The sequence below is a fragment of the Schistocerca serialis genome, chromosome 4 (assembly GCF_023864345.2).
Source record: "Schistocerca serialis cubense isolate TAMUIC-IGC-003099 chromosome 4, iqSchSeri2.2, whole genome shotgun sequence".
Classification (NCBI taxonomy): domain Eukaryota; kingdom Metazoa; phylum Arthropoda; class Insecta; order Orthoptera; family Acrididae; genus Schistocerca; species Schistocerca serialis.
The window spans coordinates 90,371,075-90,443,163 of record NC_064641.1 but is presented as its reverse complement, the minus strand read 5'-3'; the positions used below and the strand labels follow the sequence as shown (position 1 = coordinate 90,443,163).

The 72,089-nt window shown below is 44.7% G+C and overlaps 3 protein-coding genes across 3 annotated transcripts in view; all 3 read right to left on the bottom strand.

Annotated features, from left to right (window-relative positions):
- The window catches only part of LOC126473800 (cuticle protein 16.5-like), a 45,708-nt gene extending 33,624 nt beyond the window's left edge, over nt 1–12,084 (bottom strand). The window contains exon 1 of the mRNA XM_050101078.1: nt 12,033–12,084. Coding sequence (XP_049957035.1) covers nt 12,033–12,044 — 12 coding nt within the window. The 5' untranslated portion in view covers nt 12,045–12,084. The remainder of the gene's footprint in view (nt 1–12,032) is intronic.
- Nucleotides 12,085–33,180: 21,096 nt separating this feature from the next.
- LOC126473802 (cuticle protein 16.5-like) lies at nt 33,181–33,930 on the bottom strand. Its single transcript, XM_050101079.1, has 2 exons — nt 33,859–33,930; nt 33,181–33,719 (listed from the first exon to the last, which is right to left on the bottom strand). The coding sequence occupies exons 1-2, from the start codon at nt 33,868–33,870 to the stop codon at nt 33,258–33,260; spliced, it is 474 nt and encodes a 157-aa protein (XP_049957036.1). The 5' UTR covers nt 33,871–33,930; the 3' UTR covers nt 33,181–33,257.
- A 14,388-nt stretch (nt 33,931–48,318) lies between these two features.
- LOC126474272 (cuticle protein 21.3-like) lies at nt 48,319–69,752 on the bottom strand. The gene is made up of 2 exons (XM_050101736.1): nt 69,132–69,752; nt 48,319–48,798 (listed from the first exon to the last, which is right to left on the bottom strand). The coding sequence occupies exons 1-2, from the start codon at nt 69,750–69,752 to the stop codon at nt 48,319–48,321; spliced, it is 1,101 nt and encodes a 366-aa protein (XP_049957693.1).
- Nucleotides 69,753–72,089: the final 2,337 nt, after the last annotated feature.

Sequence of the window (72,089 nt, the reverse complement as noted above, 5' to 3'; positions counted from 1 at the left end):
TCAGTAGTTGAAGACAGTGTCCTATTCACCCTAATTGACTGATGGCTGACCCCCTCCACCCCCCTCCCTCACCCAACCTCTCAACTATAACATCGGACTCAGCCACCGAGACTTGGCCTCGAACACCAGCCTCCCTCGGCCTAGTCAACTGCCCCCCCTCCCCCCCCCCCCCCCCAATAGCTCGTCGGCCTCGCCACGTTTGCCCCAGATGCCAGTAGCCTTCAGTAGAACAGACACAGCCAGAATTCTTTTGAATTAACGCCCAGAGCACGCGGTACAGCGATAACCGAGTGTCCAAACGAGACACCACGGCACACGCTGCCTTACGCAATTGTGCATATCGAACAGGTAGAAGGGTGTTGCTTAGCTGCTCGTACAGTGAATTTCAACAATTTTTGCCCTTCGAATACTTTCCAGTCTTGGGAACAAAAGTGTCGTGTCCTAACATATTTTGCATTTTTCCTCTGAATAGTGTCTTATTCTACAAATTTCTGGCTTAGCTCATGACTTATAACGGAACTATTAATTGCAAGAAAGCGAACAGTAAGAATAATATGTGTTCATCTGTAGTCATCTTGTAGACACCTTTTGAAAGAAGCATTTAACTGCATCTTTATATTCTGTATATGATATGTGTCATAAATGATGAACCACGATTTGAGAACAATATTGGTGTCCATACCTACAACACTAGCAGTAATAATTACCTATAATTAAAGCAGTAAGTGCCTCTGAAGAGAGTTCAATGTGCATCAACAAAGGTTTTTCATCATTCACCCTATAACATAAAATGTGTGTTGAGAAGCGAAGCAAGTTTTAAATCTAACGTAAAACCATTTCTTCTGGACACCTTATACTGTTACACAGACGAATTTTTATTTAAAAACCGATAGACTGGAAACAAACAAGCTTTTTGGTTTAGTTACTTGAGTAGAACTGAAAAATATGTGCAATAATATTAAAACTAATCATGTATACACATCCTGGTCACTCGAAACGATTTCTATATTAAAAAATCGTTCAAATAATCCATGGTATACGGTAATAACCCACCTACTGTAGCTTTCGAAATGAATTTCTGATACCTAAGCATCCTCATCAGATGGTTTGGAACGCCCGTTGGACACCAGGAGGATGTGGACTCAGCTGTCTGACAATGCAAATACGTTGACATACACTATGTGATCAAACGTGTTCGGACACCAGGCGAGAAGTTACTTACCAGTTCGTGGCGCCCTCCATCACGAATGCTGGAATTTACTTTGGTGTTGGCCCACACTTACCCTCGATGACAGCTTCCACTCTCTCAGGCATACGTTGAGTCAGGTGCTGGAAGGTTTCTTGGGGAATGGCAGCCCATTCTTCACGGAGTCATCAACTGAGGAGAGGTATCGATGTCGGTCGGTGAGGCCTGGCACGAAGTCGGCGTTCCAAAACATCCAAATGGTGTTCTACAGGATGCAGGCAGGACTCCGTGCAGGCCAGCACATTATAGGGATGTTATTGTCGTGTAACTGCTCCACCACAGGCCGTGCATTATCAACAGGTGCTCGATGGTGTTGAAAGATGCAATCGCCGTCTCCGATTTGCTCTTCAACAGTGGGAAGCAAGAAGGTGCTTGTTGTTGTTGTGGTCTTCAATCCAAAGACTGGTTTGATGCAGCTCTCTATGCTCCTCTATCCTGTGCAGTACGTACTGCAGCCTGCATCCTTCTGAATCTGCTTAGTGTATTCATCTATTGGTCTACGATTTTAATACGTCAATGTAGGCCTGTGCTGTGATAGTGCCACGCAAAACAACAAGGAAAGCAAGCCCTCGCCACGCCGGCCGCGGTGGTCTCGCGGTTCTAGGCGCGCAGTCCGGAACCGTGCGAGTGCTACGGTCGCAGGTTCGAATCCTGCCTCGGGCATGGATGTGTGTGATGTCCTTAGGTTAGTTAGGTTTAAGTAGTTCTAAGTTCTAGGGGACTGATACCACAGCAGTTGAGTCCCATAGTGCTCAGAGCCATTTGAACCATTTTTGAAGCCCTCGCCACGAAAAACACCACATCATAACGCCACCGCCTCCGAATCTTACTGTTGGCACTACACACGCAGGCAGATGACGTTCACCGGGCATTCGCCATACCCACACTTTGCCAACGGATCGCCACATTGTGTACCATGATTCGCCACTCCACACAACGTTTTTCCACTGTTCAATCGTCCAATGTTTACGCTCCTTACACCAGGTGAGGAATCGTTTGGCATTTATCGGCGTGATGTGTGGCTTATGAGCAGCCACACGACCATGAAATCCAAGTTTTCTCACCTCCCGCCTGTCATAGTTCTTGCGGTGGATCCTGATACAGTTCGGAATTCCTCTGTGATGATCTGGATAGATGTCTGCCTATTACGATCCTCTTCAACTGTCAGTGATCTCTGTCAGACAACAGACGAGGTCGGCCTCTACGTGTTCCTTCACGTTCCCACTTCACTATCACAACAGAAACAGTTGACCTATGTATGTTTAGGAGTGTGGAAATCTCGCTTACAGACGTCTGACACACGTGACACCCAATCACCTGACCCCGTTCGAAGTCTGTGAGTTCCACAGAGCGCCCCATTCTACTCTCTAATGACTACTGAGGTCACTGATATGGATTACCTGGCAGTAGGTGGCAACGCAATGCACCTCATATGAGAAACGTTTATTTTTGAGGGTGTCAGGATACTTTTGGTGACATAATGTAAAACATGTATTTTATCTTTTAGCAGTTCATTTGAGTAGCGTATCATCTGATAGTTAACATCGACACCTCTTCGTCCACTGTTCCCTTAACTGTTTCGCTGATGAATTCAGTATGAAATATAACTAAATAACAAGCAACCAATTATATAAAAGTAATTTAGTTTCTCATACTTCTTTTATGCAACTGGTTGCTTATTATTTCGTTAATACAACAGAAGCTGATGTATAAGATACAAAGTAGTATGAAATGTTGACCTAGTATGTAAAAGGTATTTGAAGCGTAAACGTTTTGCAAAAGTTCCCCATTAAATTGGGCTCAGTTTTCACACAGAGTAAAAGTCTGGAAAATGTGGCGAATAGCACATCTTGCAGCTATTGTAATACGATTCAAGATGAATAGATCCAACTGGAAACGTAACTCAGTGTTCGACATCATTTGACCTCAATCTGTTGGCGTTTTCCGTCTGGGGTCATCTCAAAAGTGCAGCGTACGGCTCTTCCGTTGATATGGTTGCAGAAATTGAGCAGCACATTATACAGACATGCCAAGATCTATGAGATGGTGTGCCGTAACTCATAGGATACACGAGTTCAGTACTGCATCCAAATGTGAACATGATGCGTGAAACACCTCCTTTTACAGGCATGAGTCTACAATAAACTGTGACATGTAACCTGCTGAAGTAGTATTGTATTTCTATTTAACGTAGGCCATAGATAAAATTTGAGTCCGGTCATTCGGTGACTTAGTGAAAGCGTCTCAAACAACCATGAAAATATACTGAAATCAGCGGTGACTCGTCACCCCATAACTGAAATAATATTGCGAAAGATTTTTTTTTTCGGACGAATGTCTGCTGTAACGTTCTTACTTCTGTTGTAGTAGAACCCATGGTTTCTCTGTTGCTTGAATATTTTCGGTCTCAGATGATGATGATGATGATGATGTTTGGTTTCTGTGGCTCTCATCTGCGTGGTCATCAGCGCCCGTACAAGGTCCCAATTCTTTTTTACGTAGTCCAATTTTTTACGCAGTCCAATCGAGCCACTGTCACGAATGATGATGATGATGATGATGATGATGAAATGATGAGGACAACACAAACATCCAGTCCCCCGGCAGAGAAAATCCCCAACCTGGCCGTGAATCGAATCCGGGATTCGGTCTCAGAGACTGGCCAGTGATTCTAAAAGAAGTAGCAGTTCCTCCGTCTGAAAGTGAAAGACTGATTTTTGAAAAGTTCTCTGGCCTATAGCCAAGCCGTTTCCCCGAAATGTACTTCTTCTAACCTTCGTCTGAGGCTGTTTTGGGTACTGGTGGTAATTGGAAAATAACTGCAACGAACATTTCGAAAGAGTTAGTGGTTAAAGATCACGTCTCCAGATAATGCTTAACCAAGTTGAGAGAAGCAATCAATGATAGACTCCGTAACAGACTAAGCAAAAACAGCCTAACGTCCGAAAATATTGAGTCATCCTGTCTTCTAGGGACACTAGTCTAGCAAGGTACATAGGTGTGCTTCTGTGAAGTTAGGAAGGTAGGAAAGATGTTCTGGCAGATGTAAGGCAGTGAGGGCGTTACACTTTCTTACAATGGACAACAACTTTTAAATAATAAATTCCCAGCTTAATCAGTATTAAAGTGCCCACCAATCTTAATGACCTCTCTGAATTAAATTGAATGCGTTTTAACTGTGCTACCCTGGGATTTCCTGGTTTGACGAAAGTGCCGCAGAAGTTCTCTGCCGAGCCGGTGGAAATCACTTCGTATCAGTAAGTCAGTCGTGATATTCTGCAACGAATATATAGTCATGAAATTGTATGAAAACAGTTGTAATGTGTTTATTATACGGGATGAACTTGTATTAAAACATTTACTACTTGTTTCTTAAGCGGAATGCAGACAAGCCGAAACACATGTGTGTGCAAGAAATTAATCTTTTGTGGAGGCAAGAGAAGCTGAAGTTCACTGACGTGAATTCTCTTACCGATCATACAAATCAAGAGACTGAAAAGCTACGTAATCATGCGGTTGAAAGGAAGTTACAAATAACGATGTTTTTCATCTGCAACATAAGTAAAGCTTCAATATCATTTGATATAGATACGTAATATAACAATGAAATGTCGATTTTTAGGGTTCCATCAAAACGATTAATAATTTTTTTTTAATTTTCGTTCCATTGTGGTAGGGTGCCATAGCAACCAGTTTCAAATTATTTCAGTATAAAAACAGTGTTCGTTGCAAATATTGTACTGTGTCAACACAGTAACATTGGTGTGCACGCCAAACGGACCTTGTGTTCTGTACGGCTCATACCACGAGTTCTGTAAGCGCGGTCCTATTTTATGCAGCTATTACGGAGTCATTTGGTGCTCTCAAGGCCCACCATGCGTTTGTATTTTTTTTATTACGAATGGATTAAATATCCAGTTACTTTTATGCCCATATTCCGTTTTATATGACTCCATGATGGCTGGGATACATACCTAGCTACGTTTAGGCAACATGATGATGCTCCAAAAGGATGAAACGCGTCATTGATATTAAATAATTGCGCAATCATAACTGTTTTTATTCAGAAATGATACTACTTTGGTGGAGGGTCTTCACCCCTTGTACATGTCCGTCCGGGTACTACATACATACATACAGCATTCAAAATAAAGTATTTTAGTCACGTGTTAAAAACACCGTTTAGTGCAATTTATAAATAATACATTGTTTTTTATTAAAGTTAATGTGTTTTCATCAGTGTCTAAAACAACTAAACACAATTCATTTTTACGTTTACCCAGACTATGGTGACGGAAAGGGGAGGAGGCGGACTGTCTCACATCTCACCAAATCTCAACAATGTGGGAGAGGGTCCACATCTTTTTAAAGAAAAAACAAGTCACAGTACCGATCCAGCTGCCTGGAATGTCACTGACACGAACAGAATTTTCTTCAGTGATCCGCTTCAGACTGAACCCCCATCACCAGCGGTGGAATACCAACCAGACTGTCGCCAGCCTTACGGATCGACAACCAAGAGTGATGATCTGACATGCAATCTCACGTCGTAACAGGACACGTTTGGTTGTTATCTGCGCCATTATTACGGAGCAACGTAATATACGCCCCATTTTTTGCTCTTCAAGCAGGCCATCCTGGATTACATTACAGCAAGATAATTCCCGCCCGCACAAGGCTAGAGTATGTGCTTGCTAAATTCCCATCAAGGTCATTATGAGCAGGGCCCTCCAATCAGCGCGGGATTTCGGCGATCTGACGTGGCAACAGAATTGAATTTGGCACGATATCCCTCAGGAGGAGATCCAAAAACTCCCTCGATCAATGCCAAGCCGAATAAGTGCTTGCTTAAGGGCCAGAGATGGAGCAATGCATTACTGACTTGTTCGATGTGTGAAGGACCTTCTCTTGAATAAATGACCTAATTTTTGTGAAATTGTAATAATATGCTTACCTCTACATGCACATCGCATCCACCTATCTTCATTGGGAATAGTGACAACATTAAGTGAAAAATAGCAAGGCAGGTATCCAAAGCTGGTGGAAAATTTAACACGATATAGAAGCAGATTGGGAATATTTAGTCTGTAAAAGTTTATGACCAAAAATACAGGATGTTTCAGAAACACACTGGTATGCAAAACTTAAGGAGGAAAGTAATGTTAGTATGACGGGTCAGTACTCGATGAAACTCGGACCGTAACTGGAAAGAACTGCTATAGTGTAGTAAAGAAAACAGCTTAAATACATAAACAAATGAGAAGAACGAGAATGAATTATCCAAAGACAATAACTACAGTGAAGTCTTCGAGTGTTATAGTGGTCCCCTGGACATTACAACTGGCGGGATATGGTCTTGACTAGGGTGTGTGATCACCATCGACACCACCGACACAAACGCATGCACTCCAACGTGCTTCCATGCTGGCCACGGGGTTGGTAAACAGTTCTTGTGGTGTTTCTCTACCAGCGCGATTAAAAACTGCTGGATGGTAGTTGGAGCATGTGGATGTGCTGTAATACATCTCCCCAATGCATTCCACACGTGATGATGATGTTTGGTTTGTGCGGCGCTCAACTGCATGGTCATCAGCGCAGTTTTTACACAATCCAATTTTTACACAATCTAATCTGGCCACTGTCACGAAGGATGATGATGAAATAATGAGGACAACACAAACACCCAGGACAGAGAAAATCCCCAACCTGGCTGGGAATCGAACTCAGGATCCCATGATCCAGAGGCAGTAACACTAGCCCCTAGACTACTAGCTCCGGACCATGCCACACGTGCTCCATGAGATCTACGATGCCGGCCGAAGTGGCTGTGCGGTTAAAGGCGCTGCAGTTTGGAACCGCAAGACCGCTACGGTCGCAGGTTCGAATCCTGCCTCGGGCATGGATGTTTGTGATGTCCTTAGGTTAGTTAGGTTTAACTAGTTCTAAGTTCTAGGGGACTAATGACCTCAGCAGTAGAGTCCCATAGTGCTCAGAGCCATTTGAACCATTTGAGATCTACGAGGTGTGGCAATAAAGTAATGAGACTGATGTGAAAAAAATGTTGCTTGCCGTTTTAGTCAATTTTAGTGTTCTCTCCTTCAAAGTAGTTCCCTTCTGACTGCACACAGTTTTTCCAGCACTTCTGCCATTCATGGTAACATTTCTGGAACTCTGCCTTTGTAATATCCTCCAAAACCCTCGTCACAGCTTTTTGGACATCTTCTGTAGTTTGAGAATGGCGTCCCTTGACCGCCGTTTTGACTCCTGGAAATAGAAAAAAGTCTCACGGAGCGATATCTGATGAATAAGGTGGCTGTGGCAGTATTAAAATTTGTTTTGAGGTTAAAAATTGCTGTACTGACAGAGCAGTATGGGATGATGCGTTATTGTGATACAGAATCCAATTATCAGCAATGTTGGCACATGCACGAAGAACTCTTTTACAAAGTCTTTCTAAAATTTCTTCGTAGTAATATTGGTCAACTGCCTGCCCAGGAGGCACCCACTCTTTATGAACAATTGCCTTGGAATAAAAGAAGCACACAAGCATTCATTTCACTTTTGACTTCGACATGAGCGCTTTTTTAGATCCCTTTGAGCACCATTGCCAGCTCTTGACATAACCTCCTCTCCAAAAGCCTTCTGAAGCCAATCGTAAGTTGTCGTCTCGTTTTCATCCAATTTAACGCGAAAAGAAATGGCATACCATTGCGCTATATTATGCGGTTCCATTTCCGTGACGAGAGACACAAACATACGTTAACTTTTTATAGCACAACTCACGACTGATCAGTTGCATCGATGTGGCGCTTGGACTAGATGCAGTTCATAGACCAGGGTCAATGATATTGGGCCTACAGAAGCCAGCAGGGTTGCCACATCTTGCAAAGAAAATCAATCTCATTATTTTGTTGTCACACCACGTCTTTTCGCCAAATGCCCTCCAGTTCCATGAGCTCCTGTAGCTGCATTTTTCGATGTTGTGGCCCATTATCATGCTCAAAAATTCAGTCAGGGCCGAATGCACCCCTGAAAAAACACGGTTGGCCTAGCAATACAGTGTCACAATAACGTTTGCAAGTTCGTCATTCAGTTCTACAACGCCTTTTGCATCTGTAGTTCTCTTGTCGTCGCAATCCTCTTCAATGGCTGTCCGCCACGATCACTCAACACACACATTTGTCTGCGTTGTGGCTTAGCGGATGACGTTTCTCTCTCTCGCTGCATTCGTTAAAAATGTTCGATACAGTGCCTTTGCAATCACCAAACACTATGGCTACCTTGATTATGCAAGCACCTGCCCGTGAACCAACAATTTGCCCACATTCGAATTAACTTAGCTCCGACATAATGCACTCATAGTTACACAGACCACTTTTCTCACAGTATCTGACATTTCCAACGTCCTGAGGACGTTGGACAGGCGCTGTTCCTGGTCAAATACGTCACACGTCGTGCTGGCTCTGCAATTATGTTCAAGCATGAATTTCTAGCGATGTGTCCATATTTTCGACCAACCCCTGTAGTTCTGTCGTATTAAAACTAGTCTACTAAATAAATGTTGATAAATGTGTGACGGAATATAAAGTACCGCGTGACACAAAACCCGAGGCTGTTATCTACCAGTTTTGATGGGAATTTAACTGTTTGTAGCAGTTTAGTGAAAACGAAAATAAAGTGCTCCGGTTACCCACTAATCGTTTCACTTGTCTGTTGCTACCGCTCGATGTTCTTCAATTCGTTATTCTCCAACCTGGTCAGCTTTCTTTCTTATAACCTAACACTACACTCACCATATTACTGGAAGAAGATGAATTCAACGCTCATGAACTCACATTCTGTCTGGAATTGATTCTTCGTAGGAAATTATTCATTCACTTTGTTAAATCGAGACAGCATCTTGCAAACTGCATACAAAACACAGTTTTATTTGGTGTAGGTAAAGCGCTGACCAAATTACGAATGAGGTTAAAAGCGCCGAATAGAAGAAGAGACATTGTGCAATAGATGACAGCACATAACTAGTCCCTACAGAAGTACAGTTATCTGTCTCTTCTACAGAATAGGATTCCCTACCCAAATTTGTGGTTTGAAATTGTGAATGTTTATTAGTCGTATGAATTGCTTTATATCACTCTAAGCAAAGTCTGAACACAATATTCCTGATATCAATACCATGTCGTAACATTTCTGCAGATGGTATCTGTTATTTCGTATATATATATATATATATACCAATCCATCTTGGTAGAACCAAAGACAACGTGGAGATATCTTGTTGAGCATTCGCGGACGACTTGGCCATACTTGCAGATGATGAAGAAATCGCCACCAAACAAATAGAGATCCTTAAGGAATGCGCGGATAAAGTAGGTTTACAAATTTCGTTTCAAAAGACAGAATTTTTCTGTACGAAATTCCATATACACAGTTTGAACACAAAATATGGAAAAATAAATAGAGTAAAACATTTTAAATACCTAGGTGAAATTTTGGAGCCAACCGGAGGAGAGAAAGTTGCACAGAAGATCAGACAACAGAAAATGAAGAGAGCATATGGTATGACACATGAAATATACAATAAAAAATGCATCTCCTCGAACACAAAAATCAGACACTACTGCGCAGTAATTAAGCCAGCAGCACTATATGCTAGTGAAACGCTCACACTCCACACAAAATGTGATTTAGAAAAAATACTAAAAGAAGAACGCAAAATTATGAGAAAGATTTTAGGTCCAAAATTAACAGAAGAAGGATACCGGATACAATCAAGAAGAACCACAGAAACTATATCAAACCTGGCAGCAGACATAAGAAGGCGAAGATTAAAATTTTATGGACATGTCACTAGACTTCCCCCCACACGACTCACCAACAGAATTCTCACTTACATAGAAAAAGTCAAATCAACAACACCATGGATTAGCCAAGTAAAATTAGATTTACAAAAAGCAAATATTGAACTTAAAGATGTCAAAGATAGAAAAACTTTTAGAAATAAGGTGGAAAAGTGGATTGTATTGTCGGAGAAGGAAGCACTAAAGAGACCAGGAACAAAATGGACAGAAGAAAGAAAAAGAAAACATGGAGAACGAATGAAAGAAGTATGGAAGAAACGACGTCAGAAAGCTTTGCGTGATCCTTCTGGGTCCATTCGCGATAAGTAAGTATATATATATATATATATATATATATATATATATATATATATATATATATATATATATAAGGCTCACTGACCATCTTCTTCTGTGCGGATGCACGGTGCCCGAATTCTTACGAGAATCGGCAAAAAGCCGCGAATAATGAGTATAATGACCATAGGCACTATGAATATAGTGCGGGACAATAAGTTGGGATTGTGGGTCTCACGGGAGGCGTGCCAGAGATAAGTTCCTGCAGTCGCACTATCCTCTGTGTCCTCGGTGGCTCAGATGGATAGAGTGTGTGCCATGAATGCAGGAGATCCCGTGTTCGAGTCCCGGTCGGTGCACACATTGTTAACTGTCCCTGCTGACTTATTTCAACGCCTGTATGCAGCTGGGGGTATTCATTTCATTGCAATTTCAAATATAATATTGCTACAACTGGATTATTTTCTTTTGCTCTGACTGCATAAAATCATCAGGCCTCTAGTTTCACCCGAATTCTCCTTACACTACCTCTGAAGAGGTCTCAGAGCTCGGTTATTCTAAATATGAAGTGCTGAAGGATCACATAGGAACAGGAACGAAGAGAAAAAGCAGTTAAGTATTTGGTGACTTTATAATTTTTATTAATTTTTATACACGACAGATAAAGAAGATCTCATAGATGGAAGCTTGTTCAGAGACATTTCAGCCCAGGAGAGCAGCCTTAGCGTGGAGGTGGGCGGCGGCGGCGAGGGCGCCAGGGGCGGCGTATGCCAGGGGAGCGGGTGCGGCGTAAGCCACAGCGGGGGCGGCGTAGGCGTGGGCGGCGTAGGCGGGGGCGGCGTAAGCATGGGCGGCGTAGGCATGGGCGGCGTGGGCGGCCAGGGCGGCGGCGCCGTTGACGACGGCGTCACGGGCCTGAGTCTGGGCGACGGCGGTCAGGTGGGCGGCCTTCGTGACGGCGACGTCAGGGGTGTCAGCCAGGTAGCCGTCGGAGCGCACGGCGACGGGGGCGGGGCCGTAGGCGGCGTAACCGGCGTGCACGGGGGCGGCCACCACCGCGGGGGCGGCATAGGCAGCGGGGGCGACGACTGCGGCGGGGGCGGCGCCCAGGTAGCCGGGCTTAGCCACGGCCACGGCCAGGATGGCGCTAAGGACGATCTGAAATTCGTAAAAATTTCGTCAGAAAGTGCTACGTCTTTTCATTTCGTTTTATAGAAAACTTACTTGACGGAAACTTGACAAGTGATTGAGTAATAGTGTCTGACATTACCAATGAAAGACGGGAAGTTTTTGTACACATTTGCGATCATGATGCATTATACAAAAGTTGTCTGTCTAGATCCCATTTTATTTCTTCAAATGGCTAACGCGTTTCGGCAGTCTGCCACCATCAGTTAATACATCGATTACGTCAAACAGTACATTATCGTACGAAGTAAAAGCTCATATTGGAACGATCATGTACTATTTGGCGTGATAAGCCCATACTGGTGTTGACTCGGTACGTTTCTGTACCATTTGAGGTAAAACGATGCACTGATTCATCTGTTGATGACCGTTTGCCTATACGTGTTATCTATTCGAAAAAATGAAGTGCAATTTAGAAAGATAATTTTTTATGAATTTGACATTACTGTGGCTGTACTTACCAGGGTGTTCATGGTTGGGAGGGTTGCTGCTGCTGCTACTGCTGCTGACGAAATGTGCCTCTGCCTTGGACCGCGAGGGTTTATATACACAGGCTGTCCAGCATGCGTCACCTGCATCCGACGTGAAAGTCATGTTCCCCGCGGCCTGACCTTGCGTGAGGTCCTGTGTTGGGCGTTGTCTCTTGACCACCGGGCCTAGTTCCGTGTGGTGCGCCGAGCTGCCGATTCGTGAAAAAGGTGGACTTCTTGCAGTAGTGCTTGTGATGTTTATTTGCGAAACTGAAGTCACAAAAGTCTCCAGCTGTGTACACAAATACTTTTTAATTGAACCCTTGTTGATGCCTCAAGGATTAAACTTGATCTTGTTTATATTGGGCTTTCCTCTTCCCCGCTGTGCAAAGACACACTGCGTACGTATCCTTCGCTACACGCCATTACTATAGTAATACATTTAAAGATACCATTAAAAAAGGCTCTGCCATGGATTCAGTCCTTACATAAATGATTAGCGTACAGGGTACATAGGTTCAGAGAGTATACAACTTACTCTGTAATGTGAAGGAGTAGGGAATAGAGATAATGCAGAGTATACGCTATTGTGTCAGGCATAGGATATAGTGGATTTTTGTGTATATTAATTGAGCCTGAGCAGTGGTATACATATCAGTATTAACTATTCGATCCTTACGACATTTTTGTCATGTTTGTCCATACAAGTAAACAAAATCAATAATTTTTCTTTGTGGGACCTATTCGTGTTTGTAATAGGAAATTTTGTGGCGCGTTAGTCTTCAGACGCTATTTGAGAAGAGCGAGTCAGTATAAATATGATTAAGTTCGCTTCGAAGAATTCATGGGCAATATGATCTGACCAACTACATCAATCGGCACGACCTGACTTCATTTCCGTGCCAGTCATTTCACATGTCGGCCCCACTGCGAATGCGCGACTATTCAACGACGTAGCCGGTGTGAGTAATACGTCAGTCTTAGCTAAGGGCAGCTCCTAACAGGCTGTACGTGTGTGTGTGTGTGTGTGTGTGTGTGTGTGTGTGTGTGTGTGTGTGTGTGCACGCGCGCACGTGTATTTCTCCTTCAGTGCACCATAGCCTGTGCTCCTTACAGCTGAAAAGACATCTACTCGAGTAAGAACTACCTACTAGATTTTTAACGTTAAAAGCGTAAATTAACGGATAGAAACGATTTGCAATGGCGCTGTTTTTAGACTGTGGTGACTGTGCAGTGAGTCATTCACCGTCGTAACGGCTGGCTGCTATATTTCTTGGCGTATCAAGTATGAATCGACACGATAATTCGTCAATAAAGTCGCTTCTTAGGTTAACAAATTTTTCCAGTAACGGGCACACTGAAACGTGACGATTTGGAAATCCCCACAACAGTTTCTGAGAATTCATCGGACACCTGAGGTGTTCGCAGATGGCATTTGCATTCTATACGCTTGATCAATTTTACTTTATACTTATTCCCAGATACTAACGAAAAAACTTGAACATGCAATTAATTGCAGTCTGTAATAACTATCTTCAGGCCTGATTTCAAGAATGCTAACATATCTGAATAAGATACCTGAGCATTGTACAGCCCAAATATAGGAATTAGCCAAATAGCCAAGTCATCTTGCGTAAAAAGTAAAGAAGCGAATAGAACGCAGTATAATAGGAAACATGTCATGATCATACGATATTAAAATTAGGTTATAGAGTGTAACAGACCCAGTCTTAACGCAATGTTGTAAATGTCTCACATGCTTCCCTTTGCTTTTTACACAACAAGACGTAGGCTATTTGGCTTAATAGTGTATTTGCAAAAATGTGTCAAATGGCTCTGAGCACTATGGGACTCAACTGCTGAGGTCATTAGTCCCCTAGAACTTAGAACCAGTTAAACCTAACTAACCTAAGGACATCACACACATCCATGCCCGAGGCAGGATTCGAACCTGCGACCGTAGCGGTCTCGTGGTTCCAGGCTGCAGCGCCAGAACCACGCGGCCACTTTGGCCGCCCTGTGTATTTGCACTGTATCATACTCACATACGTTGTTTGTGTGCGTTAGCACTTTTTCCTATATTCAGGTTTAAAGATGGAAGTTATGGACCGGATTTATTTGCCTTTTAACGTTTTGTAATTACTAGTTAGACAATATTATTTATTCGTCCAGAGCTGTGCCTACTCAGTAACCATGTTACAACTCTTGGAACTATATATGTCCTACAAAGCAATCAAAATTCAAGAGCAGTTATGGTTGGAAAGTATTTTCCAGTTTTCGTTTAATCGATATTGATTTCATGAGACTTATATCGCAATGTAAATAAAATATTTCGCCAAATAGTCTGTGATAAGAGGGAAAATATTTGATAACTGCTGGCTAGTCAAACAATATACATTTCACGTGTGCTACAAAGAACAAACTGAGTACAGTGCCAAAGAATCAGGATTTAAAAATGACATCGTTAGAACTGAAAGCTAGTTACAATCTTATCAAAAAATTAAATTTATCCGCTTTAGTATTAAAGAGTGCATATCTTTGATGTGTCCCTCGATTCGAAACCGGTATCATGAGAAAACTGACATTTTAAGAGTGTGTGGCGCACAGAGGCTGCAGACGACATTTCTGTATCGCTACTGCAGAGTTGTGTCACACCTCGCCGATAGACCGACTGTCTCTCTCCGTCAGTAATTCTCTCTTGTGTTACTGGAAAAATTGCTACGAAAGTCACAATGGTAGCAGCAGGTAACCCACCGATTTAGCAGAACTAAACCAACAGAATCCGGTGATGGTATAATTAGAGCACTGGCTGAGACGATGGGCCTCCTCGTAATGCAACAGTCTCTGTGATTATTTAAGGGATAGTGAAGATATGATATATGTTGTCACATACGAGTATCAAAAACCTATGGACTACAAAGTAGCAAAATTTGGAAATGTAATGAGCAGAGTCTTCACCTAAGTTCCTCAACAGCAGAAGCAAAAATGTTTCGCTATCGGCATTTACCACCTGCTTCCTCCATAACTAAAAGCAGCAAAAATAGCTGGAGATGAGAGCTATGTGTACCGTTGATATATTTACTCCACTTAAAGCTGCGGCTGTAAACCCGCAGAGTCAGACACAAAAAGTAACACAAATGATCTTTTATAAAATAATATGTGGGACGCGCTGCATAAGCTAAAACGAATGAGAAACGCAGCAAATGAATTCGCAATTGCGCAATTGCGAATACGTACTACCATCAGCTGTAGAAAGGAATGACGACAGTAAAAATTTGTGCCAGACCGGGGCTCGAACCCGGATATCCCACTTATCGCGAGCGGTCACCTTACCTCTTTTTTTTTGTGTGTGTGACTCGAACTCCGGACCTTTGTCTTTTGAACGATGGTGTGCTATTGTTAAATTTTTGTGGGGTACCCAACAAAAAGAATTAAACAAAATCATAGCAATCCCTACGGGACACCGCCACTTGTGTCCTTGCCAAACAAAAATGAACTCTTACCTCTTCCGGCGTTGCCATCCTAACTATAAATAATCGCCCCCCCCCCCCCTCGCCGCATCTAAAACGTGACGAAACTAACGTGTGTGCGCCAACCCACAAAAACACGATGAAAGGAAGTGGGGGAAGGGTATTTCTAGTAGGGTGCGGAAGTTTTTCCTACTTTTTTTATTATTTTTTTTTCGTTATGTGCAGTATGCACATATAGATATCAATGTGCGAACAGTCATGGTGACATTTGGCTATCCGAGCACGACCCACGGCCACACCCAAACTTCCATATGTCGTCAACCATGCATCTACGACTTGTACTCGCACATCCATTATCTATATTCCCGTACAGGTCAACGTTGTACTTGAAAGTCCCTTGCCGAGTATGGGCAGAGAAATGAGACATTACAGTTTCAGTACGATTCTGATTACGATGCAAAGTTCCTTTGTGTTGTGTCTAGACAAGACAGCCTAGACACAATGAGAGGAAGCCGAATGCACGTGCTATAAGCTCACGCAGGATGGCGTGAGGTCTGAAACAGGATACGTAATGAATGCTATAAAGAAAAGTACGTAGCTTCTGGAATACTTAACTTTAATCCATCCTTGGTACATCGCTATTGACGATACAAGTGAGACTCTATAGTTTCAGACAATATACTGTTAATGGCGCCTTGCTAGGTCGTAGCCATTGACTTAGCTGAAGGCTATTCTAACTATCTGCTCTGCAAAGGAGCGAGGCTTCGTCAGTGAGCATCGCTAGCTACGTCGTCCGTACAACTGGGGCGAGTGGTAGTACGTCTCTCTAGACCTGCCGTGTGGTCTGCTATCACTGAAAGTGGCGACACGCGAGTCCGACTTGTACTAATGGACCGCGGCCGATTTAAAGCTACCACCTAGCAAGTGTGGTGTCTGGCGGTGACACCACACTTTGGACATGCAATCGTAATCAGAATAATACAGGCACTGCAGTATCGTATGAATGAGAAAGGCAGACAAGAGTAGAACGCCTTACTGGTGCAAACCAACCTCAGGGTTAAAAGCTAAAGAAGAGGAATAACTTAAAGAAGTGCAGGAAAAGTACGTGAGTCATGGGTCGTTTACAAACGGCGAGAAAGTAAGATCCAGGCAGCAGAAATGCGGTTTCTTAGCTTTGTGAAAGGCTGCACCAGAGCAGAATAATTAATATACATCGACATTAGGATGTAATTAAACGTTAACGTAAGAAACAAACTGAAGACAAGAGAAGGAAATGAACATCTCGACAGAATGAACTGCAAATGACTGCTTTGTAAAGTCATAAATTATAATGCAGTAGGTCAACGCTTGCTGGGAATGCCAACAGAGACGGGCACAGTAACAGTCTAATGCCTTATACTTGAAGTGCAGGAGAATATGTATGCTAGTACTCCACGGTTTACGGCAGAACTACGACTTCATCCACTGCCTCGCAGTCGCAACGAATGAGATTGAAGGTGCTCGAACGTTTTTCGCAAAGGCCTCATAAGTCATAATCGTAATGACACTAGATAGAAGTTAATGAGTACAGCTAGTACGGCAGAAACATTTCGTACGGAATGGATCTATTAGCTACGTGAGTAGTTCCACTCTTTATATGTCCTGTTGCATGAATTGAAAATTTCGTAAGGGTATCTTGGCACTAAGTTAAAATAAGGCCGGCCACGGTGGTCTCGCGGTTCTAGGCGCGCAGTCCGGAACCGCGCGACTGCTACGGTCGCAGGTTCGAATCCTGCCTCGGGCATGGATGTGTGTGATGTCCTTAGGTTAGTTAGGTTTAAGTAGTTCTAAGTTCTAGGGGACTGATGACCACAGCTGTTAAGTCCCATAGTGCTCAGAGCCATTTGCACCATTTTTTTAAAATAAGTGTAAAAGCGAATATTGAACGTTCCGTCTACTAAATAAGAAAAATTCCATTCTGCTTAGTAGCGAGAATAAATTAATGACTGGTAGCACAGAAGCATTCTCATCTCTCTGCCATATTGTTCGTTTGTCACAATGAGTCTGGAAACTTCCCACTTTCTTGGACACCTGTTCGTCACACTCCGTGTGTGTGCAGAAGCCTACGTGCGCGTCCATACTCTGCAAGTCAGCTTTCGGTGTATGGCAATGTGCACCCTTGGTAACATCATCTTTGCCCCGCTTCTTTATTCCATTCGCGGCGTAGGAAGAACCGCTGTAGGTAATTCTCCGCTTGAACCGTCAATTTCTCCGGGTATCTCGTCGTGGTCATTTCACACATTTCTGTTGGGGAGTCGCACCCACAGTAGTGGGGCTAGGAGAGGACGAGCACATTTCGTTAGTGAAGGTTGCCTACATCAGGGGCAGGTATGCACTCAGGGGCAACCCGCACTAACAAAATGTCCTCGATCTCTCCTAGCCCCACTACTACCCACCCGTCTCTTATAGGGTGCCTAAAGAATGCTGCTTCCTCGGATAGCTATACAACAATTCAAGCAAATGACATTAATGGTTTTTATTACGATAAAGTACATTGATAATACTTAACTTTGTATTTACAACAAGTTGTCGGAAGCGATGGGCGTCATGCAAACCGTCAGTATCCTTCACTACATACAATGTCCATATAAGCATTGGATGTGGATCACTAATAACTGCTGCACTAGTGTCCGTCTTCTACTGTGCCGGTCTGCTAGTTCCGGTCTTGTACTGTGCCCCAGAGGCTGGCAGGAGCGGCGCTTACATTCTCTTCTTGTATAGGCTGCTCCTGTCGTGGTGCGGTCCTAGTCGGTGAGCTATTGGCTGACGTGATCCCACAACTTTCTCTGCTCTTGCATTCTTCATTTTCGTGCCGGTGCTTATGGCTACACCGGAACTTCCGTACCGCCCTCGCGCTATCTAAGCGATCCCAAGACAGAGCTCACCCATCTTCGTTGGATATTCTCTACGTCTTCAATTCAACCAACCTGGCAACGGTTCCAGAAAGATGGGAAACACTCAATACACGATCTTACAAGTGCTTTTTAAGCGCTTTCTTTTCTCGACGAATTATAGTTTCTTAACCTTGTTCCAGTTAATAGCAGCCAGTTATACTGTTACCTTACCTATGTAATGAAACTCTCGTCTCGACCAAAAAAAAAATTGTTTCTTCCTTAACGCGTTTCGGCATTACTCCATTTCACTTATGCTCAGTAGAAGTAAGCTGGACTCGATACTTCGTATCAACAGTGTTCTGCTCCTTTCCGTAAGTGGACACTTCAACCAAATGCTTCCAAAACAGAGGTTAGTTGCTTCCATCTCAACAACAAACTCGCTGGAAAGGAACTCAACATTCGATTTGAAAACACCGTTCACAGGCATAATAAAACTCCGAAGTACTTGGGCATGACGCTGGACAGAACAATATCTTTTAAAGAGCACCTAACAATGCAATGGCTCCCAATATTAAGCCGCATCCCGCCGCCACACCTGCGACGTACTGACGCCCTTGTACGTGAATACAAAAACTCATGGGTAATCGAAGCCTGCCAGTCCACCATGACACTGAGCACTGAGGCTGCAAATACTAATAGGCTTCGATCTAGGAACCCGCCAACAAGAAAAGCATGGAACTGTGTACATGAAGGTTTCAGTATCACAAACGCATGGTCTGAAAAATGGAACGCATGGCTAAATCGTAACATGCCTTGCATCACACAAAAACCATCTGGTTTTGACCTACCACGCAAAACGTGGTCCACTCTAAAGAGGATTAGAACTCGTCAAGGCAGATGTGGTTACTCCCTGAATAAATGGGGTACAATACCATCCCCTCAGTGTGACTGTGGAAAAAGTCAGACCATCAGCCACATAGTTGAAGAGTGTTCCAGAAGAGCCTACAATGGGTGCCCCGATGACTTCCTGCTCGCAACTCCAGAGTCGATAGACTATATTAATAGACTTGATGTTTGTTTGTAATCCTTAAACTTTGTTATATTAGTAATGTTTGTTTGCAATTATTAACGTTTGTTATTTTAGCGATTTTTCTGTTTCTTTCTTATGTGTCTGTATTGCCATACGATAAATAAAAATAAATAAATGCTCCTTTGACAGTGGCGTAGTACCGAAACGCTTAAGGAAGAAATAAAATAAACATTTTCGGTCAAGATGACTGTTTCATTATAAGTGCAGAACATGACCGCGACGTTTCACAAAGCCTTCATGCAGTGTGCGTTCTTTTCCTGCAATGTACTGTACGTGGTCACTGCACTTTCGGTCGCTCCGTATGGTTGCTGATAGGTATTACACGGTTGTTGCTGTCCCACTAGTTTACCAACAGGAGCGTGACTGAACGTGATTTCCCTCTTCTCCTGTTTGCACATAGTAGGTTACGTTTGTTTACGAGTAGCATATTACAGTTATTTGCGCTGTGGATCAACTGCTGCTCCCTGTATCAACCGCCGATCCTCCGTAGTTTCTTCTGCATTTAGTTACAATGCTCTGCTGTGAGAACCTTGCTAAAGACAATACAGTCGCCTGCGAAAAGCCTCATGGAGCCTCCGACTTTCTCCGCAACATCATTTATTTGCAAGCAGCACCGGCCCTGTAACAGGCCCTTGGAGTACTCGCATATCGATTGAAGCTAGCGATATCTTAAATCAGAACATGCTTTTAAGAGTGCAGAGCCGCTGCATAGCCTGGAAAGGCCGACGGGCGCAGTTCTGTCCCGTCCTTGTCTCCTAGCGGTGCTGGAACTCAGCGGCCTGCGGTTGACGCTGGGTCGCATGCTGAGAACCGTTCACTAACAGAGGCGTTTGACCTACGTCCCGTAGCAACTGCGCAATGTGTGAGCTACGGCCCTGAACGGAACTCTGCCTTTGCAAGCTGATACTAGCAGTGGATAATTTGAAAAATTAAATGATAAAACACTCCAGTAATCCTCTCCAACTCAGTTGCGCACCAGCTGTCATACGACGGTCATATTTTCACAGCTGCGAGAGGAATTTTAGAACAATATTAACATAGGGTTACTAAGCCCTAGTAAAATTTGCTGCACTTATTGGTATCTGTTTGCGGTTGCTGCCAATCAGTATACAAGAGCGACGCATGCTTTTTAGTACCTTCATGGCGAACACAGTTGTTAACAAAGGCTGATTGTGCGACTCCAACGGTTTCCTGACATTGGTGGTGTGCTTCTTTTCTGATAGTCGGCATATTTGTTTTATTGTTTGCAACTTAGGCGAAATATCAAGCAGTCACAGTTAGGTGATAGCTTAGTTTCTGTCATCTTGGCTCTCGTCTTGTGATACTGAAATTACAGCAGTATTTATGCTGCTGATGTTGATTTTGACAGTAACCTACTGGGTGATTTGCTTGAAGAAGCTGATAACGACACAGACAATAGCGAATTTATTGAAGAAAACAACAGCCTCAAGGGAGAAAAATATTTTGTCCTTCGATCACACGAATAATAACGACATTTTGTAATCACTGATAAAGAGTAATTTGTGCATAACAAAGAGCTATGTCTTGCTTAGACTGTAATAACAGTGTCTAAAGCAGAGACTCTCTATTAAGTTTGTGTGTAAAATACTCTTGGAGTTAACGCCTAACATATATTGTGACTTCTTTTCGAATAACATTTGAGCTGTAAAATTGTCATTATAGAGCATAAAATAAGACATTTTGTACTTATTTCGTACGTAACATACAACATGAGTTCTACTCACTGTAATTAACTAGTGCATAGCCTATAAATTACGACTTCCATTGAGTAAAATTTGGAATGATAAAATTTACTGTGGTTTTGTAGTAATGCAACATTTTCTCCTGTTTAGTGCTCTAGGGTGAAAGACCTACAGATAAGGAAAGCAACAGATAACGGTGAAATTCCTGTATAACTAAAGAGGGATGACATACGTGCAGCTGATTATCATATGGGATGCGCTACGTGTGGGTAAATGAAAGTAGTAGACAGGCAAAAGAGTGGAACGGATGCAATGCAACCTTAGGTTTGAACACTAAGGAGGAAGAAGAACTTGAATTCCCCTTTCTGATATATTTCTCTGGGTTATGAATAACTCAAGATATACGAAGGCGGTGCATTAAATGAGATGACAACAGTTCTCACTGGTGTATAAAAGACCCTGTTCGACTTGAATTCCATTGTTAGACAGACGGCACAGTCAAACACCGCCTACAGAAGGAGATAGCTGTGACGCTGCACTTCGATACACAATTGACACATGCAATATTGGCGAGTGAAACATGAAGTGTATTAAGGTGTTTGCGTTTAACAATTAACCGCAAGTCATTGTTAGGTAGAGGAAGTATACCGATAAAATGTAATGTCACGTTAAGAGGCGAGATTACGATGCCAGGAATTTGATAAGGCGACAGCTGATGGATGAGACGAGCGGAGGACTCAAGATGGCCGTGCTGGCCACCTCAGATGGCAACGTGTTCCGTGACAAGTGGCTGATACAAGCCGATCGTTTCCTTGATGCGAGGCACATTGCTCACGTAATCAATATGTTCATTGGTAGCGTATGGATACCATAAACAATATATTGCACTGAAAACGTGTTCTCGATTGCTACAGTGGCAGCTCTCGCTATCAGACGAGAATAGATTCTAAGTAATGTGTTCGCACCTCCAGTATTCCTACACCGTGTCTTCGCAGTTTGCGGTAAGTGGGTGTATCATGTCACACCCGCAACGACTAAGGCATCAATGTCATGGAGACACAACTACAGTCACTGTCTTTATTGCGACACTACCACCCAAGACAAGATAATGCAGTTACTTGTTAGATTTTTTTTATCAATCGTGGTGAAGAAGGTGAAGTATTAGGTGGTTCAAAAAATGGTTCAAATGGCTGTGACCACTATGGGACTTAACATGTGTGGTCATCAGTCCCCTAGAACTTAGAAATACTTAAACCTAACTAACCTAAGGACATCACACACATCCATGCCCGAGGCAGGATTCGAATCAACGACCGTAGCGGTCACGCGGTTCCAGACTGAAGCGCCTAGAACCGCTAGACCACCGCGGCCGGCTAGGTGGAAAGTACAGATTCCAGTAATTACGGCTACGTTATTAAGGTTATAACACACATATGCATTGTCTCCTTCGAACACTGGAAGCAGAAAGAATGAATGCTGGATTTCTGACAGTTCCACATCCTACCAATTCTCCTAAGTTTCATGACAAGGAACTTTTTGTTTCTTTACAAGAAAACAGGACTGCGACAAAGAAATATTCTTTGAATTACTGGAACTTCTTGGTGGTAAATTAGTATTATAAAACACTTTTTTTACTGGTTCAAAGCCAAAATTAGTATTTTTGTAACCAACACACTGAATTCTTCGAACGTTCTGTTCATAACTACTTTAACGTGTTTGTAAACAATGATTACCGTTCTTTTTACGAAGCCGATCAGTTCAGTATCAAGTGAGTAGTCTCCCGCATCGTGTTTACTGGAAGAAATTGTCTTCTTTACACATCTCCACAGCCGAGAGTAAGCTGCAAGAAATTTTCATCCTCAGTGTATGTCATGTAAGTGCACCATAGTCATGCGTGATTTCTCGAACCTGACCACAGAGACTCATTGCGTGAGGGACCGGCAGTGGTTCAGTGGACGATGACGGTAAGTGTGGAGGTGGCCTTCATGATAACTGAAAATAGGCCGTTTTCAACAGTTATCGCTCTTCATTTTATTTTATTTACGTAATCATCTGCATATTTTCAGCCATACCACTAAGTTGCACAACCCATCTTTACGCTCGTTCAGACGAAAGAGATGCGTCTTTACTACACCAAGGAATTAAGGGAAACAGTGTCACTATTTGTATATACCGGGTGGACAAAATAAAAGCTGTCAGGATAATATTTATAAGATTAACGCAGAAACTGTCCCTGTTAATGATCAGGAGAACTGTACTACAGAAAACGCTGGAAACCGAGATTTGGATGCACTAGTCAGCTGTCACATGTTTGTGCATGCGCGTCTCCCAAATGCTCTGTCCAGAGTACTTGGTTACGTCATTAAGTTTGAGTGAGTAAGAAGAGCAGGCACCTTTAATAACCAGTGGGATGCAACACAAAATTATGCTCATGATAAACCAGCCCGTGTTCATTGACGAGAGCTATGCGAAGGACACTTCGTGGAAAACATCTACGGAAGTCTTTAAACAGGAATTAACGGGTGAAACTGTTCTCCCAAAACCTCCAGCAAAGTACGCAAGGAAAAACAAGGTAGCCAAATGGCGCGAGATGGTCCCTGTAGCGAATAAAAACTATAATTATACGAAAAGAGTTCTAACATGAGAAAATGTTGCTAGTCTGAAGTGAAGCCTTTGAGAAAGTCTGTTCGGCCGGCCGGTGTGGCCGTGCGGTTAAAGGCGCTTCAGTCTGGAACTGCGTGACCGCTACGGTCGCAGGTTCGAATCCTGCCTCGGGCATGGATGTGTGTGATGTCCTTAGGTTAGTTAGGTTTAATTAGTTCTAAGTTCTAGGCGACTGATGACCTCAGAAGTTAAGTCGCATAGTGCTCAGAGCCATTTGAACCAAAGTCTGTTCGTCAGTGCCGGTGAAAATTAAGAGCTGGTCGTGTCGAAACATTATCAAAATGGAATTGTATCTGCATCCTTACAGATTTCCTACTGTGCCGGAGTTAATATGTTCAGGCAGACTTCTGCGTCTTCTGCTCGTGGTTTCTGAATGAAGTGGAAAGAGGACTGTTGGATATTCAGTTTTTCATGTCATCAGCTGAGGCCGTTACGCACCAGAAAATCATTTTATATAAAAAATGAAATTCCTCCAGCTGCATTTAAGGTGTCGATTTTATTTTGGCAACTAGTTACAACGTTGTAACAACGTTATCTTCACACACGGAGCACGTCCATATCTCACAACTGACTTCTAGTATCAGCCGCACGCAGTTGACGCCAACAAGTGTATGGGCCTGAAGTTGACGTTGTTACAACGTTGAAACTAGTTGCCGAAATAAAATCGACACCTTAAATACAGCTGGGGGAATTTCTTGATTTTTAATATAAATTTATACTATCTGACGTCCTACTGTCCTCCTTTTCAACTATGGATGTACGAAGAGCAAATCAATTTGATTACTCTGTATTTCAGGAAGACCCTCGAAAACGGACGACAGCGATTAGATTGAATCTAGTAACTAGACGGCGTCTCTATCTCCCCTTTTAATTGCTGATGGATTGCTGCACAAGATTACTTGCCCGTGCGCCGCTGTCAGAAGTGAAAGTACCGGAAAAACAGGTAGTGAGGATTCTTCGGGGCGCATCTTGGTGAGCTGCCAAGCGTGGCGGTGTCGACGGCCCCTGCAGCAGCAGCTGGCCGCCGACCTTGCCCGGCTCACGGCGCTGCTTGGAATGAATACCAGTCTCACCTCGCGCTACTGGGAACTAGTCCAGGAAGCCCGGTGTCACGCCGACAATGGATTACTCACCCTGACATTCTCTCCGTCTTTTACGTACCTTGCTTCCGGCACTTTCATTTCTGTCAAACTCTAAAAACACATGGCTCCTGGGTAGGCCGCCCGTACTTCCCTAAATTTTCCATCGTCGCTATTCGTGACAACCAGAATACAAATGAAAACCATTCATCACCATATAACGACGACAAAAGGCGTACTTAAAGCTAAAAGAACACATGTGCCGCAATAATCGTGAATTAAAATGGAAACAGTGAGCTTTCGTGAAAATTTAACATATTTAAATGTACGAGGTGTGGTTAGAAAAAAACCGGACTAGTACTGGTGAAACAATAAAACGAATGCAATAAGGCTGAAAGTCGCGTGGCCTGTCACGTGACTCTCGCTCCGCCTACTGATCGAGTTTCATCTGCCTCCTGCACTCAGTCTGCCCGTGGCGTCTGTTTTAAGTAGTTGACGTTTTGTCTGTGCGTCGGAAAATGTTGAGTGTACAGAAAGAACAGCGTGTTAACATCAAATTTTGTTTCAAACTAGGATAATCTGCAAGTGAAACGTTTGTAATGTTATAACAAGTGTACGGCGATGATTGTTTATCGCGAACACAAGTGTTTGAGTGGTTTAAACGATTTAAAGATGGCCGCGAAGACACCAGTGATGACACTCGCACTGGCAGACCATTGTCAGCAAAAACTGATGCAAACATTGAAAAAATCGGTAAACTTGTTCGACAAGATCGCCGTTTAACAATCAGAGCAGTGTCTGAGTTAACAGGAGTTGACAAGGAAAGTGTTAGGCAGATTCTTCATGAAAGTTTCAACATGAACAAAGTGTGTTCAAAAATGGTTCCAAAGTGTCTCACAATTGAACAGAAGGAACGCCGAAGAATGATTTGTTCTGACATCCTGGAAAACATTGAAAGTGATCCCACCTTCTTACAAAATGTTATTACTTGCGATGAATCGTGATTTTTTACTTACGATCCCGAAACTAAACGCCAATCGATGCATTGGAAAACTCCTGGTTCTCCACGACAAAAAAAAAGCACGAATGTCAAAATCGAAATTCAAGGCAATGATGATTGTTTATTTTGACATCAAAGGGATTGTGCACATTGATTGGGTACCAGAGGGAGAAACAGTGAATCAGCATTACTACATTAGCGTCCTGGCTACCCTACGTGAGCGAGTACGGAGAAAACGGAACGATTTGTGGAGAAAAAAGTCATGGATCCTTCACCAAGACAATGCCCCAGCTCACAGTGCGTTGTCAGTGAAGACGTTTTTGGCAAAACACACCATTCCCATCTTAGATCATCCACCCTACTCACCTGATTTGGCCCCCTGTGACTTTTTTCTTTTCCCTAAAGTCAAGTCAGCTTTGAAAGGAACTAGATTTGAGACTGTTGAAGCAGTAAAAGAAAAAGCGACGGAAGTAATGTATGGACTTACCGAAAATGATCTGCAGCATTGCTATGAACAGTGGAAAATTCGTATGGAGCGGTGTAGAGACCGAGGAGGAGAGTACATTGAAGGAGATAACATGAAATTGTAAATAATTGAAAATAAATGTTTTTTCCAGCATCAGTCCGGTTTTTTTCTAGCCGCACCTCGTATGTTTCGCGACTTTGATAGCCAAGCGATGACATTTTTTGTGTATGTATAGACACATGATGTATCTTCGCAGATATTCCGACGTTTTCATTCCGTGACACTCTATAAAAACGTTTTCCAAACGCAGCCGACAGCTTTAAGCTGTTGCACACATTAGTAGGACGACGATTAGAGTTTAAGGTCATGTTGGTAGGCAGTGAGGGTCCACCAATAACCATGTTGTGATTGCTCACAGTCGTCATAACAGCCTCTCACTCTGTGCGATCACGAGGTGGTAGCTAATGAACAGTTGTTTTACGCAAGTGTCAGCAAGGGCTATAGGTATTATTTCTGTACAGTGGTTATCTATTTGTGGTGCCGTCATCTACTTGTTTATAAACCACACGTGTTACATCCACGTCTACAGCTACATCTACATTATACACTGTGTGATCAAAAGCATCAGGAAAACCCCAAAAACAAACGTTTTTCGTATTAGGTGCGTTGTGCTGGCACCTACTGCCAGGTATTCCATATCAGCGACCTTAGTAGTCATTAGACATCGTAAGAGAGCAGAATGGGTGACTCCGCGGAACTCAAGGACTTCGAACGTGATCAGGTGATTGGGTGTCACTTGTATCATACATCTGTACGCGAGATTTCCACACTCCTGAACATCTCTAGGTCCACTATTTCCGATGTGATTGTGAAGTGGAAACGTGAAGGGACACGTACAGCACAAAAGCGTACAGGCCGACCCCGTCTGTTGACTGACAGAGACCGCTGACCGTTGAAGAGGGTCGTAATGTGTAATAGGCAGACATCTATCCAGACCATCACGCATAAATTCCAAACTTCATCAGGATCCACTGCAAGTCCTTTGACAGTTAGGTGGGAACTGAGAAAACTTCGATTTTATGGTCGAACGGCTGCTCATAAGCCACACATCAAGCTGGTTATTGCCAAACGACGCCTCGCTTGGTGTAAGAAGCGTAAACATTGGACGATTGAACGTTGAATAGAGTGACCATTAACGGTACACAATGTGGCAATCCTATGGCAGGGTGTGCGTATGGCGAATGCCAACATGTGTAGTGCCAACAGTAAAATTCGGAGGCGGTGGTGTTATGGTGTGGTCGTGTTTTCCATGGAGAGGGCTTGCTACCCTTGGTATTTTTCGTGGCACTCACAGCACAGGCATACATTGATATTTTAAGCAACTTCTTGCTTCCCACTGTTGAAGAGCAATTCGGGAGTGGTCATTGCATCTTGGAACGACGACTTCGTGCCAGGCCTCACCGACCGACATCGATACCTGTCCTCAGTGCATCACTCCGTGAGCAATGGGCTGCCATTCCCCAACAAACCTCCCAGTTCATGATTGAACGTATGCCTGCGAGAGTGGAAGCTGTCATCAAGGCCAAGGATGGGCCAATACCATATTGAATTCCAGCATTACCGATGGAGGGGCCACGAACGTGTAAGTCATTCTCAGCCAGGTGTCCGGATACTTTTGATCACATAGTGTACATACTCCGCAGGTCACCATATTGCTCATAGCGGAAGTTACCCTCTGTCTCTATCAGGCATTACATATCGTGCTCCATTCGGAAATGAAGCGAGGGAAAAACAAGAAAAGCAAGTGTCTATATATTTACCTACGAGCCCAGATTTTTCTTATCTTCGCATTCTTTATGCGAGATGTATGTAGGTAGCAGTAGGATAATTTAGTCTGTTTAAATGTGGTTCTGTAAACTTTCTCAGTAGTGGTTTGCGATAATAGCATCTTCTTCCCTTCAGGATCTCCCATTGGAGTTCACGGAGGATTTCTGTACCACTGATCGAGCGTACCGGTAACAAATTTAGCAGCACACTGCTGAATTGCTTCGATGTCTTCCTTTAATCTGACCTGATGGGGATCTCCAATACAGACACTACCAAAGATTACGTAGTACGGGGGGCACCCAACAAGTAGTGCCACACTCTTTACTCTCGGCCAGTTTCAGTTGAAAAATACGGAATTTGTTGTGCGACATGGTGGAATATTCCCGCTTCGGCCCCTATAGGTGGCGGCGCATTACACAGGCTTCAAAAAGGCGGCTGTAACGGAGGTAAGTTCCATGGAGAGCTGTCATTGAGTTTCTTTTGGTGGGAAACCAGAGCATCACAGATATTCGTAGTCGTTTGCAGATTGTCTGCGGAGACCTATCACGGTGAGTCGTCGGGAGAGGTGTCTGTCATTCTCGTAAGACTTTCTGCGTTCCGGCCGGCCGCACAGAGCTGTGACACCCGCAATGTTGGAACGCGCGGACACTCTCACACGAGGTGATCGATGGATCAGGATATAACACCTCGCTACTCACCTGTTGCTCATTGTTGGTATTAGCAATACATTCGTCCACCGGTTTGGGTACTCAAAGGTTTTTGTCCACTGGGTTCCTCGCTGCCTAACAGAAGACCATAAAGAGCAACGTAGGACAATCTGTGCGAAATTGCTTGCGCTTTACGAGGCTGATGGTGACAATTTTTTGTCTAAGATGAAAAATCGGTTCATCACTTCGAACCGGAAACAAAAAAAAAGTGTTCAACTGTGTGTGAAATTTTATGGGACTTAACTGCTAAGGTCATCAGTCCCTAAGCTTACACACTACTTAACCTAAATTATCCTAAGGACAAACACACACACCCATGTCCGAGGGAGGACTCGAACCTCCGCCGGGACTGGCCGCACAGTCCATGACTGTAGCGCCTAAGACCGCTAGGCTAATCCCGCGCGGCGGACCGGAAACAAAATGGCACTCCATGGTGTAGAGCCTCACAACCTCTCCTCCGAAGGAAATGACATAATCAGCACCCCGCAGCCGGTAAAGTCATGGCGACGACACTCTGGGCCTCTGAAGGAGTTATTCCATTTGATGTCCTCTTTTATGGTCCAACGATCAACTCTGAAGTGTATTATGGTACCCTCAAGGAATTGGTGGAACGACTTCAGCGTGATCGCCACCATCAAAATGCAAACGAACTTCTCCTTCTCCATGACAGGACAAGACCTCATACATGTCTGCCCACCCGAGAGGAACTCAGATAACTTAATTGGACTCTTCCTTCTCATCCACTCTACAGATCGGACCTCTCGTCTTCCGACTGCCGTCTGTTTTGGCCTATGAAGGCTGCATTCCGCGGGAAGCAGTACGTGGATTATGGGGAGGTTACTGATGCGGGATGACGTTGGTTCCGACGTCGACCTGTAGAATGGTACTATGTGCGCATGCAGGCCCACCCAGTCAGATGGCATAAGGGTCGTCGCTTTGAAGGGAGAATACGTTGAAAATAGGATTTCACAGCCAAAAAAGTGGGGAATGATATGGTGTATTGGAATCAAGAATAAAACAAACCTGCTTTCAGAAAAAAAGTGTTGCATTACTTACTGAATGCCTCTGGTACTAGTGTTTCCCTTCAGAGATGAACTACAGATTACTAGAATTCTCCCAATGTATCGAAGTCGACCAATCGCCTTCCCCACGACCGAGCCGGCGTGCTCGTTCAATTTCATGTCGCTTTTTGACGCTACTGCTAGATATTTGATCATGTTAAGTGTCATGACAAGCAGTATACCACTAATACTGTATTCTAACAGGACCATTTTCCTACTCGTCAGCGTTAAGGAAAATTTACCCACATTTACAGCAAGCTGCTGTTCATCGCACCAAATAAAAAATATTTCCAAGTGATCCTGTATCGTCCCACAGACAGTACACCACCGCGTCATCAGTCAACAGTCGCAGTATTATTTCAAGAAATACAGCAATCAGCCACTTCGTTATGCACTTTTATTTATGCAAATACGCGTTTCGAACATTCACCCATCTTCGTTCGGCTGGCCATATGGTGGATGCAGCGCTGTTTTTGTGGAATATGCAGAGAACACGTGTTTTGCGACAATTATAGATGCGAAAAATTGGAGCAACGACAAGCAGAATAGAAAGGCAGCTGCGGCATACAAACTGAAGTCGATGTTTTAGCGATGGGCTAACTCAATGTTAAACATGTACTATGCCAACTGAAGGTGGGTAAGAGCTCGAAACGCGTAATGGTATCAATAAAAATAGATAAAAATTAGCTGCATGCTGTATTTCTTAAAATAATATAAACCATAGCCACGAAGCTCAATAATCTGTAAAATAGAGAATCGAATGTAAATAGCCACCAAATGCTGCTAACCGTGTCCATCAGCTCATTTCTGTACATAGGGAACAAGAGTTGTCGCTTTCCTGAGGCCCATCCGACCATACGTTTGTCTACGATGAACACTCGTCCTCAAACACAACATGTTGGGTTCTGTTACTTCAAAGCACATCTGAGAAAGTATTTCGTGTGCCCCGATCTTTGTTAACAGATCTGTAAGTATTTGTCACTTAACGCAGAGAATTGTGTCAATGTTTATAAAAATAGCTAATAGAGACAGTGAAGAAAATGGTTTTTAATAAATCAGTTCACCTTTCACGTTCAAACGTATGAAATTTATTATTAAACTCATAACTAATCTGAAAGACAATATTTCTATTATTTGATGCAGTGCGCTCTGTCGATTACTTAGAATTACAATTAAAATCTTCATCTTGTTTTGCATTTGCTCTCCTTCTGTCATCAGCAGTCAATATACTCATGACTTAAACCCTGAAGTTACTGTAACGTAATATTTATTTCGTCTGTTAATATTCGTTACTCCACATGGAACTAAAAGCCCTTTACTTTAGGCGATCGTGCGTGCACGGTACTATAACTCTTTTTCATAATTCACAAACATTTATTCTCCATTTTAGATCTGAAACTTGCGCCAATTCTCCATGTTTCAAATCCTCTGTCCTGTACTGGTAGCTAAAAGAGATCTCAGTATTATCAAAGCAGCAACCTAGTCTCTGAATAGGTTCACACACATGTACAGGGTGTTCGGAAATCCCCTTTACAAACTTCTTAGACTTGTAGAGGGGAGTGAGCACGTAATAGTTTGAATAGGAACTCCTTTCCGGAAACGTACAGTCTCCTTTCTAGGACGCTTTCAGTGAAGATGTTTAGTTCATCCACTTCTGATTGAGGAACTGAATTAGGTGTGATGCACTACAATTATTAGGTAATAATTCCAAAGCAAACATAACGAAACATTCATTTGTCACTTAAGCGCATTTGTTTGTATTAACGCTTATACAGCGCATGGTTACCACATTCCGAAACAAAGAAGAACCCAGCATACTATACGTACAGAATAGTACTGATGCATTACAAAATGGTTCAAATGGCTCTGAGCACTATGGGACTTCACAGCTGAGGTCATCAGTCCCCTAGAACTTAGAACTACTTAAACATAACTAACCTAAGGACATCACACACATCCATGCCCGAGGCAGGATTCGAACCTGCGACCGTAGCGGTCACGCGGTTCCAGACTGTGGTGCCTAGAACCGCACGGCCACCACGGCCGGCCGATGCATTACAAAAGTGGGGAACGGCGACCACCAATATTGTTGCAGACATTGTACTTACGAAGTGTGTTCTGGTACAGCCTTCCATCCCAACTGGTGTCCTTCAGTTTCTAGTGCAGTGGCCACAACTCGTGCCAGCAGATTTTCCAGTCTCTGCAGGAGTTCCGAAAATTAAACTTTGCATACGATCGCACAAGAAGAAGTCCATAGATGTTAAATTCGGTGAAGCATTCGATTTGTCACCTAATAATTGTATTGAATCATGCCTAATTTCATTCCTCAAGTAGAAATGGATGAGCTAAACACTTTAATTGAAACCGTCGTAGAGCGGAAACGGCAAGTTTCCGGACATGGGTTCCCGTACAAAATATGATATACTCACCGCCCTCTACAAGTCCTAGAAGTTCGTGACGGCAATTTCAGAACACTCTGTAGAGTGTCTCAAATTATTTTATAAAATTAAATTATTTTTATGTTCCAGTTCTTTTCGTTAAGTTGCTCTGAAAGTTTTGTACACGCTGATCTCTAGGGGTTTTCAAATTCGGCCGACCGATGTGGCCGACCGGTTCTAGGCGCTTCAGTCTGGAACCGCGCGACTGCTAGGGTCGCAGGTTCGAATCCTGCCTCGGGCATGGATGTGTGTGATGTCCTTAGGTTAGTTAGGTTTAAGTACTTCTAAGAATTTGGGGACTGATGATGTCAGATTTTAAGTCCCATAGTGCTCAGACCCATTTGAGCCATTTTTCAAACTCGTAAACTACGTTTCCTTTTAGGTTTAATGATGTTGACAAACCGTCCTATGGTTAGCGTGCGGTATTCTGAATCTTTGTGGATTGTTATCATGGGTTAAGGTGTATAGCTTTTCAAATTAACTTTCAAACTCCGTTATCATGGAGACCCATTATCCGCATTACATTCGAGTAATGTACCGCTATCTTTCTTGTTTAGCTTCCTACGTGCTTCGTCGTTTCAGTATCCAAGGAAGAATATACGGCGTAGCCCTGTCTCAGTTTGAAGCATTTTCTTTTTTTTTTTTTTTTTTTTTCAATTCTGGAGTAGCAGACATGCCATATTGTGCCTCTATGGCAACTGAAGGCGATTGTGAAAGTGAAAGAGGCAGTGTAGAAAAATAGAAAGTACAACACAAGACAGTTTCATTGCCATAGTTTATTATTAATGTTGAATAATATATACATTATTCACAAAGGAACGTTGTGCAGGATGACATTTCAGCCCAGCAGAGCAGCCTTAGCGTGGAGGTGGGCAGCAGCGGCGAGAGCGCCAGGGGCGGCGTAGGCAGCGGGGGCGGCGTAGGCAGCGGGGGCGGCGTAAGCCACGGGAGCGGGAGCTGCGTACGCTACAGCGGGGGCGGCGTAAGCGTGGGCGGCGTAGGCGTGGGCGGCGTGGGCTGCCAGGGCGGCGGCGCCGTTGACGACGGCGTCACGGGCCTGCGTCTGGGCGACGGCGGTCAGGTGGGCGGCTTTGGTGACGGCGACGTCAGGGGTGTCAGCCAGGTAGCCGTCGGAGCGGACGGCGACGGGGGCGGGGCCGTAGGCGGCGTAGCCGGCGTGCACGGGGGCGGCCACCACCGCGGGGGCGGCGTAGGCCGCGGGGGCGACGACTGCGGCGGGGGCGGCGCCCAGGTAGCCGGGCTTAGCCACGGCGACGGCCAGGATGGCGCTAAGGACGATCTGAAATTGGTAAAAGTATCGTTAGGCAGTGCTTTACTACTCAGTTAATTCCCTAAATCAGAAGTCCTCCATATGGAGGTACCCAGTTCGTTGATGCATTGAGTTATAAAGGTCTACACACAGCGGTAGCAGTACGTACCAGGGTGTTCATGGTTGGGTGAGTTGTTGCTGCTGCTACTGCTGCTGCCGAAATGTGCCTCTGCTGTCTTGGGCACGGCTTTTATACACGGCCGGACCAGCGCGCGTCACCTGACGTGAAAGTATCGCTTCTCACGCCGTGGCCTTGCGTGAGGTCCTGTGCTGGGCGTTGTCTCGTGCACGGCGGATTTGTTCCGCACGCTGCACTGACCTAGAGGTTCTCCTGAACGGACGAGGTTTCAATACACCCTATGTTCTACATATCTTTGCTGACGTTCTGATCCAAGTATTTGCTCGACTAATACGGCAGGATGGCGGCGTAGAGGACGATGTGTGCCGGTGATGTGTAGTCTGGCATTTTTTTTTTAGGTCATCAGTCTACTGAATGGTTTGATGCGGCCCGCCACGAATTCCTTTCCTGTGCTTATCTCCTCATCTCAGAGTAGCACTTGCAACGTACGTCCTCAATTATTTGCTTGACGTATTCCAATCTCTGTCTTCCTCTACAGTTTTTGCATTCTACAGCTCCCTCTAGTACCATGGAAGTCATTCCCTCATGTCTTAGCAGATGTCCCATCATCCTGTCCCTTCTGCTTATCAGTGTTTTCCACATATTCCTTTCCTCTCCGATTCTGCATAGAACCTCCTCATTCCTTACCTTATCAGTCCACCTAATTTTCAACATTTGTCTATAGCACCACATCTCAAATGCTTCGATTCTCTTCTGTTCCGGTTTTCCCACAGTCAATGTTTCACTACCATACAATGCCGTACTCCAGACGTACATCCTCAGAAATTTCTTCCTCAAATTAAGGCCGGTATTTGATATAAGTAGACTTCTCTTGGCCAGAAATGCCTTTTTTGGCATAGCGAGTCTGATTTTGATGTCCTCCTTGCTCCGTCCGTCATTGGTTATTTTACTGCCTAGGTAGCAGAATTCCTTAACTTCATTGACTTCGTGACCATCAATCCTGATGTTAAGTTTCTCGCTGTTCTCATTTCTACTACTTCTCATTACCTTCGTCTTTCTCCGATTTACTCTCAAACCATACTGTGTACTCATTAGACTGTTCATTCCGTTCAGCAGATCATTTAATTCTTCTTCACTTTCACTCAGGATAGCAATGTCATCAGCGAATCGTATCATTGATATCCTTTCACCTTGTATTTTAATTCCACCCCTGAACCTTTCTTTTATTTCCATCATTGCTTCCTCGATGTACAGATTGAAGAGTAGGGGCGAAAGGCTACAGCCTTGTCTTACACCCTTCTTAATACGAGCACTTCGTTCTTGATCGTCGACTCTTATTTTTCCCTCTTGGTTGTTGTACATATTGTATATGACCCGTCTCTCCCTATAGCTTACCCCTACTTTTTTTCAGAATCTCGAACAGCTTGCACCATTTTATATTGTCGAACGCTTTTTCCAGGTCGACAAATCCTTTGAAAGTGTCTTGATTTTTCTTTAGCCTTGCTTCCATTATTAGCCGTAACGTCAGAATTGCGTCTCTCGTCCCTTTACTTTTCCTAAAGCCAAACTGATCGTCACATAGCGCATTCCCAATTTTCTTTTCCATTCTTCTGTATATTATTCTTGTAAGCAGCTTCGATGCATGAGCTGTTAAGCTGATTGTGCGATAATTCTCGCATTTGTCAGCTCTTGCCGTCTTCGGAATTGTGTGGATGATGCTTTTCCGAAAGTCAGATGGTATGTCGCCAGACTCATATATTCTACACACCAACGTGAATAGTGGTTTTGTTGCCACTTCCCCCAATGATTTTAGAAATTCTGTTGGAATGTTATCTATCCCTTCTGCCTTATTTGACCGTAAGTCCTCCAAAGCTCTTTTAAATTCCGATTCGAATACTGGATCCCCTATCTCTGCTAAATCGACTCCTGTTTCTTCTTCTATCACATCAGACAAATCTACACCCTCATATAGGCTTTCAATGTATTCTTTCCACCTATCTGCTCTCTCCTCTGCATTTAACAGTGGAATTCCTGTTGCACTCGTAATGTTACCACCGTTGCTTTTAATGTCACCAAAGGTTGTTTTGACTTTCCTGTATGCTGAGTCTGTCCTTCCGACAATCATATCTTTTTCGATGTCTTCACATTTTTCCTGCAGCCATTTCGTCTTAGCTTCCCTGCACTTCCTGTTTATTTCATTCCTCAGCGACTTGTATTTCTGTATTCCTGATTTTCCCGGGACATGTTTGTACTTCCTCCTTTCATCAATCAACAGAAGTATTTCTTCTGTTACCCATGGTTTCTTCGCTGCTACCTTCTTTGTACCTATGTTTCCTTCCCAACTTCTGTGATGATTCTTTTTATAGATGTCCATTCCTCTTCAACTGTACTGTCTACTGCGCTATTCCTTATTGCTGTATCTATAGCGTTAGAGAACTTCAAACGTATCTCGTTATTCCTTAGTACTTCCGTACCCCACTTCCTTGCGTATTGATTCTTCCTGACTAATGTCTTGAACTTCAGCCTACTCTTCATCACTACTATATTGTGATCTGAGTGTATATCTGCTCCTGGGTACACCTTACAGTCCAGTATCTGATTTCGGAATCTCTCTCTGACCATGATGTAATCTAATTGAAATCTTCCCGTATCTCCCGGCCTTTTCCAAGTATACCTCCTCCTCTTGTGATTCTTGAACAGGGTATTCGCTATTAATAGCTGAAACTTGTTACAGAACTCAATTAGTCTTTCTCCTCTTTCATTCCTTGTTCCAAGCCCATATTCTCCTGTAACCTTTTCTTCTACTCCTTCCCCTACAACTGCATTCCAGTCGCCCATGACTATTAGATTTTCGTCCCCCTTTACATACTGCATTACCCTTTCAATATCCTCATACACTTTCTCTATCTGTTCATCTTCAGCTTGCAGCGTCGGCACGTATAACCTGAACTATCGTTGTCGGTGTTGGTCTGCTGTCGATTCTGATTAGAACAACCCAGTCACTGAACTGTTCGCAGTAACACACCCTCTGCCCTACCTTCCTATTCATAACGAATCCTACACCTGTTATTCCATTTTCTGCTGCTGTTGATATTACTCGATACTCATCTGACCAGAAATCCTTGTCTTCCTTCCACTTCACTTCACTGACCCCTCCTAAATCTAGATTGAGCCTTTGCATTTCCCTTTTCAGATTTTCTACTTTCCCTACCACGTTCAAGCTTCTGACATTCCACGCCCCGACTCGTAGAACGTTATCCTTTCGTTGATTAATCTTTTTCTCATGGTAACCTCCCCCTTGGCAGTAATCTCCCGGAGATCCGAATGGGGGACTATTCCGGAATCTTTTGCCAATGGAGAGATCATCATGACACTTCGTAAATTACAGGCCACATGTCCTGTGGATACACGTTACGTGTCTTTAAAGCAGTGGTTTCTTTTGCCTTCTGCATCCTCATGACGTTGATCATTGCTGATTCTTTCGCCTTTAGGGGCAATTTCCCACCCCTAGGACAAGAGAGTGCCGTGAACCTCTATCCGCTCCTCCACCCTCTTTGACAAGGCCGTTGGCAGAATGAGGCTGACTTCTTATGCCGGAAGTCTTCGGCCGCAAATGCTGATTATTTATCAAAATTTAGGCCGTGGCGGGGATCGAACCGAGGACCGAAGACGTTTTGATTATGAATCAAAGACGCCACACCTAGACCACGGGTTTCAATGTGAATACTTCTTAATATTTAAATATGTATGGAAGAGTGCAGTCCGCCTCCGTAGCGTAGCAGTAGCATTACCGCCTGCTACACTAGGGGCCCAGGTTGATTCCCGTCAGGGGACTGGATGTCGTGTGTCCTTCATCATCATTTTCGTGATTCATCCCCATTGCGGCAATAGCAAACCACCTCCACTTGGACCTTGCCTAGTACGGCGGTGCAGGTCATCATCATCATCATCATCATCATCATGAAAGAAAATGGTCAGCATACAACATCTAGTTGTGCTCGACCAATGAAAACGAAATTACGTCGATGTGAAAATTCTACAAACAAAATAATAAGTTCTGCAAAATAGAGCATTCGCTAATGTTGACGTACTTCATAAGGCATGTCGTATAGCTTAATGTAATATTTGGTATCGTTTCGGATTTCGTCCATAAGTCAGTAAGAAATTCCGTTTGCAGTGTCCCCTATGTAGCCTGTAATAACACCATAGCTACCTGAACTGAATCAAATCTACATCTACATCTACATGGATACTCTGCAAATCACGTTTAAGTGCCTGGCAGAGGGTTCATCGAACCACCTTCACAATTCGCTATTATTCGAATCTCGTAAAGCGCGCGGGAAGAATGAACACCTAATATCTTTCCATACGAGCTTTGATATCCCTTATTTCATAGAGGCGATCGTTCCTTCCTATGTAGGTCAGTGTGAACAAAATATTTTTGCATTCGGAGGAGAAAGTTGGTGATTGGAATTTCGTGAGAAGAGTCCGTCGGAACGAAAAACGCCTTTCTTTTAATGATGTCCAGCCCAACTCCTGTATCATTTCTGTGACACTCTCTCTCATATTTCGCGATAATACAAAACGTGCTGCCCTTCTTTGAACTTTTTCGATGTAATCCGTCAGTCCTATCCGGTAAGGATCCCACACCGCGCAGCAGTACTCTAAAAGACGACGAACAATCGTAGTGTAGGCAGTCTCTTTAATAGGTCTGTTACATTTTCTAAGTGTCCTGCCAATAAAAGGCAGTCTTTGGTTACCCTTACCCTCAACATTATCTACGTGTTGCTTCCAATTTAATTTGTTAGTAAATGTAATACCTAGGTATTTAGTTGAATTTGCGGCTTTTAGATTACACTGATTTATCGTGTAAGCGAAGTTTAACGAGTTCCTTTTAGCACTCATGTGCATGACCTCACACTTTTCGTTATTTAGGGTCAACTGCCAATTTTCGCACCCTTCAGATATCTTTTATAAATCGTTTTTCAGTTTGTTTTGATCTTCTGATGACCTTATTACTCATCTGCAAACAACCGAAGACGGCTGCTCACATTGTCTCCCAAATCGTATATATAGATAAGGAACAGCAAAGGGTCTATAACACTTCCTTGAGGAAGGTCAGAAATCACTTCTGTTTTACTACATGACTTTCCGTCAATTACTACGAACTGTGAGCTCTCTGACAGGAAGTCACAAACCCAGTCACATAACTGAGACGATATTCCATAAGCACCCAATTTCACTACGAGCCGCTTGTGTGCTACAGTGTCAAAAGCCTTCCGGAAATCCATAAATACGGAATCGATCTGAAATCCCTTGTTAATCGCACTCCACACTTCATCCGAATAAGGAGATAGTTGTGTTTCACAGGAACAATGTTATCTAAACCCATGTTGACTGTGTGTCAAAATGGCTCTGAGCACTATGGGACTCAACTGGTGAGGTCATTAGTCCACTAGAACTTAGAACTAGTTAAACCTAACTAACCTAAGGACATCACAAACATCCATGCCCGAGGCAGGATTCGAACCTGCGACCGTAGCGGTCGTGCGGTTCCAGACTGCAGCGCCTTTAACCGCACGGCCACTTCGGCCGGCGACTGTGTGTCAATAGGCTGTTTTCTTCGAGGTAATTCATAATGTTCGAACACAATATATGTTCCAAAATCCTGCGGCATATCGACGTTAACGATATGGGCCTGTAATTTTGTGGATTACTCCAACAACTTTTCTTGAAAATTGATGTGACCCGTGGAATGTTCCAGTCTTTGAGTACGGACCTTTCGTCGAGCGAACGGTTGTATATGATCGTTAATGGGGCAGTAATCGGAACAGCACCCGATTGCTATGAATGATGAAAGCTTCAGTGATAGAAACGATATTTTACCTGTTAGCTGTTACATAAAATTTTCACTGTGTGTGTCTAAACTTACCACATGCTTTCTACAACATACAATGAAGTTTACTTTATATTAAAATCTCACTTGCTGTGAGTTTTACGGAACCCCACATCAACGAATTTGGTTTTCGCAGGTACGTTAAACAAGGGTACGACTGCAGCTGGACCTGCAGCCCTCTGCGATATTAGGTGTTGCAGAAAACCAACTCACACAAGCCGATAAACAAGAACCTCAGGCTGAATACCACCGTGATCCACTCCAGGCGTGTTGTGACCTGTACACCCTGACCACCTGATGCAAGAACCGATAAATCATATAGAACCTTGCTCGATAACTGGTGGGAGGATATCCAGCATCCACGGTAGAGTGAGCATAATCACCGCCAGCGCAAATTGCATGCGCCCTGGGGAACAACATTGCAATGAGGCTGAAGCGTTTGTAGTTTTCTTAACAATTTCGTATCATGTCGCGGCAGTACAGCCTGACGGATTTCAATAAGGTGCAACACAGTTTATGAAGCTATTTTCATTTTTAATGAAATTCCACTGATATGAATTTTGTATACGTACAAATAGATGACAAATAACGTTGCTGGATACATGTGTAATGATGTTTAAAGCTTTCTCTGCCTACTGATTGTTCCATAAAAACACGGGAGAACTGCCGGATATCAGTAACGTCCTGTCACGATATTTCGGCACAGAGTCTTCTTGGCATCTTCAGGTGAGTACCACTGTAGTAGTACTGGCGAGTACGCTCTGAGCTCCGCTATTTAAAGCCATACTGAGGTTACTCAACTTATCGCAAAATCGATAAGGATCCCACGAGCCAAGTGGAGCGAAAAACAGCGGAACGTTTGTCAAATAGTTCTCTACCGAAGGAGGTCATCAAGAGACTGAAACCAAACAGTTCAGTTCCACCTAAACTGTGTGGACTGCCTAAGATCCACAAGGAAAATGTGCCATTACGTCCAATTGTGAGTAACATGGGACCAGCCACCTACGACCTAGCAAAATTCTTGGCATGTTTGCTCAAACCAATGATAGGCAAGTGTGCACATCACATTAAGAATTCTGGTGATTTTATCGGCCGACTTCAGTCACTACAACTGCAAAGTAACGACTTATTCGTCAGTCTTGATGTGATTTCACTTTTCACAGAGGTGCCTCTGGTAGACTCACTACACCTCATTGGCAATATGTTTGGTGAAGACATTACAGCGTTGTTTGAGCACACTCTCTCCTCTACATATTTTATATTTAACAATGAATTTTACGAACAATCTGACGGTGCCGCCATGGGGAGTCCTTTGTTTCCCCTGGTGGCTAATCTTTTTATGGAAGATTTTGAGGAGAGAGCACTCGATTCTCCCACTTTAAGACCGACAGTATTTTGGCGATACGTTGACGACACTTTTATAGTGTGGCCTTATGGTCTGGGCCGTCTCCAAGAATTTTTACGTCACATGAACTCTATACATGAAAACATAAAGTTTACAATGGAGATAGAGAAAGATGGTTGTCTGCCATTTTCAGACGTCTTGCTGCGACGGAAGAGTGATGGCACACTTGGTCACTCGGTGTACCGAAAGCCCACTCATACAGACCTGTATCTACAAACTACTAGTTGCCACCATCCAGTACAAACAATGGGCGTTCTCAAAACCCTGATCCACCGTTCCTGTACCATCTCTGACGCCGACAATCTTCAAGCGGAACTGGAACACCTTCAAAAAGAATTTCTGAAGAATGGCTTTTCAAGTAGGCAAGTGAACAGAGTGACGCAGACCTACAATTGACGGAACAAGGAAGACGAAGAGGCCTTCAGGTCGACTGCTTGTGTACCATTTATTGGGAATGTTTCTTCACAGATAGGCAGAAAATTGCGAATGTATCTAGTGGGAGTCATCTTTCACCCTCGTTCCAAAATTTCGTCACTGGTGGGATCCGTTAAAGACGACCTGGGCCTGCGTAAATCAGGTGTTTACAAAATTCCGTGTGAATGCGGCAAATCATATATAGCGCAAAAAACACGAACTGTGCAGGAACGCGTTGTAGAACACCAACGGCATACTCGCCTTCTCCAATCCACCAAGTCCGCAATCGCCGAACTTTGTATTTCCACAGACCATTCCATGAATTACAACGACACAAAAAAATTGGCCCATACATCAAACTTTTGGAGCTCGATTATCAATAAATCTGTGGAAGTAAGGGTTTCTGAGCCGGCCGGGATGGCCGAGCTGTTCTAGGAGCTACAGTCTAGAACCGCACGACCGCTACGGTCGCAGGTTCGAATCCTGCCTTGGGCATGGATGTGTGTGATGTCTTTAGGTTAGTTAGGTTTAAGTAGTTCTAAGTTCTAGGGGACTGATGACCTCAGAAGTTAAGTCCCATAGTGCTCAGAGCCATTTGAACCATTTGAAGGTTGTCTGACAACGAGATTCTCATCAATCGAGATAGCGGTTATCAGCTGAACTCTGCTTGGAATCCTGATATAGAGAAACTTCGTAGTCGACGTAGTTATCTGCATAAAGGTGAAAATCGACCTGATATCGATACGCCAGGCTTTCACAGTGGAGGGTGCGAGGCGCAGCGCACGGAGCCGTACTGAACGCGCAAGCCGAGCAGCGCATGCGCAATGTCACCTCAGTACGGCTTTAAATAGCGGAGCTCAGCGCGTACTCGCCAGGACTACTACAGTGGCACTCACCTGAAGATGGCCAGAAGACTCTGCGCCTAAATATCGTGGCAGGACGTTACTGATATCCGGCAGTTCTCCCGTGTTTTTATGGAACTACATGTGTAATATTTAATTATAATCGTAAGAGTTCTAGGCTCTCAAAAAGAACGATCTTAGCCAAATGAAATCATCTGCAAAGGTAAAATGCTTTGGTAGAACAGAAAAATTCAGTTTTTTATATTTTTTTAGTGGCATTCCTTCGAAGCAGATCCATGGCTGAGGTACTGTGAACTACCTATTATTTATGTCACAATCACTTTCTCAAGACTTGGTAGTAAACGGTTTCGGAATGTATTGACTATCTTCTGATACTATTACTCATGGACAGCAATGGCTGAACAAAACGTTCGTTTCATGCATAGCAATAACTGCATGCGAGACGTTGTAGTACTACATCTATACGCATAGATATTTTTCTGCACGGTCTGGTCATATGCACCTCTTGCCTGCACCTATGGCTTAGGGCTAACGTCTTTCACTAGTAAACAAAACAGCTTGGTTCCTGAGTTCGAATGGAGCAATTGTATAAATTTTGGATAACAGTCATCAGCAATGTCGGCCGAAATCTTCCAGCCAATGGCCGTATCAAAGAGGGGGTAGAAGCGGACAGAGGTTCAGGGCACCCTCTTGCACCTGGAACAGGAAACTAACCCTGAAAAGTCGAATATTCATCAATGATAAACGGCATGAAGATGCAGAAGGCAATGGAAACCACCGCAGTAAATACACATAATGTGTAGCTACAGGACGTGTGGCTTGTAATTGATAAAGTGTCATGATGATTTCTCCGTCGGTAAAAGACTCCAGACGAGAACCCCATTCACATCTCCGAGAAGGGAGTGGCAAGGGGGAGGTGACCATGAAAAGTGATTGAATAATCAACGGGTAGTGGAATCTCAGAAGTTTCAATGTGGTAGTGAAGCTACAAAATCTAAAAAGGGGAACGCTAAGGCTCAGTCTACATATATTGGTGGTCAGTAAAGTAAACTGGGAAGAAGACAAATTTTTCTTGTGTGACGAGTATTGGGTATTGTCAAAAGCAACACAACATTGTATAACGGAAGTAGAATTTGTTGTGAGTAGTAAGGTGGGCAGAACGTGACTTACTGGGATCAGTTCAGTCACAAAGTTCGTCTTATCAGAATTACATCAAACCAACACCGACGTCGCAAGTAGAAGATGGAGACACGGATAAAATATATGACTATATTGAACAGGAAATTCAGGAAAGGGATTGGAATGCGGTTGTAGGCGAAGGAGTAGAAGAAAGGGTTACGAGAGACTATGGGCTTGGCAGAAGGAATGAGAAAGGATGAACACTAATTGAGTTCTGCAATAAATTTCAGCTAGGAGTAGCTAATACTCTGTTGTAGAATTACAAGAGGGGAGGGTATATTTGGGATAGACTGAGGGATACAGGATGATTACTGTTAGATTACAGCAAGGTCAGGCAGAGCTTCCGAAATTCCCAGGAATAGACATAGACTCAGATCACAACGCAATAACGATGAAGAGTAGGCTGAAGTTTATCAGATTAGTCAGGAAGAGATGTTGGTTAGGTGGAAATAGTGCATTGAAGGCCTCTGTGAAGAGGGGGACTCATCTAATGACATAACAGCGGAAAAAACAGGAATCGATTGGGAAGAGACAGGGAATCTGGTATTACAATAAGAATTTAAAAGCGCTTTGGACGACTTAAATAAAATTGGACAGGAGAAATAAATAATATTCCTCGGAATTTCTAAGATCATTGCGGAAAGTAGCAACAAAACGGCTGTTCATGTTGGTATGTAAAATTTATGGGACTGGTTATATACCATCGTACCTCCGAAGACATCAAGAGCCGACAAGAGCGAGAATTAATGCACAGTCAGCTTAACAGCTCATGCAACCAAGTTGCTGTAATATGCAGAGGAATCGAAAAGAAAATTGAGGATGTGTTAGATGATGATCAGTTTCGCTCTCGGAAAGCTAGAGACACTAGTGCTCGGATTAAAAAGTGTGTAATCCAGGGAAGGTAGTCTTTCGCCCCTCCTGTTCAATATATACATACAGGGTGAGATTTATTGAACTATATGCAAAATTTTACTAACTACAAGCTATGGCGCGAACACATTTGATTGAACACATAAACTTCACTACAGATATTCCGATTCAGCTTCGATATGCCTGCTACAATTAGCGAGGCTGTGGCGCAGACGAATAGCGAAATTCTGCATGACCCGCTGAAGCGTCGGAGCATCGATGCTGTCGAAGACCTCCTGAATGGCTTTTTTCAGCTCGGGAATGGTTCTGGGACTATTGCTGAACATCTTGTCTTTAACACAACCCCACAAAAAGATGTCGCATCCTATCAGATCAGGAGAATACGGTGGCCAATCGAAGCCTATGCCAGTGGCCTCTGGGTACCCCAGAGCCAGAATGTGGTACTCAAAGTGATCTTCCAGAATATAAAACATTCTCCTGCTCCGATGGTTCGAGCTCCGTCTTGCAAGAACCACTTCTTGTGGAAATCAGGATCACTTTGGGTAATAGGGATGAAATAACCTTCCAAAACCTTCACGTGCCGTTCGGTAGTCACCATGCCATAAAGGAATATCGCACCGATTATACCGTGACTGGACATTGCACACCACACATTCACCCGTTGAGGGTGAAGTGGCTTCTCGATCGCGAAATGCGGATTCCCGCTCACCCCAAATGCGCCAGTTTTGCTTATTGACTAACCCATCCAAATGAATGTGAGCCTCGTCGCTAAACCAAACATGCATGCGCTTACTGATGCCCAACATGCCCAGCGGACAACGTGCAGTTTGAACGTCCTAACGCAAACCGTTCAGAAGTTATGACGATTTTATTTCATACAAACATGCAGATATTAGTAGTCGTTTGTAGATTGTCTGCGGAGACCTATCCCGGTGAGTCGTTGGGAGAGGTGTGTGTTATCCTTGCAACAAGGTCGCGCACACCTGTGCGATTTCCTGCGTTCCGGCCGGCCGAACACATCTGTTACACCTGCAATGTTGGCACGTGGGGACACTCTCATTCGAGGTGATCGATGGATCAGGATATAACACCTCCCTGCTCAGCTGTTGAAGATTGTTGGTAGTAGTGACACATTCGTCCACCTGTTGGGGTACTCAAAGGTTTGTGCCCACTGGGGTCCTTCCTGCCTAACAGAAGACCACTAAGAGCAACGAAGGACCATCTGTGCGGAGTTTCTTGCACGCTACGAGGCTGATCGTGACAGTTTTTTGTCTAAGTCGTCACAGGCGATAAAAAATCGGTTCATCACTTCGAACCGGAAACAAAATGGCAACCATGGTGTGGCTCCTCACAACCTCTCCTCCGAAGGGGGAGATAAAATTCGTACCCAGAGCCGGTAGTCATGGCGACGACACTCTGGGACTCTGATTCGTTTGATGTCCTCTTTCATGGTCCAACTATCAACTCTCAAGTGTACTGTGTCCCCCTCAAGACACTGAAGAAACAACTTCAGCGTATTCGCCACCACAAAAATGCAAACGAATGTCTCCTTCCCCATGACAACCCAAGACCACACACATGTCTGCCCACCTGAGAGGAACTCAGGAAACTTAATTGGACTCCTCCTTCTCATCCACTCTACAGACCGCACCTCTAGTCTTCCGACTGCTGTCTGTTTTGGCCAATGAAGGCTGCATTCCACGGGAAGCAGTACGTGGAGATTACTGATGCGGGATGACGTGGGTTCCGACGTCAGCCTGTAGAGTGGTCCCTGTAAGATGGCATAAGGGTCGTCGCATTGAAGGGAGAGTACGTTGAAAATAGGGTTTCACAGTCAAAAGAGTGGGGAATAGTATGATGTATTGGTATCAAGAATAAAACGAACCTGCTTACAGAAAAAAATGTGTCGCATTACTTACTGAATGCCCCTAATACAAGTTTTCTCCTTCAGATATGAACTACTGATTCTAGAATTCTCCCAATGTATCAAAGTCGACCAATCGCCTTCCCCACGACCTACCCGGCGTGCTCGTTCAATTTCATGTCGCTTTGCGACGTTACGCCTAGATACTTAATCGTGTTAAGTGTCATGACAAGCAGTATACCATCAGTAAACACTTCCGGGCTAAGTTGCCGTGGTCGATCTGTAGAAATTCTTCTCCCTGACGTTTCGTTCTCAACTACGGAGAACATCTTCCGAGGTGAGTCGACTCACCTCGGAAGATGTTCTCCGTAGTTGAAAAAATGGTTCAAATGGTTCTGAGCACTATGGGACTTAACATCTTAGGTCATCAGCCCCCTAGAACTTAGAACTAATTAAACCTAACCTAAGGACATCACACACACCCATGCCCGAGGCAGGATTCGAACCTGCGACCGTAGCAGTGGCGCAGTTCCGGACTGAGCGCCTGAACCGCGAGACCGCCGCGGCCGGCTCCGTAGTTGAGAACGAAACGTCAGGAAGAAGAATTTCTACAGATCGACGACGGCAACTTTGCCCCAAAGTGTTTACTGATGAAGACTACGGCCGTGAAAGCCTACATGGGATGAAGCAGTATACCATTAATACCATATTCCAACAGGACTATTTTCCTACTAGGTGGAGGTTCCCTGCTGTTTAGGTGTGGCATTATGTGAGGCCAACTTACGCCGCTGGTGCCGTAACGGCTGTAAGATACGTGAATGCCATTCTCCGACCAACAGTGCAACCATATCAGCAGCATAATGGCGAGGCATTCGTCTTCATGGACGACAATTCGCGCCCCAATCTTGCACAAATTGTGAATCCCTTCCTTCAGAATAACAAAATCGCTCGACTAGAGTGGCCAGCATGTTCTGCAGACATGAGCCCTATCGAACATGCCTAGGATAGTTTGAAAAGGGCTCTCTATGGGCGACGTGACCCACCAACCACTCTGAGGGTCTACGCCGAACTGCCGTTGAGCAGTGGGACAATCTGAACAAACAGTGTCTTGATCAATTCCTAGACAGTATGCCACAACGAATGCAGACACGCATCAATGCAAGAGGACGTGCTACTGGGTATTGAAGGTGCTGGTGTTTTCAGCAATCTGGACCACCACCTCTGAAGGTCTTGCTGTATGGTGGTACAACATACAATGTGTGGTTTTCATGAGCAATAAAAAGAACGCAAATGATGTTTATGTCGATCTCTATTCAAATTTTCTGTACAAGTTCCGCGACTCTCGGAACCGAGGTGATGCAAAACTTTTTTTTTATGTGCGTATGATGTAATCATTCCCCTCCACAAGTCCTAGAAATTTTGAGTTTCGGAACGCTCTGTAGATTGCGTCAAATTACTTAAATTATTTTTATGATCGATATCTTTCCGTTAAGTTCCTCTGAAAGTTACATATACATGGATTTGTAAGCGTTTTCAAACTAGTAAACTGTGTTCTCTTTTAGGTTGAATGATGTTCATAAACCAATCTATGATTGGTGTACAGCCTTCTGAATCTATGTGTATTGTTATCTTGGATTAAGCTGTATAGATTCCCAAATTAACTTTGCTCTCAGTTGTCATGGAGATCCATTAAGTGCATTTCATGCGAACAACGGGCCGCGGCTGCTGTTTGTTTTATTTCATACGTGCTTCATCTTTGTAGTATCGGCGTAAGAATATGCATCCTAACTCTATATTAGTTTACATAATTTTTTTTCAGTTCCGGAGGAGTGAATCTGCATATTCTGTCTCTATGGAAACTGTAGACAATTCCGAAAGTGAATCAGACAGTATAGAAAAATGGAAAGTACAACACAGGACAGATTCATTGCCATAGTTTATTAGTAATGTTGTATAATATAAACATTATTCACAAAGGAACGTTGTGCAGGATGACATTTCAGCCCAGCAGAGCAGCCTTAGCGTGGAGGTGGGCAGCAGCGGCGAGAGCGCCAGGGGCGGCGTAGGCAGCGGGGGCGGCGTAGGCAGCGGGGGCGGCGTAGGCAGCGGGGGCGGCGTAAGCCACGGGCGCGGGAGCTGCGTACGCTACAGCGGGGGCGGCGTAAGCGTGGGCGGCGTAGGCGTGGGCGGCGTGGGCAGCCAGGGCGGCGGCGCCGTTGACGACGGCGTCACGGGCCTGAGTCTGGGCGACGGCGGTCAGGTGGGCGGCTTTGGTGACGGCGACGTCAGGGGTGTCCAGCAGGTAGCCGTCGGAGCGCACGGCGACGGGGGCGGGGCCGTAGGCGGCGTAGCCGGCGTGCACGGGGGCGGCCACCACAGCGGGGGCGTCGTAGGCCGCGGGGGCGACGACTGCGGCGGGGGCGGCGCCCAGGTAGCCGGGCTTAGCCACGGCGACGGCCAGGATGGCGCTAAGGACGATCTGAAATTGGTAAAAGTATTGTTAGGCAGTGCTTTACTACTCAGTAATTCGTTAAATCAGAAGTCCTCCATACGGAGGTACCCAGTTCGTTGATGAAGTGAGTTATAACGGTCTACAAACAGCGGTAGCAGTACGTACCAGGGTGTTCATGGCTGGGTGAGTTGTTGCTGCTGCTACTGCTGCTGCCGAAATGTGCCTCTGCTGTCTTGGGCACGGCTTTTATACACGGCCGGACCAGCGCGCGTCACCTGACGTGAAAGTAGCGCTCCTCACGCCGTGGCCTTGCGTGAGGTCCCGTGCTGGGCGTTGTCTCGTGCCCGGCGGATTTGTTCCGCACGCTGCACTGACCTAGAGGTTCTCCTGAACGGACGAGGTTTCAATACACCCTATGTTCTACGTATCTCCGCTGACGTTCTGATCCAAGTGTGATATTTGCTCGACTAATACGGCAGTATGGAGGTGTAGAGGACGATGTGTGACGGTAATGTGTAGCCTGGCATACAATGTTTCAATGTGTGTATGAAAGCATGCAGTCCGCCTCCGTAGCGTAGCGGTAGCGTTACCGCCTGCTACGCTAGGGGCCCGGGTTGATTCCCGGCAGGGGACTGGATGTTGTGTGTCCTTCATCATCATTTTCGTGATTCATCTCCATTACGGCAATAGCAAACCACCTCCACTTGGACCTTGCCTAGTACGGCGGTGCTGGTCTCCCTCAATGTCCCCTACGCTCTCTCAAGGAGTATGGCACCTCATCATCATCATCATTATCATTATCATCATCATCAAGATCATGAAAGAAAAGGGTCAGTATGCAACATCTAGTTGTGCTCGACCAATGAAAACGAAATTATGTCGATGTGAAAATCCTGCAAACAGAATAATAAGTTATGCAAAATAGAGCATTCGCTAATGTTGACGTACTTCATAAGCCACGTCGTATAGCTTATTTATCTGGTATATTTTCGCATTTCGTCCATAAGTCAGTAAGAAGTTCCGTTTGAAGTGGCTTCTATGTAGCCTGTAATAACACCATTGTTACCTGAACTGAATCAAATCTACATCTACACCTACATGGATACCCTGCAAATCACATTTAAGTGCCTGGCAGAGAGTTCATCGAACCACTTTCACAATTCTCTATTATTTCAATCTCGTACGGTGCGCGGATATAATGAACACCTATATCTTTCCGTCCGAGCTTTGATTTCCCTTATTTTATCGTGGCGATCGTTAATCCCTATGTAGATCTGTGTCAACAAAATATTTTCGCATTTGGAGGAGAAAGTTGGTGATTGGAATTTCGTGAGAAGGGTCCGTCGGAACGAAAAACGCCTTTCTTTTAATGATGTCCATCTCAAATCCTGTATCATTTCTATGACACTCTCTCTCATATTTCGCGATAATACAAAACGTGCTGCCTTTCTTTGAACTTTTTCGATGTACTCCGTCAGTCCTATCTGGTAAGGTTCCCACATCGCGCAGCAGTATTCTAAAAGAGGACGAACAGTCGTAGTGTTGGCAATCTCCTTAGTAGGTCTGTTACATTTTCTAAGTGTCCTGCCAATAAAAATCAGTCTGTGGTTAGCCTCCTCACAGCATTATCTACGTGTTCCTTCCAATTTAATTTGTTAGTAATTGTAATACCTAGATATTTAGTTGAATTTACGGCTTTTAGATTAGACTGATTTATCGTGTATCCGACGTTTAACGAGTTCCTTTTAGCACTCATGTGGATGACCTCACACTTTTCGTTATTTAGGGTCAACTGCCAACTTTCGCTCCCTTCAGATATATTTTCAAAATCGTTTTTCAATTTGTTTTCATCTTCTGATGACCTTATTACTCATCTGCAAACAACCAAAGACGGCTGCTCAGATTGTCTCCCAAATCGTCTATATAGATAAGGAACAGCAAAGGGTCTATTACACTACCTTGGGGAAGGCCAGAAACCACTTCTGTTTTATTCGATGACTTTCCGTCAATTACTACGAACTGTGACCTCTCTGACAGGAAATCACAAATCTACTCACGTAAGTGAGACGATATTCCATAAGCACTACGAGCCGCTTGTGTGCTACAGTGTAAAAAGCCTTCCGGAAATCCATAAATACGGAATCGATCTGAAATCCCTTGTTAATAGCACTCCACACTTCATGTGAATAAAGAGCTAGTTGTGTTTCACAGGAACAATACTATCTAAACCCATGTTGACTGTGTGTCAATAGGCGGTTTTCTTGAAGTTTATTCATAATGTTCGAACACAATATATGTTCCAAAATCCTGCTGCATATCGACGTTAACGATATGGGCCTGTAATTTTGTGGATTACTCCAACTACCTTTCTTGAAAATTGATGTGACCCGTGGAACGGTTCAGTCTTTGAGTAGGATCTTTCGTCGAGCGAACGGTTGTATATGGTTGATAATAGGGCAATAATCGGAACAGTACCCGATTGCAATGAATGATGAAAGCTTCAGTGATAGCAACGATATTTTACTAATTAGCTGTTATATAATATTTCCACTGCGTGTGTCTGAACTCATCACCCGCTTTCGACAACATGCAATCTCGCTTGCTGTCAGTTTTACGGAAACCCACATCAACGAATATGGCTTACGCACGGACGTTAAGCAAGGGTACGACTGCAGCTGGACCTGCAGCACTCTGCTATATTAGGTGTTGCAGAAAACCAACTCACACAAGCCGATAAACAAGAATCTCAGGTTGAATACCACCGTGTTCCACTCAAGGCGTGTTGTGACCTGTACACCCTGACCACCTGATGCAAGAACCGATAAATCATATAGAACCTTGCTCGATAACTTGTGGGAGGATATCCGGCATCCACGGTAGAGTGAGCATAATCACCGTCAGCGCAAATTGCATGCGCCCTGGGGAACAACATTGCAATGAGGCTGAAGCGTTTGTAGTTTTCTTAACAATTTCGTATTATGTCGCGGCAGTACAGCCTGACGGATTTCAATAAGGCGCAACACAGTTTATTGGATTCTGTCTAGACAGAATCTTATGAAGCTACTTTTAATTTTAATGAAGTACCACTGATATGAATTTTGTATGTGTGGAAACAGATGACAAACAAGGTTTCTGTACGTACTGTATGTGTAATATTTGATTATAATTGTAAGAGTACTAGGTTCTCAAAATGAACGATCTAAGCCAAATGAAATCATTTGCAACGAAGTTCCTCACGTAGGTAAAATGTTTTGGTGGAGCAGAGAAATTCAGATTTTTTTTTCTTGAAAAAACGGCGTTCTTTCGATGCAGATCCATGGCTGAGGTACTGTAAACTACCTGTTATTTATGACACAATCACTTTCTCAAGACTTGGTAGTAAACGGTTTCGGCATGTATTGGCCATCTTCTCATACTATTGCTCATGGACGGCAATCGCTGAACCTTAACGTTCATTTGATGCATAGAAATAACTGCATTCGAAACGTTGTAGTACTAAGGCCATACACGTAGATATTTTTCTGCACTGTCTGTTAATGTGCACCACTTGCCTGCACCTATGGCTTAGGGGTAACTTCTTTCACTAGTAATCAAAACAGCTTGGTTCCTGAGTTAGAATCGCGCAGTTGCTTAAATTTTCAATAACAGCCATCAGCAATGTCGGCCGAAATCTTCCAGCCAATGGTCTTATCAAAGAGGGAGTAGAAGCGGACAGAGGTTCAGAGCACCCGCTTGCAACTGGGACAGGAAACTGCCTCTGAAAAGCCGAAGATTCAGCAGTGATCATCGGCATGAGGATGCAGAAGGCAATGGAAACCACCACGTTAAACAAACATAATGTGTAACCGCAGGACTTGTGGCTTGTAATTGATAAAGTGTCATGATGATTTCTCCGTCGGTAAAAGATTCCGGACGAGTCCCCCATTCGTATCTCCGAGAAGGAACTGCAAAGGGGGAGGTAACCAGGAGAAAAATATTGAATAATCAAAGGGTCGTGGAATGTCAGAAGTTTGAACGTGGTAGTAAGGCTACAAAATCTGAAAAGCGAAATACAAAGGCTCAGTCTACATATATTCTGGGTAGGTCAAGTAAAACGGAAATAAGACAAATTTTTCTTGTCAGATGAGTATTGGGTATAGTCAAAAGCAGCAGAACATTGTGTAACAGGAGCAGAACTTGTTGTGAGTAGTAAGATTGGATAGAGTGACTTACTGAGAGCAGTTCAATCAGAAAGTTGGTCTTATCAGAATCAACATCAAATCAACACCGACGTCGAAAGTAGAAGCTGGAAGATAAAATATATGACGATGTTGAACAGGAAATTCAGAACGTGAAGGCAGATGGAAATCTAATAGTCATAGGGAATTGTAATACGGTTATAGGGGAAGGAGTGGAAGAAAGAGTTCCGAGAGACTATGGGCTTGGTGGAAGGAACGAGAAAGGATGAATACTAACTGAGTTCCGCAATAAATTTCACCTTGCAGTAGCGAATACTCTGTTCAAGAATCACAGGAGGAGGACGGTATATTTGGGAAAGACTGGCAGATACGGGAAGATTCCAGTTAGATTACATCAAGATCAGGCAGAGATTCCGAAATACCCAGGAATAGATATAGACTCAGATCACAACATAGTAATGATGTAGAGTAGACTGAAGATTATGAGACTAGTCAGGAAGAGATGGCGGTTAGGTGGAAACAGTGCATTGAAGGCCTCTGTGAAGAGGAGGACTTGTCTAATGACGTAACAGTGGAAGAAACAGGGATCGATTGGGAAGAGACAGGGAATCTGGTATTAGAACAAGAATTTGAAAGCCCATTGGAAAACTTAAGATAAAACTGGGCAGGAGAAATAAATAATATTCATCGGACTTTCTAAGATCCTTGCGGAAAGTAGTAACAAAATATCTGTTCATGTTGGTGTGTAGAGTTTATGGAACTGGCTATATACCATCAGATTTTCGGAAGAACATCACCCACATGCCTCCGAAGATATCAAGAGCCGACAAGAGCGAGAATTATCGCAGAGTCAGCTTAACAGCTCATGCATCCACGTTGCTGACAATAATAATATACAGAGAAATCGAAAACAAAGTTGAGGAAGTGTTAGATGACGATCACTTTGGCTTCAGGAACGCTAGCTTCAGGAACGCTAAAGACACTAGTGCTCGGATTAAAAAAGGTGTAATCCAGGGAAGGTAGTCTTTCGCCCCTAATGTTCAATATATACATACAGGGTAAGATTTATTGAACTATATGAAAGAAACTGTAAATTAACTACAAACTACGGCGTGTACACATTTTATTCAACACATAAACTTCGCTACAGATATTCCGATTTAGCTTCGATATGCCTGCCACAATTAGCGAGGCTGTGGCGCAGACGAATAGCGAAATTCTGCATGACCCGCTGAAGCGTCGGAACAAGGATGCTGTCGAAGACCTCCTAAATGGCTTTTTTCAGCTCAGAATGGTTTTGGGGTTATTGCTGAACATCTTGTCTTTAACACAGCCCCACAAAAAGATGTCACATGCTATCAGATCAGGAGAATACGGTGGCCAATCGAAGCCTATGCCAGTGGTCTCTGGGTTCCCCTAGAGCCAGAATGCGGTCCCAAAAGTGCTCCTCCAGGACATAAAACACTCTCCAGCTTCGAAGGGGTCGAGCTCCGTCTTGCAAGACCCACATCTTGTCGAAATCACGATCACTTTGTGTAATGGGGATGAAATAATCTTCCAAAACCTTCACGTGCAGTTCGGTAGTCACCATGCCATCAAGGAATATCGCACCGATTATACCGTGAATGGACATTGCACACCACACAGTCACCCGTTGAGGGTGAAGAGACTTGTTGATCGCGATATGCGGATTCTCATTCACCCAAATGCGCCAGTTTTGCTTATTGACGTTTTCCTTATTGGCGAAACCGCCCAAATGAATGTGTGCTTCGTCGCTAAACCAAACATGCGTATACTACTTCCCATCATGCCCAGCGGCCAACTGACGCCAACCGTTCAGAATTCATGACGATTTTATTTCATACAGTTCACCAATTGTCACCTTGTACCAGAAAAAAAAAGTTCTGAGGTGACAAATAATTATGTTATGTGTGGAATGGAGTGAACAGTCTAATGAGTGCAGAGTATGGATTGAGCGTCAATCGAAGAGTGACGAAAGAAATGAGAAGTACCAGCAATCAGAACAGTGAGAAACTTATCGGGATTGTCAATCACGAAGTACACATAGTTAAGGGAATCTGCTACCTAGACAGCAAAGTAACCCATGATCGACGAAGCAAGAGGGACATGAAATGCAGACTAGCACTGGCAATAAAGGCATTCCTGGGCAAGTGATGTGTACTAACAACAAAGAGTGTGCTGAAGTTGAGGAAGAGATTTCTGAGAATGTACAGTATTTTACAGTGGTGAAATATAGAACAATGGAAAAACTGGAACAGAAGAGAATCGAAGTATTTTAATTCTGGTACTACAGGAGAATGTTGAGAATTATGTGGACAGATAAAATAAAGAATGAGTAGGTTCTTCGCAAAATTTCCGAAGAAAGGAATATATGGAAAACAGAGAGAAGAAAAAAGGATAGGATGATAAGAAAAGTGTTACGACAACAGGGAATAACCTACGTTTTTCTAGAGGGAGTTGTAGTGGGTAAGAACAATAGGGGAACACAGAGATTTGAAAAGAGACAATAAATAATTGAGTAAGTAGGCTGCAAGTGCTACTCTGAAATGAAGTGGTTAGTGGCAGGATAGGAGTTAGTGACTGGTCTCATTAAATCAGCCTGAAGAAAAGAAAAAGAAACAGAGAAAAAGAAAAACAGTGCGATGCTTAGATAGTCTCAGGTACCATCCACTGCCCGCTTATGTAAATGCGTTAGTTCCGCTCCGTAAACGGGTAAGTTCAATTTTTTGTAAATTATTATATTGTTTGAACGCTACACGTTGGACTAACGTATTATGAAAATATGGATAACCTTTATAAACAACAGTTATTTCCCACAATGAGTTTTACTCTGCAGCGGATTGCCTGCTGATTTGAAACATACTCGCAGATTAAAACTAAGTCTCAGACTGAGAATGGAACCCACGACCTTTGCCTTTTGCAGGCAAGTGTTTGACCGACAGCGTTCTCTTTCTAGCTACCTGCGCTATTTAGCGGAACTAGCACTTCAGGGGAAAAGAATATAGTGGAGGTCCAGGGTTCGAGTCCTGATTCGACACATTGTTTTAATATTCCGGGATGTTTGAACAATTATTTTGCTAGTAGTCAGTAGGGGGCTAGCTATGAGTGTGTGAGAGGACGTCAGACGGTGCGATGAGTATCCGTAAATAGGCAACATCAAGTGAATTGTCTGTGTGTAGAAGATGCGATGCGATTCTGCTAGTATGGATTTGCTCATTGATGAAACTGGAGGTGCAGGCAACATCTTTCAACAAATCGAAAGCTACAGTAACGTGGTGGAGAATAGCTTTATGGCAGTTAAACAGTACTCAGTTATGTATAATGGCCACTCAACAACTACATATATATAGCTAATGAGAATACAGTGATTTAAATTAATTACATCTGTGTCTCTGTCCGCATGGAATGTTTTATCCAAGCCTAAAATCTGTTCATCTGTCCTGAGTTATCAGGAGGCATTATTTTTTCAGTGTTTAACCCTGGAATTATTCAAAATCAGTTCATGTAGTTACTGGCTCAAAATCATAAAAAAGCTAATATTGCATTGCCCTTCCAATTTGTACAATGGACTTACGACACATTTTCTGAATTTACGTTTCCATATGTTTAGATGGCGTTGTTCTAGTTATTTGGGATCCATGTAGTATTATTGCAAGCATATGAATAATGTTTGTACTGACACGAACGTAAATGCTTCACAGAGCTCGTGTCACGTCGAACTAGTATCCAATTTCCAGTTTTCGCCGACCAACTAAGCGCCGCGACAGCTACGACACCTGAGGATGGGCTTATAACAGTCCGAAATCGGTCGTGTGAAAATAAAGTAATTTACAACTGAAGCGGTCTTTTCAACCTCTGCTATAATGCTCATTTGCGGATGTTCTGCCAACAGGATTGTTTATAAAATCCAGAAAGAAAAGAAGAAACTTCCTACAACATCTTTATGAACTCTCTAGAAACAAATAAGGCAACGGCCTTGCCGAAGTGGATACACCGGTTCCCGTGACATCACCGAAGTTAAGCGCTGTTGGGCGTGGCCAGCAATTCGATGGGTGACCATCCAGCCGCCATGCACTGTTGCCATTTTTTGGGGTGCACTCAGCCTCGTGATGCCAATTGAGGAGCTACTTGACCGAATAGTAGCGACTTCGGTCAAGAATACCATCATAACGTCTGGGAGAGCGGTGTGCTGACCCCACGCCCCTCCTATCCACATCGTCCTCTGAGGATGACACGGCGGTCGGACGGTCCCGGTAGGCCACTCGCGGCTTGAAGACGAAGTGCTAGAAACAACATAAGATAGAAGGTAGACAGCTAGTACTTGACAAACAGGCCACAGGCGAACTTGTGTGAACTCTTCAATACAGATGTTTACTTCCGCCGGTACTTCAGCAACAACGATTCCCTACATGCTCGGCAATTGAACATTAGTACTTGGAGGTGGAGGGGGGGGGCAACTGCGATATACTCAATAACACTCATTTATGGATCTGTATTCCGGCTCATGAAAGCCTCTCAGAAGAATTTCATGGTTTCCTATATGGTGTTCGTTTATGACGTGGCAGACGCTCCTAACAATAGAGTAATGAGTAGATTCTCCGACAATGGACGAAACTGACAACACACACTTTATTATCATTTGTGTGTGATGAAATGATGGTAAATGAAACTCCACTGAGCTGAACGTACAGTGGAAGAAGGACATCACTACCTCTAAAATCTAATAGGAGTCTGCAAAAAGAACGAGGGAAATAACGCAGTCAGTGCACTCTCATTTCGAACTGAAAGGCAAGCATAATCAAAAGCTGGATAAAGGCGCGGTTAACTGACTGGTTGGTGACATTGGCCTAGACTGAGGTGTCTGGCCGGGACTGGCGACCTTGTCTGTATGCAGCCGGCGAGGAATTTCTCGGTCGCCGTTGCGCAAGGTCGTGAGCTGGAGTAGCGCGACAACGGGACAGCAGCTGAGTCACCGCCTGCGATCACGACTTCTACAGAGTGACGACAGTGGAGTTCCCCTCAAGTCAGAAAAATGGGGTGTCGTTGCACGTTGAGAACAGTATATAATACGCTAGACTGGCTTACAATTTTAAAATTATTTGCATATTAAAGGCGACCATACCAGCATTCGCCTTAAGCGATTTAAGGGAATGATGGGAAATCTGAATCGAGGTGTCCAGACGGAGATTTGAAGAACTGACCCCCTCAATACGAACCCACTGTGTTTCTACTGAGGTCACGCTCACTGTACACCTTGTCTACCACAAACATAGGTAACTGAAATAGTGACACCATTCAAGTAACATATACGTGTAACATGCACTACAGCACGGCGAACGTAGAGACGTAGGTTCGACGACACACTGAGTGCATCGGGGAGCCATTCATATTCATGACCTCTTAACTGACGCCAACCAGTCACGAAGCTGAGTGGAATGCGCACACTTCCAGGTCGATAACAATCTAGACGTGCTCATTAGGATCGATCTCAGTTGAGAAACTTGCCCCCACGTGGTCACCGCTGTTTATGCCACGTTAAACTGGAGTAATGGCATAGTGTATTGCTTTACTAAGATACAGATCGTCTGTGGGAAGCTACACTTGTAGTAGAACAAACGGCTCTACATGATGGTATCTACGTGTATCGTTTGCTGGTGGGACACCATGACAAACAAGTGAGGTACCCGTTTTACCCCATGTAAGAATTCCCCACATGGAAACGCGACTACCCTGTGCCTGACTACCATTCGGAGGGCCTGGTTTCAGTTCCCAGTACTACTACCCAATCTTCGGTGATGGCATGCCTAAAACGAGGTGCATTTAGCCTCGTGATGTCAATTGAGGAGCTACATGACTGAGTAGTAGTGGGTAAATGATAACGGCAGGGAGAGCGGGGTTGACGCCACGCCCTTCCATACCGCATCCAGTGACGTCATAGGCGGGAGATGACGTGACGTCGCTCGGTACCGGTGGGCCAGGCAGGGCCTGTTGTAAGAATTTATGTTCCTGAGCCAAGTCCTGCAGAGAATCTGGATGAACTGTCTCTTGTCATCTGCAACATACTCCTATCCGACATCTGCGTGTATCAGTGTGTAGTTGGGTTGGTTGAGTTCTTTGGGGAAGAGACCAAACAGCGAGGTCATCGGTCTCATTCGATTAGGGAAGGAGGCCGGCCGTGCTCTTTCAAAGGTACCATCCCGGCATTTACCTGAAGCGACTTAGGGAAATCACGGAAAACCTAAATCTGGATGGCCGGACGCGGGATTGAACCGTCGTCCTCCGAAATGCGAGTCCAGTGTGCTAACCACTGCGCCACCTCTTTCGGTCAGTGTGTAGTATTCCTTTTTACAGAATGTGTTCGTTTTACATCAACATTTACACGGGTGTCCATGGAAATCGAGAAAATAAGGAGACAGCATCCACCAAACGTCAAATTGGCGTGTAGTAGATATGGACACAGAAATGATTATGATTTCAGCGCAGCGGCATAATGTACGATAGATAGTAGTAATACCATAAATTTTGTATAGACTTAAAGATACGGAACACGTTTCACATGTAGATCGCATTTGAAAGCTGCCAGCGTGTGATATAATCATGGTACACCTGATGTAAGGTGCAGAGAGTTATGCCATACCATTGTCTGAATTCGAGTGCAGAAGACTCTTTGCCTGTAAAGAGTGGTGTTTGCCCATCCCCATTACTGTTGATCGTGTTGATCAACCTCCCACGACTGCATGTGATTACTGAAGACTCCAGGAGGAACATACTCTATGCCACACAAGATCTCGACAGCCCCACGTGACTAGCGCCAGAGAGGACATACAGGGAGTCCATAATTAAAGTTCTATTTTCAAAACACTGTAGACCATGGATGCCTAAACTTTAGTTTGTCACCCCCCTCTACTTCCAAAAGTGGAAATTTTGCGCCGCCTTGGCAATATTAATACTGTAATACCTACAGCAAGCACTTGAAAATGCGACCGAGTAGCTCATTGTTTTGTATCCCGCATGAGAGGCGGCGCGTGGGTAAGGAACAGGAACAAGAAAAGATACTAATGTCTCTGTACTGCAGATACAGTTAAAGCACCTTTACTAGCAGATAACATATGCAAACATATTACATAACTTGCAAGTTGGCGCGAAGTTGAAGCGAAGTGTCCTGGCTGGCTGCACCTGATGAAATGGGGTCGCAGCACCTGATGAAATGGGGAGAAGCAGTGGCGGAGCTCGTAGACCTCGACAGCACCGGCTAGAGGGCGCTGCAGTTGGTGTCTCTCGTAGTGCCAACTTAGCAGAGCGGACCTACGTTGTGGCAGCGGAGCTATCGATACCACACATTGTGTTGGGGGGGGGGGGGGGGTTAGAAAGGAAAGTAGTAAGGATTTGGCGAGAAGAGGGGATCGTGAAAGAGGAAATTCGTTTGTATTAATTTCTCTCTTGCTACTGCCAACATAAAGGTGGGCCTTTTACAGATCAGCCACTACGATGTAAATACAGGACGGAAGTGATACAGATTCGTGAAGACTCATTATTAGAGCCCCAATTTCCATGTACCATCGTATCGTGCATTCATGAACTTCCACAACACCAAAATTACACAATGAAACAAAAACCAATAAAAAATAAACAGTATCAAAATTCAGTTTCTGTGTTATGTTTACATTTACTTCACTTTGGCTCATGCTTTTATGCAAAATGGCTGTCGGGCAGCAGTTCCATTCCGTAGGAAGTGCACGGACTTGTGGTTGGCAGCATCGATGTGGTACCAAGTAAAGACTTCCCGTCTCACGAACACGGAGACTAAACAACTCTCTCCCCGCATTACTCGTGCCTTCAAAGGAAGCCGCTAACCACAATGGCGGGCACAATAACCACAACAACAATATCCGTTCTTCAAAATTGTTCCCTCAGGTCATTTTGGGACAAGGTCTCATCTTGCAATACCTCACAGTTCTACACAAATTTATACTGATGTTCAGTCGTTCATTAGATTTTGAGTGGTAGAGTATTTCTTACATTACGAACATTTGGAATTAGTGTTTTATCTGAAGGACATGCTGGTGGAGAAGAGCGAGGGAGTACCAGTGTTGCTGCGGTGAGGGGTGACCTAAGAGGTGCCGTGACAGGTGGAGTGTTTTACCTGCCTCCGGTTCGGAGTTGCCAATCGACAAGTTCGCGTATATCTTAATAAAAAGCTACAATGGTATACGAGGGCTATTCAGAAAGTAGGGAGCGTTTTGGCATTAAAGAAATCTAAGTACAAGAAATACATTTTATTATATACATCTGAAAGAGCGACTGGCATACTACTTTTCCACGTAGTCACCAAACATATTGAGGCACTTATCATAGCGGTGTACAAGATCTGAAATACCTTCGTCGTAAAATTCTGCCGCCTGAGACTTCAGCCACTGAGTCGCGCCCACCTGGAGTTCCGCGTTGTCATCAAAGCACTGCGTTGCAAGCCAGTTCTCCGTCTTGGGAAACAAGTCGCTTGGTGCAAGATTGGGGCTGTAGGAGCGGATGAGGGAAAACTTCCCATTTGAATGAATTAAGGAGTTCTTTAGTGCTGTTTGCCGTGTGAGATCGGGCATTGTGGTGCAAAAACAAAATATTAGACGTCAGCTTTCATCGGCGTTTGTTTTGAACTGCTCTTCTCAGGGCGTGCAAAACTTGACAGTACCGGATCAAAATTTATGGTTGCTCCACGTTCGAGAAATTCAATATGAAGCTCACCTTGCCTATCCCAAAACAATGTCGCCATCAACTTCCTTGCTGGCAAGGTTTGCAAAATTTTCTTTGTTTTTGGGGGGATTTTATGCGCCCCCACTCATTGGACTGTAATTTTGTTTCGCAATTCTCGTGTTTCACCCAAGTCTCGTCACCGATTACGATTCGATCCAGTAATGAATCACCACGTTTGTAGTAGGCCTCCATAAATGTCAACTTTGCCCCCATTCGCTGTTCTTTATGGTGCTCTGTAAGCATTTTGGACACCCATCGTGCGCAAAAATTTGTGGCAGCCTAGCTTTTGAGTGACAACTTCAAACAACAAAGTCTGTGAAACTTGTGGAAAACAAAGATCGTCAGTCACAATGCTCGGGCGTCCACTCTTCTCTTCATCATGAATGATGGTTCGGCCATTTTTAAATGGAATGCACCATTTTCGGAGGGATTATTCACTCATTACGTAGTTTCCGTACACTTCGCACAGTTCGCGATAAATTTCTATGGGTTTTAGTTTTTTTGCCAACAAAAACCGTATCATAGACCGCACCTCACAACTGGCGGGATTTTCGATTGCAGCGCACAGTTCAAATTCGAATATCGAAAAAACCAGACGCGCAGAGACGTTCCCGCTGTCACAGATTGATGCCGGCTGAGCTGCCGAGCACGCACATACAAAAATATACGCGATCGGCGAGCGCTAGCGGCGTCAGATGGAAACGTTCCCTACTTGGTGTTGCATGGGGGCTTAATTATTTATAATGCAAATAATTTTTAAATTTAGTAACTGTCTGTCCAGCTACGAAGTCTCGTGACCGGTTGGCCCTGAGTAGTATTAGTACGCAATCTGACTGCATAGAATAACAATAAGGAATGAAAGGAAATTTCCGTTAACGCAGTTAATTAATTAAGTCCCCAGCAACTATAAAAGCTACGAAACAACAAGCTACGAAACAACAAAGCACTGGTCTAACTGTTCTGTGTGTGGAAGTGTGATTCAACGTACACATCTGGCACGGTTCTTCCTCAATAAGACTAGGTATTTTAAACACCATTCACACTGCAGTAATTAAAAAAAAACAGAAATACTATAATTGCACATAGAAACCAGAATTACACCCTAATACATGAAAACAAGCCAGATGCTTTGTTGACTGAACCTGTGACCAAGAGACATTCTTAGTTACGAAATTTGAAATAAAAAAAAGGTTTTTTTTACCTTCATATATATTGACGAAATATACGCTCTGTTCATTACAACATCCCCATTCGAACAGCATCGGCTGTCTAGCCCATCAGAACAACTGTGCACGACATGTTCACAACTAGTACTGCTATCGACATCCTCTCAACAAGCGCTGACTACGGCAACCTCAGAACTACCACTTCCCACAGCAACTTCTGAACAAGCACTGCCAGTGGAGGCGGCGGAATAATACTCTTTGGCGCAATCTCTGGTGCTGTGACTCAGAGTAGCCACCTTTCATATGCTCCTCCTCCACGGCTAGAATTTGATGGTATTTTTGCCAGCATTGGTGGTGAAAATACCACCAAATTCGCCCAAAAAATACAGACAATAATAAAAGATAATATTAATAAGTAAATATCACATAACTACATAAATTTTGGCTTTGCACTGACCCTTCAATAACCTAATATATAAAATACAGTAAGGAATACAAATGCTTGCATACATGTGATTGTACATAATAGCTTACACAAGTATCATGTGGTTAAACAATTCGATCAATAGCGTCAGCAATGACGAATATGTGCAGGTAAGAATCTCATAACATTTCATAAACAGTAAATACACAAAAAATCGAATGAGATTTTCACTCTGCAGCGGAGTGTGCGCTGATATGAAACTCCCTGGCAGATTAAAACTGTGTGCCCGACCGAGATTCGAACACGGGGCCTTTGCCTTTCGCGGGCAAGTGCTCTACCATCTTTTTTTTTTTTTTTTTTTTTTTTTTTTTTTTTTTTTTTTTTTTTTTTTTTTTTAATATGAAGGAAGGTAAGAGAAAGGAGAAACAGAAACCTTTATTATTCACAAAATAAACATAGTACGTCCTGACACATGATAACTGTCCTGGAAGGAACCTCGCTGCCGTCCTACCATGCAGCATGAAATAACAACAAAATCAAAATGGGGCTACTTCCGGCACCCTAAAGAAAAGTATTTAGGGGTATGAAAACAAAATTTAAAGTACATCCAATTGCTAACTGTTCAAGCGTGAGTTTTTCGTAGGCCGCGTACTCGCATAGTGTTCTGAGTCGATCACATTACTTGGTCGGTTTCACAACGAAAGCACCGCCGCTCATCTTTGCGCACCCGGCACACCCCAAGTATATGGCGGGTCCGCAAATACCGTTACCAGGAAATTGGCATACCAATCCTTGTACTTTTGTAGCCGTAATAGTTTCGTGTGTCCATCTTGCAAGTATTGCCAGTAATCCAGGACGTTCAGTAAGTTCGTACGTGTGTCTCTATAGATGTAATGGACCGTCATACCTGTGATCCACGCCACTGCGTTCGTCTTATGACGCGGAAAATACGTTTCCTCTGGAAAAAATACTATGTCAGAACAGACTGCTGTATAGAGCGCCGCATGAACGCTATTATCTTCCTTGCGAGAGTCCAGACAGCCAATGCCTCGCCGCAGACCAGCCGATGGTCGTCCGTATCCAGCACGCCGCATTGCTGATGGCTCTGAGCACTATGGGACTTAACATCTATGGTCATCAGTCCCCTAGAACTTAGAACTACTTAAACCTAACTAACCTAAGGACATCACACAACACCCAGCCATCACGAGGCAGAGAAAATCCCTGACCCCGCCGGGAATCGAACCCGGGAACCCGGGCGTGGGAAGCGAGAACGCTACCGCACGACCACGAGATGCGGGCAGCCGCATTGCTGACACAAGGGCGAATCCGCCAAATGTATTACGTACTTTTTATCATTTGTAGGGTATTTTCTGTTGACGACAATGTACCATGTTGACCTGACAGATGTAGGTAGGTGGGGGTGGTGGTCCGTGCGCCACACCACGTGCCAATTAACAGCTGGATGTTTGCGTTCCACCCTATTCCGGGTGATCTGTCGAAGAAGCAGATGGTACACGTCCTTCGATGTCGACTGTCGGGTCGTCGGTAAACGCTCTCGAACGTAACTGTGTTCCACGAGGAACGTGCGCACATACGTGAAAGGGGGTGATATATGGCCGACACTGACTGGAGGAGGATGCGATGTGGGTACGAGTTCTTCGATGATCGTCCCCGTAAGCGAGTGATTCCTGTTGCGCCACCGTTTGAGCATAGTATTAATATACATGGCACGCGCCTTCTCGTGCACGTTCACTAAACCAAAGCCCCCCTCTCGCGCTGGGAGGGTAAGCGTGTTGCACTGCACCTTAAAGAGTTGTCCCAGGCACACATAGTACCCAAAAGCCGCCTAAATCCTCATAGCCCCCGTGCGCGTCAAGGGGAGAAGGTGCGTCAGGTGGCACATCATGGGCGCGAGATAAAGGTTGACGAGTAACACTCGCTGCAGCATATCCATCGACCGTAGGGCGTTTAGTCGTACTGCCGTGCGGACTCTGAGTAACAATCTTCGGTAGTTGTCCGCAGCCGTTCTCGCTGTCTCTTTATGAAAGGTGATACCCAAACAGCGGAGGGTTTCCACCGCAGGTAAGGGCCCTTCCGTTCCTGGTTCTAGTCCACGCCCCACATGCATGAATTGTGATTTTCGGTAGTTGACCACACTTCCAGCTGCCATCCCATGCGTCTGTAGCCAATCCAGTGCTGTTTGAGTCTCCCTCTCATTCCGTACGAGGAACACAATATCATCCGCGTATGCTCTGCATTAGAATGATAATTGCCGTAGGGAGATCCCGCTAAGACGGCGGCGAAGGCCTGCGAGACACGGTTCTAAGGCGATTGCATAAAGGAGGATCGACGAGGGGCAACCCTGTCTCACTGATCTTAAGATCTTAAAATACTCAGTTCTCCCTCCGTTGACCACCATCGCTGATCTGGCGCCGTGCAACAAACGCATCACAGCATTGGTCAATAATGGCGAGACACCCATCCTATTCATCACCGCCGCGAGGTACACATGATCCACGCGATCAAAAGCATGATCGAAATCTACTGCAACCATCGCCCCCCGGAGGCGGCATGCAGCCGCGAGGGCGACGACGTCACGATAGTCTCCCAAGGCTGTGTGGATATTACTGATGCCGCCAAGACAAGTCTGATCGGCATATATTCGATTCTCCAGCGACTTTTTGATACGACTTCCCAGGATGCGCATGAAGATCTTGTAGTCACTATTAAGGAGGGTCAAGGGGCGATAATCACAAGGCCGTTTGCCACCACGGGGCTTCGGTATTGGTATCATGAGCCCTTCCGTGAATTGGATGTGAACCGGTACTTCTTGCTGCAGAAGCTCATTAAACATACATAGCCACATCGGTGTCATAATGGTCACAAAGGCACGGTAAAATTCCAACGGGAATCCGTCTGGACCTGGGGATTTGTTGCAAGCACCTCGTGTAATCGCTTCCTCCAGCTCTTCACACGTAATTGCAAATAACCCGTCCGCTTCCCCGTTCACTCTCGTCGCGTCTGGGATCTCTTCCAGGACGTTCCCCAGCTCCCTCTGACCCTCCCCGTTGCTCGCATAGAATCTGCTAAAATGATCCGTGAACGCCTGTGCTATGCCCCTCTGTGTTGTAAAACGACGGCCATCGCCGAGATCGATCTCATGTATTAAATTCCTCCGTCTTCTTCGTCTTTCCTTTATCACATAATGCATCGAGGGAACCTCGTTGGGCAGGAAATCCTGCGACCTCGCGCGTATCATCGTACCTGCCATCCTCTGCTTCCCAAGTTGTACCAGCTTCGCTTTAACTCGGTGGACGGCCGTCTGGCGTTCTGGTGTAGGTGGTTGTGCTAACAGTTCCCGGAGAGCCGTAAAGTAAAACCCAGTGGTCGCGCGCTGCCATTGAGAAACTTCCTTCCCGTAACCTATTAACGTCCTCCGTAAAGCTGGCTTCGCGCACTCGATCCACCATTGCAGGACAGAACCGAAAGAATTTCGTCGACGGAGGCAGCCATGCCACGCGTCCTCCACCATGCGTCGGCAATCTGCATCTCGCAGGTGGGAGACGTTCATCTTCCAATTACCCCTCCGTCTCCACACCTGCTGTCTATTAAGGTTAACCATACAAATACACTCCTGGAAATGGAAAAAAGAACACACTGACACCGGTGTGTCAGACCCACCATATTTGCTCCGGACACTGCGAGAGGGCTGTACAAGCAATGATCACACGCACGGCACAGCGGTGTTGGCCGTCGAATGGCGCTAGCTGCGCAGCATTTGTGCACCGCCGCCGTCAGTGTCAGCCAGTTTGCCGTGGCATACGGAGCTCCATCGCAGTCTTTAACACTGGTAGCATGCCGCGACAGCGAGCACGTGAACCGTATGTGCAGTTGACGGACTTTGAGCGAGGGCGTATAGTGGGCATGCGGGAGGCCGGGTGGACGTACCGCCGAATTTCTCAACACGTGGGCCGTGAGGTCTCCACAGTACATCGATGTTGTCGCCAGTGGTCGGCGGAAGGTGCACGTGCCCGTCGACCTGGGACCGGACCGCAGCGACGCACGGATGCACGCCAAGACCGTAGGATCCTACGCAGTGCCGTAGGGGACCGCACCGCCACTTCCCAGCAAATTAGGGACACTGTTGCTCCTGGGGTATCGGCGAGGACCATTCGCAACCGTCTCCATGAAGCTGGGCTACGGTCCCGCACACCGTTAGGCCGTCTTCCGCTCACGCCCCAACATCGTGCAGCCCGCCTCCAGTGCTGTCGCGACAGGCGTGAATGGAGGGACGAATGGAGACGTGTCGTCTTCAGCGATGAGAGTCGCTTCTGCCTTGGTGCCAATGATGGTCGTATGTGTGTTTGGCGCCGTGCAGGTGAGCGCCACAATCAGGACTGCAAACGACCGAGGCACACAAGGCCAACACCCGGCATCATGGTGTGGGGAGCGATCTCCTACACTGGCCGTACACCACTGGTGATCGTCGAGGGGACACTGAATAGTGCACGGTACATCCAAACCGTCATCGAACCCATCGTTCTACCATTCCTAGACCGGCAAGGGAACTTGCTGTTCCAACAGGACAATGCACGTCCGCATGTATCCCGTGCCACCCAACGTGCTCTAGAAGGTGTAAGTCAACTACCCTGGCCAGCAAGATCTCCGGATCTGTCCCCCATTGAGCATGTTTGGGACTGGATGAAGCGTCGTCTCACGCGGTCTGCACGTCCAGCACGAACGCTGGTCCAACTGAGGCGCCAGGTGGAAATGGCATGGCAAGCCGTTCCACAGGACTACATCCAGCATCTCTACGATCGTCTCCATGGGAGAATAGCAGCCTGCATTGCTGCGAAAGGTGGATATACACCGTACTAGTGCCGACATTGTGCATGCTCTGTTGCCTGTGTCTATGTGCCTGTGGTTCTGTCAGTGTGATCATGTGATGTATCTGACCCCAGGAATGTGTCAATAAAGTTTCCCCTACCTGGGACAATGAATTCACGGTGTTCTTATTTCAATTTCCAGGAGTGTATATGCCTCGTGGTCTGTAAATGCCGTCGGCCATATTTCTGCGTCCACCGTCGACGTTGCTAACGCCCTTGAAACGTAGATTCGGTCCAAACGGCCCGCGGAGTGGCTAGTAAAAAATGTATATCCTGGTTGGTTTCGATACTTCAGGTCCCATGTATCGACTAATTCCATCCCGTTGACCAGCTCCCTAAGTTCTTGGCTAGTAGTATAGTTAGGTTGTTGGTCCTTTCTATCGAGCACACAATTAAAATCTCCGCCGAGTATGCAACCATCGTATCGTCCCTGGAACAACGGTGTAACCTCATGGGCGTAAAAATCTGCTCTGTCTCTTCTCTTATCCGAGCCTGACGGTGCATATATGTTGATCAAACGTATTCCACCTATGGTCACGGCCGTACAACGGGCAGAAGGCAAATATCCCACTTCGTCTGCACGTATCCCTTCCTTTTATTAAAGGAAGCTGTGCCAACGCCCCTCTCGTCACACGGGGAACAGTAAATGTCGTAACCGTAAAAGTCCGAGGGGGGAAGTACCCGAACTTCTTGTAATAGTGCTATGTCTAAATCCGCAGCCTTTATCATGTCACTGAGCATCTTGATTTTTACCGGCGTCCCAATGCTATTGATGTTAACAGACCCTATCCGATAAGCTTGTTGCATGGCTGTCAACGGAGATAGGGCACCGTACGGTCGCTAATTCTTCCGTACATAGGCTGCTGTAGTACTAATGTCCCCCGCCGTACCCTCATATGGTCTGCCGTTATTCCGTGCACTCTTCCGGTCTTACACCGGGAGAGTGCATGGGAGCAGTTCCTAGAGCATCATCAGTTCCCCACGGGGGTGGGTCTTCTGACCAGTCCCCTAGTGTCCCATCGTTGTCGTGCGGTGCAGGCGCCGTAGCCTCCTCAGTAGCCTGTTGCCGTCGATCGAGCGCCTTCGCTGTGTCTGGAGCATCGTCAGCGGTAGGTCGTGCCACCGTCCCGCTGGCCACCGTTGCATCCACGCTAGGCAGTTCTTCTGTATCCATGGTCGTCTGTTCTGTACCCGTAAACTTCTCAGAATTGTCTGCTAGATCAGAGAGGTCGTTCTCCACCGTGAGGCGACGCTTCTTCCGGCGTTTTGGTGATCGCTGTTTACGTTGCCGGGCCTCGGAATCAGAGGTCAGCATGGTCTCCAGTTGTTCGTGGGGGACGTCGGAATCATGCGCCGTCGTATGATCGACGTCTCCAAGTGCGTTATCTGAAGGGGCCGCAAGCGGAACCGAAGAGAGGGCGTCCTGTGACTGCTGCAGGCGGTCCACCGCAACGTCGTCTTTCTGTGGCTCGCCACGATCCGTCGCTGTCTGAGTGTTCTGGTACGCGTCTGTCTCGCGGCCCACGTCATCGCGTAATGCGGCGACGTAAGTCATGGGGAGCACAGTCGGATGCGGCGTGAGGGGTGGATCATCCCGTGGCAGCTGTAATAACCTTCGTTGAGCACACTCAGAACGTATGTGTCCCTCCTTCCCACATCCAGAGCACGTCCTTGGTTGTCCGTCGTAAATGACAATCGCCCGACAACCGGCGATGTACAAGTACGACGGGACGTGTTTTCGGAGTTCGATCCGCATTTGTCTGACGCCATTGAGGACAGGATACGTCTTGAAACTCGCCCATTTTTCAGCCACGTGGGATAGGACCGTTCCGTAAGGACGCAGGGCGTCTGTCACCAATTCTTCTGGCACTTCGAATGGAAGCTCAAAGACGCGGATCGTTCGGAGGCCCATGCCGGCGTGTTCAACAGTTACCGCTCCAACATTCCCGTCCGAATGACAGAAACGAAGTCCGTGTCGGTGTCGAAGTAGGAGTTCGTCACATGCCGCTTCATTTGTGAGCTTGACATAGACCACGCTGCTGACTATAGATAAGTGTATTCCAACTAGAACGTCAGGTTCGATTTTCACCTCGTCCCGTAAATAACGTTCGATCTCGTAAGCCTTCGGTCGAGCATATTCGTTAGCAAAACTAAATTTCAGCGTCGATTTGCGGAACGACAAAGCCATGATTCGTTCTATGTATACCGCCACACACCGCTACACACGTAACGTAAACACCTCTCGCGCAGACGTGCGGCAGGGACGTAAACACCATCCGAACCGCTGCGCCGCCGAAGGCTGACTGATTTTCACTCTGCAGCGGAGTGTGCGCTGATATGAAACTCCCTGGCAGATTAAAACTGTGTGCCCGACCGAGATTCGACCTCGGGGCCTTTGCCTTTCGCGGCAAGTGCTCTACCATCTGAGCTACCGAAGCACGACTCACGGCCGCTACTCACAGCCTTACTTCTGCCAGTATTTCGTCTCCTACCTTCCAAACTTTACAGAAGCTCTCCTGCGAACCTTGCACAACTAGCACTCCTGAAAGAAAGGATATAGCGGAGACATGGCTTAGCCACAGCCTGGAGGATGTTCCCAGAATGAGATTTTCACTCTGCAGCGGAGTGTGCGCTGATATGAAACTTAATGGCAGATTAAAACTGCAAGGTTCGCAGGAGAGCTTCTGTAAAGTTTGGAAGGTAGGAGACGAGATACTGGCAGAAGTAAGGCTGTGAGTACCGGTCGTGAGTCGTGGTTCGGTAACTCAGATGGTAGAGCACTTGCCCGCGAAAGAAAAAGGTCCCGAGTTCGAATCTCGATCGGGCACACAGTTTTAATCCACCAGGAAGTTTCACACAAAAAATCGGTTTATACAAATATTCACATAAAATCTTGTCAACAGTTCAATAAACAAGTAGCACTCCTCAGAGTAGTTGACAGTTCCAACAGTAGCACCCAGCAATGGTCAACAGGTGCAAATAGCAGTCTCATAACATTTCATCAGCAGTAATTAAACAGCTCCCACAGTGGCACCCAGCAATGTCGAGCTGGTGCAGACACCAACAAGTGACATCATTTCAGTAGAAGCAGTTCCATCAGTGGCACCCAGCAATGTTGAGCAGGTGCAGACAGCAACAAGTGACATTATGTCAGTAGAAGCAGTTCCATCAGTGGCACCCAGTAATGTTGAGCAGGTGCAGACACCAACAAGTGACATCATCAGTAGTAGCAGTTCCATCAGTGGCACCCAGCAATGTTGAACAGGTGCAGACACCAACAAGTGACATCATTTCAGTAGAAGCAGTTCCATCAGTGGCACCCAGCAATGTTGAACAGGTGCAGACACCAACAAGTGACATTATGTCAGTAGAAGCAGTTTCATCAGTGGCACCCAGCAATGTTGAGCAGGTGCAGACAGCAACAAGTGACATTAACTCAGTAGAAGCAGTTCCATCAGTGGCACCCAGCAATGTTGAGCAAGTGCAGGTAACAGTCCATAATATTCACTATCACTAATCAGACAGTTCATCAGAGTTCATTAGCACAAATTAAACATTTCCAAGTGGCACTCACCAATGTTAATACGTGTAAGCACGAACAACAGTTTGAATGCACACACAATTGCTTTTACAAAATTATTATCAATGCTCTTACACTAAACATACAAATTATAATAAACACACAAATAATTGTCATGTTAAATATTACAAATACACAAATATCAGTAAACCTATAATATTTATGGATGTCAGTGCAAGCCGCAACAAACAAGTAAAATAATATTTAGGAGATAGGTCGGTACCAATTATTTGGGATTAGGAAAGGAAAACACACAAAACACACTCACTCATCTTTCATCCACATTAAGTACTACTGTGTAATTGAATAGTG

Coding starts and splice junctions, on each gene's coding strand:
- LOC126474272 (XM_050101736.1), bottom strand. CDS start 69,752: ATGACTTACGTCGCCGCATTACGCGATGACGTGGGCCGCGAGACAGAC. Junction 48,799..69,131: donor CTCCCATGCACTCTCCCGGT/GTAAGACCGGAA, acceptor TACCAATTTCAG/ATCGTCCTTAGCGCCATCCT.